The following is a 72,089-nucleotide window of genomic DNA, read 5'->3' as shown; positions in this document are numbered from 1 at the left end:
CCCACACCTGGCTTCTAAAAATTTGTTAAATGCATAACTAATTTCCTGTTACCCACTTGCCTTCCACGTTTTGCCACAGGTGAACCAGTCTGCAGGTATAATCTCTGCTTAAGACTCCTGTTCCTCCTGGTCATTTAGCTGTTTGGTTGACCTACAAACTCAGCTCTCTCATTGGCTCAATAAAAGTTATGATTTTGTAGTTTATCTGACTTCTTCTCAGTTTTGGTGTGGAAGTGACACTCTTCCCAGCTTTTTGTATTTCAGGCAGAAATAGAAATCCAAAGATTAATTTAAGAAAATTAGTGAATGAGTAAAATGGTACAGAAAGAATATGAATATAATGCAACCAGTTGCTCATCTAAAGATCTGATTTGTGGCGGGGTTTTTTGTTGTTGTTGTTGTTCTGCTTCAGAAAAAGTTATTTTGATAATCCCCCAAAATATTGAAGAATTCTAGTTTAGAAGAGAATAAGACAAGTAGCCCATTTGGTAAAGACAGGGTTTAATAAAATACTTCATATTTAGAATTTTGAGAAGGAAATGCTGGTTAATTTCCACACTCATGAATAAAGTAGCCAGGGAGGGTGAAGGGAAGAACAGTGACTTTAGGGTCTTTGGAAAGCTGTGCAGCAAACTGGGTCCTATATTTACTCCTGGGCTTGCTTGGTGTCCAGAGCAATGAGAATATGGGGATAAGTCTCGGTCGCTGCAGCCTGGAGAGACTAGAAATGACATACTGTTAGTACACCTTAGCAAGGAGAGATACTGACCACCATCAAAGGACACTGATACCTTCGTGTGTTTGGCTGTGGCCCAGAAAGACATTATTACAAAGTGGACCAGTTTTATCAATCCAAGCATGAAGAAAAACTTCTATCCTATGGCGTTAAGTGGGAGAAATGACAGTAAAGTTGACTGATGTGACCCCTGTGCTGAAAAAAATTGAGAGAGTGTTGAATTTATCCTTTCACAAGAGGTTCTTCATTTTCCAAACCTTAAGTCATAGTGTATAACAAACATTTAGATAACAGATATGAAACCCTAGAAACTCGGAGTCAAGGGAATATTAGTCCTCTCTTTTCATTCTTACCTGATATAGCTCTTTGAAATAACTAATGGGAATTTTACTCAAAGAATTATGCAACTGTTAAAAAGAAATTCATTCTCTGCTTTCATCTCTCAAAGGGATCCAACTCATAACTCAGAGCTGCAATTAAAAATTCACATCTTGCATTTTCCAATTTGTCCTTATTCTCTGGCTGTTTCAGAGTCTCCCCACACATCACACGAACCCAAATCATATTCTCAAATTCTAGGCCTCAATGACCTTTGATCGAGTCTGTGCCCATTCCCACATCCCACGGCTCTTTACTATGCAACACTCATGGGCAACTTCTCCCCACTTATCCCACCTCTTCCATCCTGTCTCGTTTGACTCACTCTCTTAATTCTGTAACATTAAAATAGAGAAACAATCCTCACAGACTTTCTCAGGATTGGATTTGAAAGAGACAAAAGAACTTGGGGAACAGTCTCTGACAAATGTCATGCTGGTTACACAGGACTTCCTCAACAAATGACTTAACACCTCCAGAAACATGTTGATTGGTGGGAAAGCTAGTACTTCCTAAGGCACTCTCTTCTATTCTTTGTTTTTGCCAAAATTATTAGAAAAAGCACTAACTTTTTTTTAGATATTAACCAAGTCTGTATGCTTTAATACTGGTAAGAATCAAAGAGTAGTGAGACTTTAGGCAAGAAGATAGAAGGAAAACAAATAATAAAATAATATATATGACAGAAGGTTGTTAGGGTTAAAGATGTCCAATAAAGTCCAATTTATTCATCAGTTTTATGTTACAAGTTTCAATTTCTTGTCAGGTATATTAAACACTCAGAATATTATACACTGTGCTCTGTGTTGCCTGCCTTAGCTTCATATAACTTGTTTTCTGATTAAGCTATTATTTGTGTATGTAATCTGAAGAAAAATCATTTTTAGACATTTAAAAATATAAGGAAATGTTTTTCTAATTTTATTTTTAATTGACAAATAATCATATAGTTATGGGAAAAATATGACATTTTGATGCACAATTTACATGGTGGAATGATTATATCAAGCTAATGAACACATTTATCAACTCAAATATTTATCATTTTGTGGCCAAACATTTAAAACCTACTTAGCAATTTTTAAGTACATAATGTATAATATCTACATGTAACTTTGTACACTGTGATCAACATTTCTCTTTCCCTATCCACTCACTTCCCCAAGCCTCTGGTAAACACCATTCTACCCTCTACTTCTATGAATTCAACTTTTGTAGATTCTCCATGTAACTGAAATCCTGTGGTATTTTTGTCTTTCTGTGTCTGGCTTATTTCATTTAACATAATGTCTTCCAAATTCATTTATGTCATCACAAATCACAGAATTTCCTTCTTTTAAAGAGCTGAATCTTACTGCATTGTGTATATATACCAATTCTATTTACCTGTTTATCTTTTGATGGACACAGGTTGATTCTACATTTTGGCTATTGTGAATAATACTGTAATATATCCAGTTGTGGAATTGCTAGATTATATCATAGTTCTACTTTATTTTTTTGAGGAATCTCCATAGTATTTTTCATAACGGCTACACTAATTAAATTTCCCACCAGCAATGTACACGGGTTCCCTTCTCCATATCCTTGTCAACACTTGATACCTTTCATCTTTTTTATAATAGCCATTCTAACAGGTATGAGGTGGTATCTCATCATGCAAATGTCTCATTTATTTGCGTTTTCCTGATGATTAGTGATGATGAGCATTTCTCTATATACCTTTTGGCAATTTGTGTACCTTCTGTTGAGAAATGTCTTTTCAGATGCTTTGCCCATTTTACAATTGGTTATTTTCTTACTATTAAGTTGTTTGGGCTCCTTATATATTTTGGAAATTAATCCCTTATCATATGTGTGGTTTGCAAATATTTTCTCTGAATGTGGATTGTCTCTCAGCTCTGTTGATTGTTTCCTTGGCTGAATAGAAACTTTTTAATTTGATGCCATGCCATTTGTCTGTTTTCGCTTTTATGTCTGTGCTTTTAGGGTCATTTGCAAAACATCACTGCCCAAACCAGGGTCATAGAGCTTTTTCCCTATCTTTTCTTCTAGTAGTTTTACATTTTCAGGTTTTATATTTACATCTCTAATCCATTTTGAGATAATTTTTTATATACAGTTTCAGATACAAATGGATACATGTGGATACCAGTTGTCTCAACAGCATTTATTGAAGAGACCACCTTTTCCAAAGAGTTTTTTGTTCTGTCTCCTGTTCCATTGGTCTATTTGTATGTTTTTGTGTCAGTACCATGCTGTTTTGATTACAATTACATTATAACATGTTTTAAAATCAGGGCTTGTGATTACTGTTCTTTTTGCTCAAGATTTGTTCTTTTGTTGCTCAAGATTGTTTTGGCTATTGGGATTTTATTTTATGGTTCACTATGAACTTTAGGGTTACTTTTTCTATTTCTGTGAGAAATGTCATTGAAATTTTGATGGAGATTCCTTTGAATCTGTAGATTGGTTAGTATGAACATTTTAATAATAGTGTTTTTTCCAATGCATGAGCACAAGATACCTTTTAATTTATGTCTCTTGCAGTTTCTTTCATTAATGTTTTACAGTTTTCAGGGTACAGGTCATTTACCTCCTTTGTTAAATTTATTCCTAAGTATTTATTTTCTGTAGCTATTGTAAGTAAGATTGTTTCTGTATTTTTAGGGAGGGATAGTTTAGCATTATTATATAGAAGTGCTAATGATTTATGCACATTTGTTTTGTATCCTAAAACTTTGCTTAACTAATTTATTAGTTGCAAAACCTTTTTGGTGGAGTGTTCAGGGCGTTCTACATATGGGATCATATAGTTTGCAAATAGGGTCAGTTTAACGTCTTCCTTTCTGATTTGGATGCCTTTTATTTCTTTTTCTTGCCTAATTGCTCTGACCAGGACTTCCAGTGCTATGTTGAACAGAAGTGGTGAAATGATCATCTTGTATTGTATTCAATCTTAAAGAAAAAGTTTTCTACTTTTTATGATTGAGCATAATGTTAGCTATAGGCATTTCATGTATGGCTTTTACTGTGTTGAGGTAATGTAAATTTTGCTGTTTTGATATATGTATACAATGTGGCATGAATAAATCAAGTTAATTAACATATCCATTACCTCAGTTACCTATCTTTTTTATGGTGAAACATTTTAAAATTAATGTATTGTTTATTTTGAAATATATAATACATTATTATTTACTATGTCACCTGGCTAGACAGCAGATCTCAAAACCTATTCCTCCTATCTATCTGAAACTTTTTACCCACTGATCAACAAGTCTTCATTCCTTCCATCCCCACTCCCATCCCCTAACCTTTGGTAACCATCATTCTACTCTCTACTTCTATGAGTTCAACTCTGTTAGATTCTGCGTGTAAGTCAGGTTTTGTAATATTTGTCTTTCTGTGTATGGCTTATTTAACTTAGCATAATCTCCTCCAGATTCATGTATCCTATTTCAGTGATGGGATTTCCCCCTCTTTTAAGACTGATAGTATTCCATTGTGTATATACATCACGTATTCTTTGTTCATCCATTGATGGGCATTTAGATTGAAGTGAATAGCACCATATCTTGGCTATTGTGAATAGTGCTGCAATTAAAATGAGAGGGCAGATATCCCTTCAACATAATATATTTAGTTCCTTTGAATGTATACCCAGAAGCAGAACTACTGGGTCCTATAATAGGTCTATTTTTAGTTTTTTAAAGAATGTTCACACTGTTAGAAATAGAAACCACTGTCTTTTTAAAACCTAAACCTTGGGAGTAACGTGCTATCTCTTCAATTAGCGGCCTTTTATCTCAGCTTAAGAATGCCCTATAGTAATCCCTGTAAAGCATGCCTAGTAGTGATGAACTCGCTCAACTTTTGTTTCTCTGAAAAAGTTTTTATTTCTCCTTTATTTTTTAAAGACAGCTTGCTGATAAAGTATTTTTGTTTGGCAAGTTTTCTTTTTTGACTTTGGCACTTTGACTATATTATCCCATTCTCTCCTGGCCCACAGGGATACTGCTGAGAAATACACTGAAAACCACATTAGGGCTCTTTTGAGTGTGACATGTTTCTTATCTCTGCTGCTTTCAGTAGTCTTTTTTGTCTTTGTTTTTTACTAATTTGATTATGATGTGTCTTGGTTAACTTTTCTCTGGGTTAAATTAGATTGGCAACCTCTGAGCTTTCTGGATGTTGTCATCTTTCCCAAGATTTGGGAAATTTTAAGCCATTATTTGCTTAATTATGCTTCCCAAGCCTTTTACTCTGTCTTTAAGAACTCTTACAATGTGAAGTTTTAGTTCACTTGATGGCATCCCGTAATTCCTTAAGGTCTTCTTTATTCTTTTTTATTCTTTTAGCTTCTCTGATAGGATAATGTCAAACATCTTGTTTTTGAACTCACCAATTCTTTTTTCTGCTTGGTCAATTTGCTCTTGATGTTTTCTATTAAATTTGCTAGTTCACTTATTCTTTATGTCTAGGATTTCCATTTTGCTTTTTACAATATAAGAAGGCAGGAATGTCAGGCCTCTGAGCCCAAGCCAAGCCATCACATCCCCTGTGACTTGCACATATATGCCCAGATGGCCTGAAATAACTGAAGAATCACAAAAGAAATGAAAATGCCCTGCTCCACCTTAATCACCTGTTAACTGATGACATTCTACCACAAAAGAAGTGAAAATGGCTGGTCCTTGCCTTAAGTGATGACATTACCTTGTGAAAGTCCTTTTACTGGTTCATCCTGGCTCAAAGAGCTCCCCCACTGAGCACCTTGTGACCCCCACTCCTGCCCCCCAGAGAACAAACCCCCTTTGACTGTAATTTTCCTTTACCTACCCAAATCCTATAAAACGGCCCCACCTTATCTCTTTTTGGACTCAGCCCGCCTGCACCCAGGTGATTAAAAAGCTTTATTGCTCACACAAAGCCTGTTTGGTGGTCTCTTCACAGGGACGCGCATGACAGCTTGTTCTATTTTTTGTGAAGAATGTCATTGGAATTTTGATTGCATTGAATTCACAGATCATTCTGTGTAGTACAGACATTGTAACAATAATTTTTTCAATCCATGAGCATGTGATACTCCATTTTTGTATCCTCTTTGATTTCTTTCATCAGTTTTTTTTTTTACAGTTTTCGTTGTAGGAATCTTTCACTTTTTGGTTAAACTTATTATGTATTTTATTTTCTTGTAACTATTTTAAATGAAATTTCTTGATTTCTTTTTCAAATTGTTTACTGTTGTCATATAGAATTACATTTTTTATGTTGACTTGGTATTCTGCCATTTTAGTGAATTTGTTTATCAGTTCTAAGAGTTTTTTGGTGGAGTCTTTATTTTCTTTTTTTCATATAAGATAATGTTGTCTGAAAACGAGGGTAATTTGACCTCTTCCTTTCCAATGTGGATGCCCTTGATGTCCTTCTCCGGCTTGATTTATCTGGCTAGGAATACAAGTACCATGTTGAATAGAAGGGGGGAAAGTGGGCATCTTTGCTTTGTTTCATATCTTAATAAAAAGGCTTTCCATTTTTCCTATCCAGTATAATGTTAGCTGTAAGCTTGTCATATAGAGCCCTGATTGTTTTGAAGTATGTTCCTCCTATACCCAGTTAGTTGTGTTTTTATCATGAAGGGATATGAATTTTTTAAATGCTTTTCAACATCTGTTGGAGTGATTATGGTTTTTTCTTTGATTCTGTTGATGGAATAGATCACTTTTTGTGTGTTCCTTAAGCTGTGTTTGAATCCCTGGGATGAATCTCACCTGATCATCGTGAATGATCTTTTTAATGTGTTGTCGAATTCAGTTTGCTAGTATTTGGTTGAGGATTTTCTCAACTACATTCAACATGGATATTGACCTGACGTTTTCTTTTTTGTTGTTGTGTCCTTGTCTAGTTTTGGTATCAGGGTAATGTTGGCCTTGTATAGTGAGTTTGGAAGTATTCCCTTCACTTCAATTCACTTCAATCTCTTTGAACAGTTTGAGGAGAATTAGTGTTAGTTCTTATTTAAATGTATGGTAGGATTCAGCAGTGAAGCCATCAAGTCCTGGGCTGGTTTTTTGTTTGTTTGTTTGTTCATTTGTTTGTTTGTTTTTATGGGCGATTTCTAATTACAACTTCAACCTGATTACTCATTATTGTTCTGTTCAGATTTTCTGTGTCCTCATGCTTCAATCTTGATAGGTCTTATGTGTCCAGGAATTTATTCATTTCTTCTGGGTTTCTCAATTTGTTTGTATATAGTTGTTTCCAGTAGTCTCTAATGATTCTCTGTGTTTCTGTGGTATCAGTTGTTATGTCTTTTTCAAATATGATTTTGTTTATTTGGGTCTTCTGTTTTTGTGTACTCTAGGTAAAAGTTTGTCAATTTCATTTTTTTTCCCAAAACTAACTTTTTATTTTGTTGATCCTTTGTATTATTATTTTAGTCTCAATTTCATTTATTTCTGTTCTGGTATTATTTCTTTCCTTCTACTAATTTTGAATTTGGTTTGCATGCTTTTCTAGTTCCTTGAGGTGCATTTTCAGGTTGTTTATTTGAAGTCTTATTTTTTTCATGTAGGCATTTATTGCTATAAACTTTCATCTTAGTACTGTTTTTGCTGTGTCTCATAGGGTTTTGAATATTGTATTTCCATTTTTGTTTCTTTTAAAAAATTTTTTAAATTGCTTCTCAACTTCTTCTTTGACCCATTGGTTGTTTAGGAGCAAGTACTTTAATTTTTATGTATTTGTATAGTTTTCAAACTTCCTCTACTTATTGATTTCTAGTTTTATTTCATTGTGATCAGAAAAGATATTTGATATGATCTTTGACTCTCTAAAATGTGTTAAAACTTGTTTTGCCACCTAATATATGGTGTATCCTGGACAGTGTTCCATATGCTGATGAGAAGAATGCGTATTCCGCAGATGTTTGATGAAATGTTCTGCAAATGTCACTTAGGTCAATTTGGTCCAGAGTATAGTTTGACTGTAATGTTTCTTTGTTGTCTTTCTTACAAGATGGTCTTTCCATTGCTGAAAGTGGGGTGTTGAAAGTCCCCTACTATTATTGTACTGCAGTGTATCTGTCCCGTTAGATGTATTAATATTTGCTTTACATATTAGGGTGCTCTTTTGTTGGGAGCATATATATTTACTATGTTATATGCTCTTGCTGAATTGATTCCTTTATCATTACATAATGATCCTTTTGTCTCTTTGTACTTCTTTTGTATTAAAGTATATTTTATCTGATATGAGTATAGCCATTCCTACTCTTTTTAAATTTTCATGGCATGGAATATCTTTTCCATTTCTTCCCTGTCAGTTCATTTGTGTCCTTATAGGTAAGTTCAATTTCTTATAGGCAGCATAAAGTTGTTTTTTTAAATAACCCATCCAACCACTCTGAATTTTTTTGTTTTACTTTGTTTTTTGAGATGGAGTCTCCCTCTGTCACCCAGACTGGAGTGCAATGGCACGATCTCAGCTCACTGCAACCTCTGCCCGCTGTGTTCAAGTGCTTCTCCTGCCTTAGCTTCCCTAGGAGCTGGGACTACAGGTGTGTGCCACCACATCCAGCTAATTTTTGTGTTTTTAGTAGACACAAGGTTTCACCATGTTGGCCAGGCTGGTCTTGAACAGCCGACCTCAGGTGATCCACCTACCTTGGCCTCCCAAAGTGCTGAGATTACAAGCCTGAGCCACTGCACCCAGCCCACTCTATGCCTTTTAATTGGAAAACTTAACTCATTTACATCTAACATAATTATTGAAAGGTGAGGACTTACTCCTGTCATTTTTATTTTTCTAATTTTTTCATAACTCCTCTCTTTTTTCTTTCTTTCTTTCTTACTATTTTCCTTTGTGATTAAGCAATTTTCTTTGGTAGTATGTTTTAATTCCTTGATTTTTATTTTTAGTTGATATACTATAGGTGCTTGACCATAGATTTTTAATGGCTGAGACAGTTGGTACTGAGAGCAGTTCTCACATGGATCACATTCTGGCCAGGCGGCAACAAGGACTTAATTCCTGGTGGTTAACTGTGAAGAAAGAGAGTGATGGTCTCAGTTCTGGCAAGAATAAATTTACTGTGCTGCATGAAACCAGAAGATCTTCACAGCAGTGCTTAATGAATCTTCTGAAGCTTAAACTTAAACTATACTAAAAATCAGACCTGAGATCTGACTGACTGTGAGAGTAGCAGAGACTGAGCTTGAGGTTGTCAGGATGACTTGTCAGGTGGAAGTTTGCCATACTCTGCCAGTCTGGTAGGATACTGGTTTAGCTAAAGCACCAACTTGAAAACAACACATCAAGAGATTGGGGTGCGCTGTTAATTGCCTACTGCTGAGTAACAAGTGGCTTACAACAGGAACAATTTATTATTTTGTTTCATTGATTTTGAGGGTATAAGAAACTGGTCTCCAGTCAACAGCTAGAGAGCAACTGAAGCCAGTCAACAGCCATATGAGGGAGTTTTGAAGCAAAGCCTCCCCAAATTGAACTTTCAGATGAACTCCAGCACCCACCCAACATCTTGATTACAACCTCAGGAGAGACACTGAGCCAGAGCTCTTCAGGTAAACTATTCCTGATCTATGGGAACCATGAGGTAGTAAATATCGGTTGTTTTAAGCTCCCGAGTTTGGGGATAATTTAGTATGCAGTGATAGTAGACTATGCACTAAGAAATTATTAAATCTAGGTTTATGTTTTTTGCAAGCAGCCTTCTTTGCTTTTTAGGCCAGGTTACATATCCAATCATGAGGACCAAGAGCTTTAGCCAAAGAGTGGACTTATATGCAGGGAAAGTTTCCTTTTCTGAGTCTTATGATTAGGGTGAGTATTGGTCCAACTCATCCTGTAACCTCATTATGTAAAAGAAGAAAAACATGTGTAAATCATGTTATTCTTGAGGAAGTTATGCTTCATCTGCATTGGCAACTCTGAGCCTGGAGCCAATTAACTGCAGAACAAGATGAACATCCTGAATGTCGAGAAGACGCATCTTGAAGAACAGAGAGACTATACTTTTTTATATGTACTTTAAGTTATAGGGGACATGTACACAACGTGCAGGTTTGTTACATATGTATACACGTGCCATGTTGGTGTGCTGCACCCATTAACTCTTCATTTACATTAGGTATATCTCCTAATACTATCCCTCCTTTCTCCCCCCATGCCACAACAGGCCCTGGTGTGTGATGTTCCCCACCATGTCTCCAAGTGTTCTAATTGTTCATTTCCCACCTATGAGTGAGAGCATTTGGTGTTTGGCTTTCTGTCCTTGCGATAGTTTGCTCAGAATGATGGTTTCCAGTTTCATCCATGTCCCTACAAAGGACTTGAACTCATCCTTTTTATGGCTGCATCGTATTCCATGGTATATATTTGCCACATTTTCTTAATCCAGTCTATAATTGACGGACATTTGGGTTGGGTCCAAGTCTTTGCTATTGTGAATAGTGCCGCAGTAAACATACGTGTGCATGTGTCTTTATAACAGCATGATTTATAATCCTTTGGGTATATACCCAGTAATGGGATGGCTGGGTCAAATTGTATATCTAGTTCTAGATCCTTGAGGAATTGCCACACTGTCTTCCGCAATGGTTGAACTAGTTTACAGTCCCACCAACAGTGTAAAAGTGTTCCTGTTTCCCCACATCCTCTCCAGCACCTGTTGTTTCCTTTTTAATGATTGCCATTCTAACTGGTGTGAGATGGTATCTCATTGTGGTTTTGATTTGCATTTCTCTGATGGCCAATTGATGATGAGCATTTTTTCATGTATCTGTTGGCTGCATAAATGTCTTCTTTTGAGAAGTGTCTGTTCATATCCTTTGCCCACTTTTTGATGGGGTTGTTTGATTTTTTCTTGTAAATTTGTTTTGAGTTCTTTGTAGATTCTGGATATTAGCCCTTTGTCAGATGAGTAAATTGTAAAAATTTTCTCCCATCCTGTAGGTTGCCTGTTTATTCTGATGGTAGTTTCTTTCACTGTGCAGAAGCTCTTTAGTTTAATTAGATCCCATTTGTCAATTTTGGCTTTTGTTGCCATTACTTTTGGTGTTTTAGACATGAAGTCCTTGCCCATGCCTATGTCCTGAATGGTACTGCCTAGGTTTTCTTTTAGGGTTTTTATGGTTTTAGGTCTAACATTTAAGTCTCTAATCCATCTTGAATTAATTTTTGTATAAGGAGTAAGGAAAGGATCCAGTTTCAGCTTTCTACATATGGCTAGTGAGTTTTCCCAGCACCATTTATTAAATAGGGAATCCCTTCCCCATTTCTTGTTTTTGTCAGGTTTGTCAAAGATCAGATGGTTGTAGATGTGTGGTATAATTTCTGAGGGCTCTATTCTGTTCCATTGGTCTATATCTCTGTTTTGGTACCAGTACCATGCTGTTTTGGTTACTGTAGCCTTATAGTATAGTTTGAAGTCAGGTAGTGTGATGCCTCCAGCTTTGTTCTTCTTGGCAATGCAGGCTCTTTTTTGGTTCCATATGAACTTTAAAGTAGTTTTTTCCAATTCTGTGAAGACAGTCATTGTTAGCTTGATGGGGATAGCATTGAATCTATAAATTACCTTGGGCGGTATGGGCATTTTCACAATATTGATTCTTCCTATCCATGAGCATGGAATGTTCTTCCATTTGTTTGTGTCCTCTTTTATCATCGAGTGAACTCCCATTCACAATTGCTTCAAAGAGAATAAAATACGTAGGAATCCAACTTATAAGCAATGTGAAGGACCTCTTCAAGAAGAACTACAAACCACTGCTCAAGAAGAGATTATATTTTTGATGCAAACCTAGATAGTTGAAGGGATGGGGAAAAGGTTGTTCTTTCTACCTGAAAAGGTCTTTCAGTTACATTCCCACCCAGACTTTTTTGTGTACATGGAGAACACTTGGACAATCACATGTGTCTTTCAGGAATAATAAAAATAGGATTTAAAGACCTAATTATTAAGGGGTCATACACTGACATCAAGAGTATGTTCTAACCTTCCAAAACCTTCACAGTGCTTGTTAAAAGTTTTATTTTAATGCCCTTAAAGGTGACGAGGCCCTGTTGCCCATGACTCCACATAGCCCTGCTGCCTCACACATGGCCTGCCTGGGCATTTGCGTTGTGTGCTGACAGCCTTGGAAGCTTTTCAGTTTAAGATCCCTCCCATTGTGCACAGTAATTTAGTCCCCATAACTGTACTTACTAACAGAGAAATTAAAAACAAATGAACAAACAAAAACAAAAGAAACAGATATTACAGGCATCTACATGTGACCCTTTTATCATATTGGAGGACCACAAGTTCAGGCATGCAGAATCAGTAGGTTAAACAGAAAGAAGCAAAAGAACAGCAGCCAATATTCCAGTTTGCAAATTAGACACAGCCTTGGTATCATGAAGAAGTAACTAATAGTAAAGAGGTATCAAACAATAGGACCATAAGTCTAATTTATCATAAAAAAATGGAACCAGTCTACTATCACCAGTGGCAGGACTTTCTCATGCAGCCCTGTACGAGCAAAACAACAAAGAACAAATCTAAAAAATTAGAAGTAGACATTTCTTACACTGGCAAGATAATAATTTTCTTGGTTTTGCCAGGAGAAAAAATGAATAATATTCAAGCACTTCATTACATCTGGCAGTTCAGGGACAGTGAACAGACTGTACTGAGAACATGCTTCTCCCGCGGCCAGTCACACTCCTGTTTTGTTCCTCACATTAATCTCAATTCATCTTAATCACTTTAAAGTGGGAGAGAGTGGATGATATCATCAGTAGATATTTTTGGAGGGGGGGTCATAAATGAAGTTTCAAGTATACCTAAGGAAAAATGATACTGTTTTTCACAACCAGTACCTGTCTATTTTAATGCTTATACTTGACTTCTCCAGTAAGAAACAGTTGCTCATAATTTGGGTAAAGTCAAGGACCAGCTCCCATCTCAACACCAGGTTAAAAAAAAAGAAAGCCATGGTCAGACTTCCGTTTCCAGCAGGACACTAGACCAGACTTTTTTAACGACCATTCCACCAAAAGCAATTTTAAGGGCTGGATTAAAACATTATTTAAAAATAAATTTAAAAGCAATTTCTGAGCAGAAAAGAAAACAGGAAATGTTCACCGGTGGAAAACAAAGAGAAAGCAAGAGTCAAGGACAGTCAGTGAGCACTGATGGCCTGAGCCAAACTCTGGGAACCTTGATTTTCTGTTATTGTCCTGGCTGAGGAATGAGGGAAGCAGAAGATAAGCCTAGAGCACATCCAAGGTGCAGATAGTAATAGAAAACCCTCTCATAAGGCTGGGTTTCCAAATGCTACATCTCTGGTGTAGAAGCAAATTAGAAATATGCTCCTGAGAAGAGTAGAGCAGTGAGATTAATCTTCCTCTACTTTGGCAGAGAAAAAGAAATTAATTTTGTGGCGAGGCTGGGTACAGTGGCTCACACCTGAAATCCCAGTAAGCCAAGAAGGGAGAAGCCAAGGGGTGAGGATCTCAGGAACCCAAGAGTTTGAGACCAGACTGAGCAATATAGTGAAACCCTGTTTTTACAAAAAACTAAAAAATGTAGCTGAGTATGGTGGTGCACACCTGTGGTCCTAGCTACTTGGGAGGCTGAAGCAGAAGGATTGCTTGAGCCCAGGAGGTGGAGGTTGCAGTGAGCCACAATCATGCCATGGCACCTCAGCTTGAGCTACAGAGCAAGACTTTGCCTAAAAAAGGAAAGAAAACGTACAGATAATTCTAATCCCTTTTCATAAGTCTGTTTCCTGGGTTCATGTACCCTATATCGTCCAGAAAAACTACAACCCGAGAACTCCCTTGGCACCCCACAGTCACATGTCACAACGTAAATATAAACACTCTCTGGAGTAATGTACTTTGAACTCAGGACTTTGTCTGTTTGTAAAGTTCCAAGGAAAATGAGCACACAAGAAACAGACACTATGCCCACATGTGTGTGCACATGCATGCACACAAATAATACACATTAGGGAAATTTCACCTTGAGGGAGGGCCAATAGAAATCATGATGAGTAGAACTGGACCTCTCGAGTCTAGTATTAGAATTACCAGACTCAAAATACAAAAGAGAATGTCTGACATCTTAAAAAATAGAGATTGAAACAACAGTAAGAAACAAAGGCCATAAAATGAAAGATAAGATTTGAGAAAATAGAAATTCTCAAATACATAAAATAATATTTGAAACAAATACTTGAGGTATGGGTCAAACAACAGATTTAACATGCTAACAAAAGAATTGATACTCCGGAAAACTATTTCAAAATAAATTTCCAGAATACAGCAGGAAGGCAGAATTTTTTGAAAGGCCAACATACCTTGGTATTTTAAGTAGGTATGATTCATCAAATTTCTAATTGAAGTTTCATTAGTAAACAAAGATAGAATAAAGGAGAAGCAATATTTGAAGTGATAGTGGCAGAAAAATCTCTGGAATTTATAAAGCATCTACCATTGTCAAATCCAAGAAGCTCACTGATTCTTAAATAGAATGAACAAAAGAAATCCATATGTAGGCATGACATAATGAACTTCAGAGGCAAAAGTATAAAATCTGAAAAGTATACTTAGGATAATCTAAAACAAGAGACAATTAGATTGAGAGCGGATATTTCACAGAAACACTTGAATCTGGAAGTTGAGCCATATCTATAACTTCCTGAAATAAAAATAAAATGTCATTATAAAAACATCCATACTTCCCAAAGCAATCTACAGATTCAGTGCAATCCCATTACAATTTCAATATTATTTTTAGCAGAAATAGGGAAAACATCAGACATTCATATGGAAACGCGAAAGTCCGCAAATAGTCAAAACAATCCTGAACAGTAAGAACAAAGCTGCAGGCAGCATACTCCTCATTTTCAAAATATAAAGCAATTGAGATCAAATCAGCATGGTCCTAGCATAGACACAAGACATGTCTACCAATACAGCAGGATGGAAAGCCTAGAAATCACCTCACAGATCTGTGGTCAATTGATTTTTGGCAAAGTTTCAAAGAACACACCATAAAGAACAGTCTGTTTGATAAATTATGCTGGGAAAGCTGGTTATATACACATGCAAAAAATTTTTTTTGATCTTTGTCTCACACCATATACAAAAATGGATTAAAGACTTAAATATAAGACCTGAAACTGGCTGAGGTGACTCACAACTGTAATCCCAGCGCTTCGGGAGGCCGAGGTGGGCGGATCACCTGAGGTCAGGAGTTTGAGACCAGCCTGCCCAACATGGTAAAACCCTGTCTCTACTAAAAAAAAAAAAAAATACAAAGTGGGTGCCTATAATCCCAGCTACTCAGGAGGCTGAGGCAAGATAATTGCTTGGACCAGGAGGCAGAGGTTGCAGTGAGCCGAGATCACGCCACTGCACTCTTGCCTGGGTGACAGCGAGACTCTGTCTCAAAAAAAAAAAAAAAAAAAAAAGACCTGAAACTGTAAAACTAGTAGAAGAAAATAGTGGGGAAAGCTCCACAATATTGGTCTGGGCAAAATGTTTTTAAAATAAACCTCAAAAGCACAGGTAACAAAAGCAAAAATACACAAATGAGATGGCATCAAACTAAAAATCTTCTGCACGGCAAAAGAAACAAAGAGACAGTTTATAGAATGAGAGAAAATGTTTGTAAACCATACACTTGATAAGGGATTAATATCCAAAATATTGGAGGTACTCAAAAAGCTCAATAGCAAGACAACAAATAACCCAATTTAAAAATGGGCTATCATCTCAGTTACTTGGGAGGCTGAGGCAGGAGAATCACTTGAACCTGGGAGGCAGAGGTTGCAATGAGCCGAGATCGCACCACTGCACTCCAGCCTCGGTGACAGAGCAAGACTCCATCTCAAGAAAAAGAAAAAAAGAAAACAGAAAAAGAAAAAAGAAAAGAAAAAAAGGAGGGGGCAGTTCTTGAACAGACATCTCTCAAAAGAAGACATACAAATGGCCAACTGATGTATTTTAAAATGTTCAGTGTTCAGAAATGCAAATTAAATCACAGCTATCACCTCATACCTGTTAAAATGGCTTTTATCAAAAATATGAAAGGTAAGTGTTGGCAAGGATGTGGAGAAAAAAGAGCTCTCGTACATTTTTGGTGGGAATGTGCAACCATTATGGAGAGTGGTATGGAAGTCCCTAAAAAAAAAGTAAACTTTGAACTTGATCCAGCAATCCCAGTTCTGGGTACATACCCAAAGGAATTGAAATCAATATGTCAAAAGAAATACATGTGCTCCCATGATCATTGCAGCATTATTCACAAAAGAATGGATTTTTAAAATGTGGTGTCTGTACACAATGAAATACTATTATGTCTTTAAAAAGAAGGAAATTCTGTCATGTGACAACATGGATGAACCTGGAGGACAGTCAGGTAAATGAAATAAGCCAAGCACCGAAAGACAAAAATCACCTGACCTCGCTTATATGTGGAATCTAACAAAGTTGAACTCTCAAAAGTAGAGAGGAGAGTGGCGGTTACCAGAGCAATGGGAAGGGAGGAGTTGGGGTGTTGGTCAAAGGGTACAAAATTTCAGATAGAATACGTTTTGATATATTTTGCGCAGCAGGATGACTATAATCAACAATAATGCATTGTACCTTACAAATTAAGACATTAAATTTCAAATGTCTATAATAAAAATAATAGGCAATGGAGATGTTAATTAGCTTGATTTAATCATTTCACATTGTATAGCTATATCAAAATATCACATACTCCATAAATATACACAATTATGATTTGTCAATTAAAACTATTATAGTCATAAAAATCGATAAAACAGAATTGCATATTTTTTTAAAAAGCAGAGTCAGGCTAGGAGTCAAACTTTAATACTCAGTCCAGTGGCTTTTTTTTTTTTTTTTATAAATGTGAGAGTGAAATGAAGACATTTGTTTCACACACAAAAACAGAGATTGTGTGTACCCAACAGATTATCACTAAAGAAAATTTAGAGGATATATTCCTGGCAACATAAAAATGATTCCAGATAACAAAGTGAAGATTCGCTTTACCCGATTTCAAGACTTAGAAAGCTATAGCAATAAAGAAAGTATAATATTTACATAAGGGTTAAAAAGCAGACAAAATAGAGTGTACATATATATACACACGTGTGTATGACCCTGCTTTATAATATAGTGACATTCCAGATCAAGAGGAATGGAAAATATCCAAAAAGATTAATGCAGGGAAAGTTGTTTACAGAAATGAAAAGAGAAAGAAGGGAGGGAAGGAGGAGGACAGAAGGAAATTGCTTCTACTCCTCACCATACCCCAAAATAAATTTCAGGAGCACTCAAAGACTTAAATATTAAATCTTAAACTTTAAAACCCATAGCATGTAATATATTTATTTTATGGAGTTCTTAAACAAGGATATCTTTCAAAAGGGAAAAAAATGCGAAGCATTAAAAAAAATTTTAAAAAACATTGATGAAGCCGGGCATGGTGACTTATGCCTGTAGTCCCAGCACTTTGGGAGGCTGAGGTGGGTGGATCACAAGGTCAGGAGATTGAGACCATCCTGGCCAACATGGTGAAACCCCGTGTCTAAAAAAATTACAAAAATTACAAAAATTAGCTAGGCGTGGTGGCATGTGCCTGTAGTCCCACCTACTCAGGAGACTGAGGCAGAAGAATCGCTTGAACTGGAGAGGTGGAGATTGCATTGAGCTGAGATCGTGCCATTGCATTCCAGCCTGGGCAAAAGAGCAAGACTCCATCTCAAAAAAAAAAAAAAAAAAAGAGAGAGAGATTGATGCAAATCAATGAAATTTGAAAACATGTGAATGGCCTCAAATTTGAATACATTGTATTTTAAAACTTTATCAAAAGATGCCTATAGAAAAGCAAAAAGATGTCAAAATGGAAGAAGACAGTTACAAAATATACAAAATATACAACTGGGAAGACTACTATTAAGAACATACAGTGGGCTAGGACTACTTTGTCAAACATTAAAATTCCTCACTTCACTGGGAAGGAGGGAGACACCCATTTTTATCTTAATGCAGCCCATGAAAGTGCTTGTAAGGCTTACATGGGTTCAGGCTGGGTGTGGTAGCTCACGCCTGTAATCCTAGCATTTTGGGAGCCCAAGGCAGGGAGATCACCTGAGGCCGCGAGTTTGAGACTAGCCTGGCCAACATGGTGAAACCCTGTCTCTACTAAAAATTAATTGGGTGTGGTGGCAGGCATCTGTAATCCCAGCTACTTCGGAGGCTGAGGCAAGATAATCGCTTGAACCTGGGAGGCGGAGGTTACAGTGAGCCAAGATCACGCCACTGCACTCCAGCCTGGGTGACAGATTGAGACTCTGTCTCAAAAATTAAAGAACATATATGATTGTGTCTAAATCAACAAATAAAAATATATAACCCAATAAAAACAGTAAAAAAACTTGAGTCAGCATCTCACAAATGAAATAGCAGTGTTCATAAACATATGGAAAGATATTCCATCAGTTCAGTACTCATTAAAATGCAAATTCAAGTAAAATACACACCATATTAATAACAGCAGACTAATAGCCATACTTTTTACTTCTGTAAATTAATGTTTTAACATCCATTTAAAAGCCTATTAGCTACCTCTAAGCAAATTATTATTTACCCAGTCACATTTGGAGCCCTTGGATGGCTTTAAACTGTATATGTCACAGTGAAATCAACGTCACAGGCAGACCACTTTCCAACATAGTCAATCTTAAACCTACTTGCCCTGCCTCATCCTACCCTTTCCAGAGAAATAACAATTAAGGTATGTGCTGTGTTCTCTCCAGGAAAATACGAATGTAATAAAACCTTAAAACGTTTCCCGTGTCTCTCTTGATATGCATTGGATCTTATCATACCTCACTCAAGGTAATATGACTACTACAAATGAAAAGGTGAAAAAAATCTGAGAAATTGGAGTAGAGGGACCATTGTACAGAGTTGGTGGAGAGTATGGATGTGTACAACTACTTTGGAAAATAATTTGACAATACCTAGTAATGCCAGAGATGTGCACCCCATTAACCCAGCAGTTCCAATCCTAAATAGAAAGTTGAAACATACTGCAGTGGTATTTTTCTATTTTTTAAACTTTTTATTTTATAGCTATGCTTTATATACATGCAATCATATGATATGTCTTGTATCTATTCAAAATGTAATAAAACAGTCACTTCTGGAAATTACATTCTGAAAATTATGACTTCTTCCCTAGCATAACAGATTAAACCAGGAAAAATCAAGAAAATTGTATTTAATGTTTGAAGAGCCTTATATGCTTTCAGCTTTATTTGATATTTTTTACCTATTCGCTTTAGTAAAATCAGTCACTTTGGCTAATTTTTCCTATGAAAATGAAAGACTTGTACCACCCTAGACATTGTAATTTGGTGGCAATGTGAGTCATTCTTGTTTTTAAATTGACAAGTGAAACATGCATATATGGTATTTATGGTGTACAACATGTTTTGTTATATGTATACATTGTGGAATGACTAAATCAAGCTATTTGACATATACATTACCTTACATTCCAGATTTTTGTGGTGAGAGCACTTACAATCTTGTTTCTTAGCAATTTTCAAGTGTCGAATTTATTATCATTAACTGTGGTCACCCTGATACACAATAAATCTCTTGAATTTATTCCTCCTGTTTAACTGAAATTCTGTGTTCTTTGACCAACATCTCCCCATTCTCTAAAGTCTCTGGTAATCACCATTTTACTTTGTTTCTGAGAGTTAAACCTTTTTAGGCTCCACATATAAGTATCCACATATAAATAGCCACAGGCTGGGATTGACATGGCCGTTAAATCACATCATATATATTTAGTTTTAAATAATCCTCCTGGCAGGAATTCATACCCATATTACTGCCAGTGTGAGTAGGTGTGGCTAATTAGTTTGTCAAACATTAAGATATGGTGGAGGATAGAACTGATGAGGTCATTGTGTTCATGGATATTAAAAAGCATTTACAAATAATTAATGAAATGATTCAAGGAGGGCAAAGTACCATGAAAAAGTAGAGAGAGTAATAAGAAAGGCTTCTAATGCAGTGGGAGGAGGGTAGCAATCAGCTCAGGGATGATGTCCAGGCAGAAATCAGCCTTGTGAGGCTTTGGGGGCAGAGGAGAATGCTGCTGTAATTCAGGAAAGCATTTCTATGCAAGCCATTTAAGACATTTTTTTATTTTTTTCTTTAGGCACCTCAATTTTTGAATTGTCACTTATTTTTTATAAATCCAGTATCTCTGACTTACATGGATGCTTCCCATATGCTTTAAAACAGGGGTCCCCAACCCAACCCCTGGACCACTACTGGTCGTGGCCTGTTGGGAACCTTTTAGGTCCGGGCTGCACAGCAGGAGGTGAACTTCAGGGGAGTAAGCCTGACCCCCTGAGCTCCGCCTCCTGTCAGACCAGCACCAGCAATTCTCATAGGAGCACGAACCTTACTGTGAACTGCACATGCAAGGGATCTAGTTTATGAGAATCTAATGCCTGATGATCTGAGATGGAACAATTTCATCCGAAAACCATCCCCCCCACCACCCCGCCCCACCTACCCTAACCCCGTCCATGGAAAACTTGTCTTCTATGAAACTGGTCCCTACTGTGAAAAAGATGGGGACTGCTGCTTTAAAATACTTCCTTGAAACTAACTAATACAGTAACAAGACAAACGTAACAAGTCAAGCTTATGATCATGTCAACAGATATAGAAAAAGCATTTGATAAAAGTCAACACCCATTCATGATTTTTAAAAAAAATTTCAGGAAACGTGGAATATAAAGGAATGTTCTCAGCATGATAAAAGGCATCTATGAAAAATCTGTGGCTAATGTCACACCCAATGGTGAAAACCTGAATTCGTTTCCCCTAAGATCAGAAATGAGGGAAGGGTGTCCACTTTCCCTACTTATATGCAGCATTGTAGTGGAGTGTCTAGACAGTGCATTATGGTAAGGAAAGTAAATAAGAGACATACATCTGGAAAGGAAAAAGTAACTCTTCACAGACAAAATAGTCATCTTTATAAAAAATTCTGAAGAACATGTAAATTTAGTAAGTTCATTTATGAAGGTCACAAGATACAAGGTGAATATAAAAAATTAATTTTATTTCTATACACTAGCAACAAACAATTGGACATTGAAATTGGATAATACAACTTGCAGCACTAGAAGATGAACAAATGTATTAAATCATACAGTAAAAACTGCAAACCATTGCTAGGAGGAAAGAAGAACTAAAGACATGGTGAGACTGTGTTTGAAGACTGGAATACTCAACATTGTTAAGATATCATTTTCTTCAAATTTACCTCTAGATTCAATACAATCTCAAAACCTAGTGGATATTTTTGTAGAAAATTGGAAATAGGTTCTAAAACTTATGTGAAAATGCAAAGAACCTTGAATAGCCAAAATAATTTAGAAAAATAACAAATTTATCGGTTTCACATTACCGTATTTCAAGTGTTACTGTAAACCTACAGGCATCAATACAGTTTAGTAGTGGCATATGTATAGACATATAGGTCAATGAAACAAATAGGAACAAACATGCCCACAAATATGCCCACAGTTTTCTTTGTAAAATGCCAGTGTAATTCAACAGAGAATAGACATCCTTCTCAACAAAGGGTGCTGGAAAAATTATCTGACTGGGTGCAGTGACTCATGCCTGCAATCCTAGCGCTTTGGGAGGCTGAGGCGGGCAGATCACTTGAGGTGAGGAGTTTGAAACCAACCTGGCCAACATGGTGAAACCCCATCTTTACTAAAAATACAAAAAAAGTTTGCTGGGCATGATGGCAGACACCTGTAATCCCAGCTACTTGGGAGGCTGAGGCAGGAGAATCACTTGAACCAGGGAGGCAGAGGTTGTAGTGAGCCAAGATCACACTGCTGCACTCCAGCCTGGGTGACAGAGTGAGACTCCATCTCAAAAAAAAAAAAAATTAAATATAAATAAGTAGCCAATCAACCAACCAACCTTTTTTCTTATACTTTATCCTCAAACTGTACACAAAATTTAAGTGAAAACATTTTATAGACCTAAGTATAAGAGCCAACCCAAAAACTTCTAGAAGAAAACAATAGAATAAATGGATAGATGTATGAATATATTGATAGATAAAAAATAAGATTCAAAAAGTAGAAGCCATAAATAAACTGATAGACTACATCAAATATTTTAATGTAAGTATCTGTTGAACATTAGAGCGAGAGAAACTGAATGTACAAACAGAAGATGTCCGGATCATATGTAAAAATAGAACTTTGACTCACAACCTATACTAACCTGCCTAGTTAACCAACTACTTATTGACAGTAAAAAAAAGGAACCAACCCAAATGCCCATCAAGAATAGACTGAATAAAGAAAATGTGGTACATGTACACCATGGAATACTATGCAGCCATAAAAAGAAATGAGATCATGTCCTTTGCAGGGACATGGATGAAGTTGGAAGCCATCATCCTCAGCAAACTAACACAGGAATGGAAAACCAAATACCATATGTTCTCACACATGGGAATTGAACTATGAGAACACATGCACATAGGGAGGGGAACATCACACACCAGAGTCTGTCAAGGGGTAGGGGGCGAGGAGAGGGACAGCATCAGGACAAATGACTAATGCATGCGGGGCTTAAAACTTAGATGACAGGTAGGTAGGGGCAGCAAACCACCATGGCACTCATATACCTATGACACAAACCTGCATGTTCTGCACATGTATCCCAGAACTTAAAAATTAAAAAAGTACAAAGAAGCTAATTTTACAAGTTGTAAAAAAAGAAAACCAAAACAAAACAAAACAAGGCCAGAAGCCAGGCTGCTCTAAGTTAGGCTTACAGAAGACTAAATTACTATCTCTAGTGACAATCGAGGATGCCAAACTAATAACTAATAATATATTCTGTAACATTTGGGTCAGAATGACCAGGACTTGATTCATAACTGACATCCTCCCTAATTTTTGTCCCCACTTCCAACTTTGGACCAATTAGAGAAAGCCAAACATAACGAATTGCACAGGACGCCCCATTTCTACTTAGCCCGCCTGCGGCTTTCCCATGCCAGCGGACTTCATACAAGGCATACTGATGCCTTCCCTCTTCCCACTGAAAAGCTCTCCCACTCCTCTGCCTGGCTTCGGGCTCTGACAAAGTGCAAGTGATGGTGGCTGACTACCTTGCGAGCTGGGAATAAAGAGCCTCTGCCCGTTCTGGTTTTGGCGATCCTTATTTCCACATATATTATTTCTATTTTACAGAGGAAAAAACTGAAGCCCAGAAATGGTAAAAATCACTCATGTTTCTGGGAAAGCCTAGGTGTTTTCATCTCTTTGCTTTGTACCTGGTATATATTTGTCTACAAGTGAAAATCTTAGTACAAAGAGATTCTCTATAAACACTGAACGGCCGATCCTAGAACACATAACAGGTGTGCTGTTCTTTTTTCATTACATTGTAGGTCTATTTAATTTTGTATTAGGTTGGTGTTGAAGTTAATTGCAGTTTGCCAGTAACTTTGGCACCAACCAAATGTTTTTATCAGGTTTTTACAAAAGCCATTATTCCATGTCTTAGTTTCCTTCTATCAAGCTCATGTCTGTTTGCTTCAAATTATGTTTCTTCTTGTTTGTTCACTTTTGCTTCTACCTCAGTAAAAGCCACGGCAGTATCTCTTTGCTGCCTTTATCACTTGGGAAATGTATTTCCCTGTCTAGCTATCACAGATTCAGAACAGATCGTCTTCGCTTTTATCATCTGGTTGGTCTTTGTTTAGTTCCACAGGTGCAAGGTAGTGTAGCCTTGGTTCCTGTCTCTCTGAGTATAATGACAGAAAAGATGGAAAACATACTCTTCTCACAAAATACCATGAAGGTTTGGCCTCAAAAATTTCCATTGCATCAACAAAATCAGAAGAGTTAGTGGCAACAAGGGGCTTAGATACATGCACGATTACCTGGGACTGTGGTATTGCTGAGGAACGAGGTGGTAACCAGTGGCAGCACTGCCGAAGAGCAGGGAAAATTCTTGGTAACATTGTTAGATACCCCTAGGGATTCCCGTAAATACTTGTTAGAGTTTTTTCCAGGCATAGGAATATTAGAGGGTAGAGATAAGAGCTGAGAAATGTGGACTATTACTGCTAAAGTGACCACATTTCAACTTGGAGACATTTGGGTTCTGATTGTAAAATAAATGTTTGTAAATGGAATATTTCCCTATTGACCAATACATAAATTCAGAATTGCTTTATGTGATTTTTATATTTGTTCTCTCTTTCCCTTTTCCTAAGGTAGGCACTTTTCCTCCTATTCCAATAATCCCACTCCCCATTATCTCATGGAATGATGGAACCTGGTCCTTAATTTTTTAATGAACCTCTTGTTCAAGCATAGCATACAGAAAAGTTCTCAAGTCACAGGTATAAAGTTTGATGCATTTTAAGAAAATGAGCATGTCTTCAGAACTCTGATATCAAGAGAGAACATCACCAGTACCCCAGAAACTTTTTCTGTGCCGCTTTCCAGTCAGTAGCCACCATCCTCAGTATAATCATGATTTGTATGGTTTTCACCTATCTGTAAATGGAATTGAGTGATACGTACAGTTTGGTGTCTAGCTTCTTTTTCACAACATTGTGTTGTGCACAATTGTAATTTGTTCATTCTCTTTGCTATATAATATTCTGTTGAACAAATATACCACATGTTATTTATCCCCTCTGCTGTTAATGTACATGTGGATTGTTTCCAGTTTGGATCAATTATAAATAGTGCTGCTATGAATATTCTTTTGGGTTTTGTTGTTGTTGTTGTTGTTGTTTTGAGAAGGGATTTCACTCTTGTTGCCCAGGCTGGAGTGCAATGGCACGATCTCGGCTCACCACAGCCTTCGCCTCCCGAGTTCAAGCAATTCTCCTACCTCAGCCTCCCAAGTAGCTGGGATTATAGGCATGCACCACTACGCCCAGATAATTTTGTATTTTTGGTAGAAACAGGATTTCTTCATGTTGGTAAGGCTGGTCTCGAACTCCCGACCTCAGGTGATCCACCTGCCTCAGCCTCCCAAAATGCTGGGATTACAGGCGTGAGCCACCGCACCAGGCCGAATATTCTTATATGTGTCTATTGGTTGACACATGCCATATATCCAAGAGTAGAAATGCTGTGGCATAGAGTGGGAGGCAGATACTCAGCTTTAGTAGATCCTACCAAGATGTTTTCCAAAGTGATTATACAGTTTTCACCAGCAGTGCATTAAGGTTGCATTGCTCCCCTTTCCCAGTAATTATTTTATTTAAATTTTACTTTCAAATGTATTGAAAATACTTAAGGTATACAACATGTTTTGATAAACCTAAACATAGTGAAATGATTCCTATGTTTATGATTACTAAGGAACTAATAGATCTAGTCCTTTAAATCTCTCTGAGGAAATTTTCAGTGTACAATACAACATTAACTATAATTATGTGGTTTTAAATTTTTGTTTGTTTTTTCAAGACAAGGTCTCACTCTGTCACCCAGGCGGAAGTGCAGTGACACCATCATGGCTCACTGCAGCCTCAAATTCATGGGCTCAGCCTTTTGAGCAGCTAGGACCACAGGTGAACACCACTACACCCAACTAATTTTTTTAAAGTTTTTATTTTAGAGATGGAGTTTTACTCTGTTGTCCAGGCTGGTCTTGAACTCCTGACCTCAAGTGATCCTCTTGCCTCAGCCTCCCAAAGGGCTGGGATTATATATGTGAGCCACCATACCTGGCTGTAATTATCATAGTATGCATTAGATCTCATCCTATAATAACTGCAGGATTGTACCCTTTGACCTACATGTTTCTATTTTTCTCCCCTCCCTTCCCTTGTTAAACAAAATTTTACTCTGTTTCTGTGTATTTGAATATTTTTTAGATTCTGCTTATGAGATCATGTGGTATTTTCCTGTGTCTAGCTTATTTAATTTAGCATACTGATCTCATGTTTCATCTGTGTGGTTGCAAATGGCAGTATCTGCTTCTTTTTTAAGGCTGACTAATATTCCATTGTATATATATACCGCAATTCCTTTGTCCATTAATCTGTCAGCTGATAGGCTGACTTAATATCTGGGCTATTGTGAATAATGCCACAATAAACATGAAAGCACAGATGTTAGTACAAGGGGCTAAACTCGTTTCCTTTGGGTATATAACCAGCAGACAGATTGTTGAATCATATGATAGTTCTATTTTTATTTCTTTGACGAACCTTCATACTGTTTCCTGTAATGGCTGCAGTAATTTCCATTCCTACCAACATTGTATAAAAGTTCCCTTTTCTTCACATCATGGAAAACACTTGTTCCCTCTTGCCTTTTTGAAAATAGTCATTCTAACAGGTGTGAGTGGTTAGCTCACTGTGGTTTTAATTTATATTTCCCTGAGGACTAATGATGCGGAGCCTTTGTTCATAGGGTTGTTAGGCATTTGGGTGTGTTCTTTGGGAAAATGTCTATTCAGGTCATTTTTTAATGTTTTTTGTTTGGTTTGGTTTGGTTTGGCTTTTTTTTTTTTTTTTTTTTTTTGCTATTGAGTTGTATGAATTGCTCTTTTACTTTGGATATTAACCCCTTATCAAGTAAATGGTTTGCAAATATTCTCTTCCAGTCTACACATTGCCTTTCCATTTTGTTGATTGTTTACTTTGCTGTGCAGGTGCTTCTTAGTTGGATGTAATTCTGTTTATCTATTCTTGCTTTTGTTTCCTGAGCTTTTGGTGTGATATCCAAAAAATGATTGCTAGGCCAACATCAAGGAGATTTTCTCTTATGTTTTCTTCTAGAAGTTTTACAATTCTGGTTTTATGTGTGATCTTTTATCCACTGAGAGCTGATTTTGGTTTATCTATGTGAGATAAGAGTCCACTTTCATTCTTTTGCCTGTGGATATCCAATTTATCTAACAATATTTTCTAGGTAGCTATACTTTCCTCATTGTATCTTCTTAGAGGCAAGTCAAAAATTAGCTGACCATACATGTTTGGGTTTATTTCTGAGCTGTCTATTCTATTCTGTTACTGTATGAGTCTGTTTTTATTCCAGTACCATACAGTTTTGATTAGTATAATTTTGTAATATAACTTGAAATCAGGAAGTGGGATGCCTACAACTTTGTTCTACTTTCTCAAGATTACTTTGGCTATTTGGGGCATTTTGTGGTTTCAAGTGAATTTTTGAATTTGTTAAAGTTTCTGTGAAAAATAGAATTGGAATTTTGATAAGGATTGAATTAATATATGCTTTGGGGTAGTATGGCTATTTAAAAAATATTAATTCCTCTCCACAAATATGGGACACACTTTCATTTATTTGTGTCTTCTGTAATTTCATGTATCAATGTTTTATACTTTTCAGTGTATAGGTCTTTTTTTTTTAGTTAAATTTCTTTTTATTTTATTCTTTTCTATTGATACGTAACAACTGTATATGTATATGGTACATGTGATACTTTGTTACATGCATACAATGTGTATTAATCAAGTCAGTATAATTTGCACATTCATCCCCTCAAACATTTAGCACTTCTTTGTGTTGGGAACATTCTACATCTCTTCTAGCTATTTTGAAATACACAATAAATTATTGTTTACTATAGTCAAACTACTGTGCTGTAGAATACTAAAAATTATTTCATCTGACTATTTTTGTACACATTAGTCACCCTCTTTACATCCCCACCTCCTCCATGCCCTTCCCAGCCCTGGTAAACGACCATTCTGCTCTTTACCTCCATGAAATCCACTTTTTTAGTAACCACATTTGAGAACATGTAATATTTGTCTGTCTGTGCCTGGCTTATTTTACTCAACTTGATGTCCTCCGGTTCCATCCATGCTACTCCAAACAAGAGGATTTCATTTTTTTCATGGTTGTATAATACTCCATTGTGTATATATACCACCTTTTATTTATCCATTCATCCATAGATGGACACTTAGGTTAAAGCAATATCTTGGCTATTGTGAACAGTGCTGCAGTAAACATGAGAGTACACATACCGCTTCAGTAATTGATTTCCTTTCTTCTAGATATATACCCAGAAGTAGGATTACTGGAGCATATCATAGTCCTTTTCTTGGTTTTTGAAGGAACCTCCATACTATTTTCCAAAGTGGATCTACTAATCTACATTCCCACCACAGTGTACTAGCATTTCCCTTTCTCCATAGCCTTATCAGCATTTCTTATTTTTTGTTTATTTTTATTAATAGCCATTTTAACTGGCGTGAGATAACTCATTGTGGTTTTGATTTGCATTTCCTTGATGATTAGCAATGTTTAGCATTTTTGTTTTATTCCTTTCTGTTTTTGTTTTTTGTTTTGTTTTGTTTTTTAATAGAATTTTGCTCTGTTACCCAGGCTGGAGTGCAGTGGCATGATCATAGCTCATTGCAACCTCAAACTCCTAGGCTCAAGTGATCCTGACACCTCAGCATCCTGAGTAGTTCGACTATGGGCATGTGCCAAGATGCCTGGCTAATTCTGTAATTTTTTTTTATTTTTTATTTTTTAGTTTTTTTAAGTAGAGATGCAGATCTCGCTAGGTTGCCCGGGCCAGTCTTGAACTCCTGGCCTCACGTGATCCTCTCACCTTGGCCCTCGAAAGCATTGGGATTACAGGAGTGAGCCACCATGTTTGGACAAGCATTTTTTTATGTACTTGTGGGACATTCGTAAATCTTCTTCCGAGAAATGTCTGTTCAGATCATTTGCTCATTTTTAAAATAAGATCATTTGTAGGTTTGTTTGCTATTGAGTTGTTTGAGCTCCTTATATATTTTGGCTATTAATCTCTTGTCAAATGTATAGTTTACAAATATTTTCTCCTATCCTGTGGGTTGTCTCTTCAGTTTGTTGCTTGTTTCCCTTGATTTGCAGAAGCTATTTAGTGTGATGTAATCCTATTTGTTATTTTTGCTTTGATTTCCTGTATTTTTGAATTTATCCAAAAAAATCTTTGCACAGACCAGTGTACTAAAGCATTTCTCCTATAGTTTCTTCTAGTAGCTTCATGGTGTCAGTTCTTATACTTAAGTCTTTAATGCATTTTAATTTTGTAATTAAAATTAAATCAAAAAATTAAATTACTCTGGGTTCTTTTCTCAGCATAAAAATGTAGAGATTTTCCCAGCACCATTTATTGAAGAGACTGTTCTTTCCCCAGTGTATGTTCTTAATGCCTTTGTCAAAAATAAATTGGCTGTAAATGCCTAGGGTTATTTCTGGATTCTGGATTCTATTCCATTGGTCTATGTGTCTGTTTTAATGCCAGTACCATGCTATTATGGTTATTAAAGCTTTATAATACATTTTGAAGTGAGATAGTGTGATGCCTCTAGGTTTGATTTTTTTGCTCAAAATTGCTTTTGCTGTTCAGGGTCTTTAGTAGCTCTATACAAATTTTAGAATCTATTTCTATTTCTGTGAAGAATGCCATTAGAATTTTGATAGGGATTGCATTTAACCTGCAGATCACTTTGGATGATGTATACATTTTAACAATATTAATTTTTCCAATCAATGAGCATGGATATCTTTTTATTTGCTGTGTCCTGTTCAATGTATTTCATCAATATTTTATAGTTTTCAATGAGAGATGTTTCATTTTAAGTTAAATTTGTGACTAGGTTTTTGTTTTTGTGTAACTATTATAAATGGAATAGCTTCCTTGATTTCTTTTTCAGTTTGTTCACTGTTTGCATCTAGAAATGCTAATAATTTTTGTATGTTTATTTTGTATCCTGCAACTTTAGTGAATTCATTTATCAGTTCAAACTATTTTTTGCTAGAGTGTTGGACTTTTTCTAAATATAAGATCACGTCATTTTTAAAGAAGGATAGTTTGAATTCTTTCCAATTTGGATGCTCTTTATTTCTTTCTCTTGTCTAACTGCTCTAAAACTTCCAGTATTACATTGAATAAAATTGCTGAAAATGGGCATACTTATCTTTTTTCTAATCGTAGAGGAAAGGCTTTCAATTTTTCCCTGTTCAGTATGATGTTAGCTCTGTATTTGTGTGTGTGTGTGTATATATATATATATATACATATATATATATTCTTTATTGTTTTAAGCTTTGTTCCTTCCATACCCAATTTGCTGAGAAGTTTTATCACTAAGGGATGTTGAATTTTATGAAATGCTTTCCCAGCATCTATTGAAATAATCATATGATTTCTCTTGATTATGTTCATGTGATGTATCACCTTTATTGATTTGCATATATTAACCCGTATTTGCATCTCTAGGAGGAATCCCGCTTGATTGTGGTGATGATGTTTTACATGTGTTGTTGAATTCAGTTTGCTAGTATCTTGTAGAAAATTTTTTTCATCTGTGTTCATCAGGAATATTGGCATGTAGGTTTCTTTTTTCTCTGTGTCCTTTTCTGGTTTTGGTTTCAGGGTAATACTGCGCTCAGAGAATTAATTTAGATTTCATTCTCTTCATTTTTTCTGAAGAGTTAGAGTGAAACTGGTATTAGTTCTTCTTTAAATGTTTGGTAGATTTAGCATGAAGCCATCAAGTCCTGGGCTTTTCTTTGATGGGGAATTTTTTATTACTGCTTGATCTTATAACTCATTATTAATCTGTTGAGGTCTTCTGTTTCTTCATGGTTCAGTTTGGTAGGTTGTAAGTGTCCAGGAATTTGTCCATTTCTTCTAGGTTTTGAAATGTGTTGGCATATACTTGTTCATAATAGTTTACAATAATGTACTGTATTTCTGTGGCATCAGTTGTATTTTTTTTTATCCATATGAAGGTTTGTTGATTTTATTTATCTTTTCAAAAATCCAACTTTTCATTTAGTGGATCATTTCTACTGTTTTTTTTTTCTGCTCTAATATTATTCCTTTCCTTCTACTATTTTGGGTTTAGTTTATTCTTGTTTTCCTAGTTTCTTAAAGTACATTATTAGGCTGTTTATAGGAAACTTTTCTACCTTTTTGATAGGCATGTATTACTATAAACTTTGTCTTAATACTGCTTTTGCTGTATTAAGAATCCCACAGGTTTTGATATGATGTGCTTCCATTTTCATTTGAGTCACAAAATGTTTAATTTTCATCCTTAATTTATTCATTGACCTATTGGTTGTTTAGGAGCATGCTGTTTAATTTTTATGTATTTGTATGCTTTCCCAAATCCCTCTTGTTATTGATTCCCAGTTTTATTTCATGGTAGTTAGAAAAGACACTTGATATGAGTTCAACTTCAAAAATTTGTTGACATCATTGTGTGGCCTAACATATAGTATATCCTGGACAGTGTTCCATGTACTAGTGAAAAGATTGTGTGTTTTGTAGCAGTTGGATAAAGTGTTTTACAAATCTCAGTTATGTCCTTTTGGTCTAGAATGCCGTTTAACTCCTTTGTTTCTTTGTTGATTTTCTGTCTGGATGACTTGTCCATTGTAGAAAGTGGGTTGTTAAAGTTCCCTAATAATATTTATTGCTGTCTACTTCTCCCTTTAGATTTATTAATGTTTATGTACTTGGCTACTCCATGTTGGGTGCATATATATTTATTATTGTTATATCATCTTGCCATCTTGCTGAATTGATCCCTTTATCATTACATAATAACCTTTTTGCCTCATTTTACAATTTTGACTGGAAGTCTGTTTTGTCTGATATAAATATAGCTATTCCTGCTCATTTTTGGTTTCCATTTGCATTGAGTGTCTTTTTCCATCTCTTTACTTACAGTTTACATGTGCCTTTATAGGTTACATGAGTTTTTTGTAGACAGCATATAATTGAGTATTTTTTAAAAATCTATTCAGCTATTCTACATCTTTTAATTTTTTCCATTTACATGCATTGTTATTATTGCTAGATAAAGACATACTTGTGCCATTTTGTTACTTGTTTTTTGGCTGTTTTATTTATTTACTTACCTATTTATCTGAAACAGTGTCTCACTCTCTTGCCCAGTCTGGAGTGCAATGGCACAATCTCAGTTCACTGCAACCTCTGCCTCCCAGGTAATTCTCATGCCTAAGCCTCCCAAGTAGCTGGGATTACAGGAATGTGCCACTACACCTGGCTGATTTTTGTATTTACAGTAGAGATGGGGTTTTGCCATGGTGCCCAGGCTGGTCTTGAACTCCTGGGCTCAAGTGAGCTGCCCACCTTAGCCTCCCAAACTGCTGAGATTACAGGAATGAGCCACCACGCCTAGTTTTTTGTTTTTATTTTATTTTATATTATTTTGTTTTGACAAGGTCGCTGTCTGTCAACAAGTTTTGAATGCATTGATGTGATCATAGCTAACTGAATCCTTTAACTCCTGGGCTTAAGTGATCCTCCTGCCTCAGCCTCCTGAAGTATCTAGGACTGTTGGTACATGCCATCGTGCCCAGCTTTGATTGTTTTTAATTCTGTTCTTCCTTCCTTCCCATCTTCCTTTGTGGTTAAGTGATTTTCTCTGGGAGTGTGTTTTAATTACTTTCTTTTTATTTTTAGTATGTCTATGACAACCTTTCGTTTTGTAGTTACTATGAGGCTTACAAAAAATCTTAGAGCTATAACAAGTTACTTTAAACTGATGGAAACTTAACATTCAGCACAAAGAAAGGAAGCCAATAAAAAAAGTTTAAAACTCTGCACTTTTACTCCATGCCTCCCGTATATTGACTTTTTGTTGGCACAATTTACATCATTTTATATTGCCCATCTCCTAACAAATTGTTGTCGTTAGTTTTGGTAGCTTTGTCTTTTAGTCTTCATACTAAAGATACTGTGGTTTACACACCACAATTGCACTCTTAGAATATTATAAATCTGTCTGTGTACTTACTTTCACCCATGAGTTTCATACCTTCACATATTTTCTTGTTGCATGTTAGCGTCCTTTCCTTTCAGATGAAGAAATCCCTTTAGCATTTCTTGTAAGACAAGTCTGGTGGTGATGACTTCTTTAGCTTTTGTTTGTCTTTGGGTTTTATCTCCCTTCATGTTTGAAGAATAGGTTTGAAGAATACAATTGAAAATAGTATTTTCAATTGGCAGTTATTTTCCTTATGCCCCAACTTTTACAGCTTCCACATGAAGGACAGCATCCTAAGCCTCCTGGCACTAATAGTAAAGGAAACTAGGCATATGTGTTTCTCTAGGTCACAGAACAAAGATGGGGTTTCCATAGAATATGCTTTCTGGGTGTAGTGCACAAAAAAAAGGCTGGAATGCACAGCCCCAATTTTTTTCTCCAGAAGGGGTTTATTGCACTTTTTTTTTTTTTGGACAGAGTCTTGCTCTTGTCGCTTAGACTGGAGTGCAATGGTGTGATCTTGGCTCACAGCAACCTCCCCCTCCTGGGTTCAAGCAATTTTCCTGCCTCAGCCTCCTGAGTAGCTGGGATTACAGGCACCCACCACCACACATGGCTAATTTTTGTATTTTTAATAGAGACGGGCTTCACTACGTTGACCAGGCTGGTCCCGAACTCCTGACCTCAGGTGATCCACCTGCCTCGGCCTCCCAAAGTGCTAGAATTACAGGCATGAGTTACCATACCCAGCCTATTGCACATTTTTTAAGTGGCTACTTGGCAGCTTGACTTCCATTGAACTTGTATTGGTGAGTCAATGGGGTAGACAAACCGTAACCCTCCAAAAGCCTGAGCTGAAGGTTATCACCTCCTGAGCCTTTCCTCTAGCTCCCTCCAGTGATTATTCCAAGTCTACCCATATTTTTTAGAGGTAGTTGATCCACACACCAACTGCCACAACTTGTGTAGTGCTCATAGAAGGGACTGTCTCTTTAATGACCTAGCCTGGGAATCAATGGGGCTGTGCATTTCTGAGTGGCCCTAGACACTGGAAACAAACTGGCAAATATACAATTGGGCCAACTTCCAGTAGCTCTCTCCCCACGAGAGTACAACCTAAACACTAGTAGAGGCATTTGTCACAGATTCCCTCCCTGGCTTAGTGCAGAGAATGGAAGATAAAGGTTCACACTCAGCTTCACCATCATGATAGAAGAAACTGAAATATACATCCAACACCCCCACATTTCCAGCTACATATAAAGTGTTTGGATTCTACCTTACTTGTCTTGGGGTCTTGACAGGACATGGCACATTCTAATCTCCAAGGGGCCACTAAAAACAGAGACAATAGTTTGGACAGACACAAGTAATTAGGAGTCATCTTAAGATCTCTGACCAAGTGAATTGGCAAGATTATTCTCCTTCACTCGTTTAGATTTCACTTGAGAAAAGTTAACATTGCATAGTCAGGGCAGAAGTCATCAATCTAGATGCTAAATATTATATACATGTCTTTCAACATATTCCAGGTTATTTTTTTTTCCATATGTGATATTTTTTTCTAAAAAATCAGTTGCATTCAGTTCCAGGATACTCGTGCGATAAGACTTCCTTGATTCATTTGAACAAAACTGTGCCATTCTCCTTGAGCCACATTTTGTTCTGCTCAGTGTTTCTTGTCAACATCTACTCCATAGGCATGGTCCTGGTCAGAAAGTGAAAAACTCATTTCTGCCCAAGAGTACAAGAAGTGACCTGGCATTGCTGCCAGATAGCAGCAGAGTTGAAAAAGGCCAGTACAGTAAGGAAGATGGCAAGCCATCAAATACCAAAATGTATCTTTCATCCTTCCTTCCCACTGAGGCCATGTCTCATTTCTACCTCTTTGTAAGATATCCACCCACACCAGCAACTCCCAACTGTTATATTGCCGCATAAAATACCCATGTTACAACGTACCTTGTTCTCTTAACTAAAATTTCTTCATTCTAGTCCCTGCCTTTCTCTTAACCTTAGTACAATGATCACAAGTTGAAGAGGGAGAATAGTGTAAGATCAAGTCTGCAAGTTAAACTATAGTCCTGATACTGGAAATCCACAAACAGAAAATCTGAATTATAGATAAGCAAAGATTCAGATTCTGAAGCACTCTTAGATCTTGGGCATCTAATATCTTACCAATATTTAATCAAGAAAGAAGCAGGCAGATGACAGGGGTGCAGGAGGTGGGGGCAAGCAAGATAGAAGAATAACTTTTATTAAATAATGACTTAGTACCAAAAACATGACTGACATTATTAAAAGATCCATATAACAAATATGTGTTGGGAGTTTAGTTCTGCCACTGAACTGTAAAAGCATTATTCCTATTTTATGCCTAAGGAGTCAGAGCTAGAGATACAAAAAGTAATTCACCCAGTGTCCACAGGATTTCAACTCAGATCTACACAAGAAAAGCTCATGTTCATTCTCATATGGCAAAGAGCACAAGGAAGTAAAATAATTTAAGAGACAAGAAAGATCAGAGGAAGAGAACATTCAGGAAAAATTATGTAGCCCCATAATATCGTAAGTCTTCCAAAAAACCATTTTAATTCAAATTATATTAGCCAACAATGTTTGAATATACTTTATAGACAATAAGTTTTTTCACAATATTTTATTTACTCATCTACCAATAAAACTTTTCTAGGAATTCAACAATAAACCAACATTAAAAGCTTTCTAGCATAAATCACCGATTTCCAAGATAGCCACAGGCCATCTTCAAAATACCTTTATTTTTATTATTTGAAAAGGTTTGTGGTTCTGTTTCCTTAAAATGCTGTTTAATTATATATGCTGACATTTTTATAGGTGAAATGATTTGATGTCTAGGATTTTCTTCAAAATAATGTAAGGGTACAGAAGATACATGATAGGTCATCAGTTGATAACTGGTGAGCTGGGTGACAAATACACAAGATTGTTTTACTTCTTATTCTTTTTTTTTTTTTTTTTTTTTTTTTTGAGATGGAGTCTCACTCTGTCACCCAGGCTGGAGGGCAGTGGCGCGATCTCAGCTCACTGCAAGTTCCGCCTTCCAGGTTCACACCTTCTTCTGCCTCAGCCTCCCGAGTAGCTGGGACTACAGGTGCCCGCCACCACGCCCAGCTAATTTTTTGTGTTTTTAGTAGAGACGGGGTTTCACCATGTTAGCCAGGATGGTCTCGATCTCTTGACCTCGTGATCCACCCACCTCGGCCTCCCAAAGTGCTGGGATTACAGGCGTGAGCCACCGCGCCCAGCCTACTCCTTATTCTAAATAGTAAAAAATCTATCACCATGTTTGGGCATAAGCTTTCTCTCCAAGGAAATATTAAATATATTTTTCAGCACTTTTTCTATTTCTTCCTCATTCAGAGTCTTGAACTCTATCAGATCTGTATTGTCCTTGTAATTGAATCTCCTATAGGTGAGGGTGCAGCCCACTAAACAGTGAACCCCATCTGGGGTCTGCAAGGAACAAAATGATTTGCTAGTAAACACAGATGCTGGAGAAGTCTGCAGGTATGTATTCATAGACTCAAAATCTTCAATTGTTCGAGGCTCAAGAGTAAAGGAGTAGATTTTTCGGTATTTGCTGTCTTCTAGGAGATCAGAATTAAGAAATTCTTTATTTGGAATGTACTGGTCTCTTCTGATTTGGTCTAGATACCAGAATCCATTCTCTTCCGTCAAGCGGAAGATGCAAGGCACCTGAGGTTGATCCTTCCCAGAAATTAACTCCAGAGGCTGCCACATCTGGTATGAGCGTCCAAACCCAGCATCGACAATGTAGTTCCTGCCGTCAATGATCACCTGCAGGAGAAGGTGAATCATGCCAGTGCTGTACTTTTTGGCTGGAGTGTTGTAAACATACCCTCCCAACATCGTGGTCTCAAAACCCATAGTGGTCAGAGCCCAGTACAGAAGATGATTGACCTGGAGACACCACCCACCCCGATTTCTTCTCACGACTTGATCAAAAATGGCCTCTAAGCCTAAGTCCATGGCTTCCCCACAATGGATGTTAAGGTTCTCAAAGGGAACAGCTCGGATCTGGTGCTCAAGAATGTCAGTTAATGTTTCCAAGTCCAATTTGTTTCTGGACTTCTTATAGCCAATTCTTTCAAGATATGCTTCAATGTCCATGATCCCCTAAGCAAGGAAAACAAAACGAAAGCAAATCATATTACTTTTACACTTGGATTTGAGTAGGCTAATTATGGCTATATTTTAAATATGTAAAAATACAATGCTTATAAGCATAATAATTATTTCTAGTGCTTTTATTATATAAATTCCTTTTAGACACATAAGTTCAGTTAATAGTCCCAGAATCCTGTAAGAAATGTATTATGTCTTCTTTCAAGTGTGAGAAGTTGGAAATCAAGACTAAATGATGAGTCAAATGATAAACAGCTTGTTCATGGTTCTCTTGGTAATTAACAAAAGAGAGATTCCAATTGGTATTTATTAAAATAGGCTTACAAACATCTTCTGATGCAGGCAGGAGAATCATGCAATAGAGTGTATAGTATCTGTGGTACCTGACCCACTCAATTTCCCTTTTAGCTGAGGCTTATACAAAGTTTCCCACTCAAAGAACTGTATTGATTCACTCATCCATTGATTGATTAACTCAAGAAACAGTTTACTGAATAGCTATAATGTGTTTCCTACTGATCTAGTGCTTGTTTACTCTCAAAAATCTTATAGTGGGAGTTGGAGTGACATACATAGGAAACTGAATACGTGGATAAAACATGCAGTCTGTTAGATTGTAGTAAAATCTACTACTGCCCTAGGAAAACTAAAGAAAGGATTTAGTAAGTGTACAGGGAGAGCTCCAATTTCAAATTAGTTGGTTAAAAAAAAAAAAAAAAAAAACTCAGATTTGAAGCATGCCAGAGAATAAGGCCTAAGGATATGCATGAGGAGGATTGTTCCAAGCAGGAGAACAGAAAATAACAAGGCCCTAAGCTGGAAAATGCCTTGAGCATTCAAAAAACGTTCAGGAAGCCAGGGCAGTTGGAGCACGTGAGTGAGAAGGAGAGTGGATTGAGATGAGATCTGACAGGCAGCTGCAGCCTTGGAGCTAAGACTGGCATTTTGGCTTTTACTCTAAGTGAAGTGAGAAATGTAAATGAGAGAGGCCTGACAGAAAGGTTGTGATTGAGCAATGTTTGCTACAATCAAAGTGATCTTTCTGGCTACTGTATAGAGGATAGGCTGCCCATATTGCGCCTTATGGACAGTCACATGAACTAGGTGGAACCAATTTGAACACATATGCTCTACGACCAGTGCTCAACTCATGGACAACATATGCCCTGTGTAGAGCTGAGACTTCATTGAGGAACTGTTTCTGAAACCTCAGCGTGTACATTCTGCTACAAGGTAGAAGCTGGGGGGTATTCATTCAAAGCTATTGGTGAGAACCTATTGAAGAACAACACTAACAAAGGATTCACCAAGTTTACCAAGAAATGAAAAACAAGAGAAGGTAGAATGAGGAACCACCTCAATGAAGCCAAAAGCTATCTTTTAACTTTCAGGCAATGTGAACCAAAAAAAAAATAAATGCCCCTTATTTTGTTACATCTTTTAGAAAAGGTTTTTTAAACCTGCCATCATGGAGTCTTAATGTTTTGAGACTCTGATTGTAACAGTGCTGTACAGGCCTCAGGTATAACTCTTTTGTAATGTGGTATGGCCTGAGGATGACCTTGTAAAAGGGAGCTGCCGCCAGTTGAATGATAATAAGTGAAGCATCTCTTATTTTCCCTTCTCATAACATTTCTTCTACATTCTCCTATTTTTCCTTTCTGACCCAGCTATCCTCCCCATATTGCCAGTTTCCAACTTTCTCTGTTCCCGATGTCGACAACGTCATTTCTCCTAAATCTATTAGATTGCATTTCTTCTCATCCTAACTTCCACCAGCACCCTTTCTTAACATTTGGTCAAGCTCTAAAGTTCTACCACTCAGAGAGAGAACAAGTTGTATTTAGTCAGACCTTGCCAACCCCTCTGTGCCCCCAACCTAGAATTTGTACTGAGTACGTAAAGAAGAGAGAGAAGCTGATCCAAAAGGAAGAAGGCAGTTTATACATACCTGGACATTTGATTCTTGCTTAGAATATCATTCCTTCTATTAAGAAATTCCTTTATATCTCTTTTATTTGGTGTAACTTGTTTACAAGCATTTGTTTTCCTCTTTTTTCTTTCTTTCTCTCTTGTACTCTCTCTGTTCCCTTCCCTCCATCCTTCCCCTCCTTTTCTTAATTTTTAAGATAAGGTGTTGATTTGGAATTTAGCAACTGCAAGTCCATTTGAAAGAAGTCAGTTTTGTTAGAGGCCTGGATAGAGCAGTATGTTGTAACCAAATCACACTTGAACATTCTGTGGCTGAACATAAGAAATTGTGCATTATTAACGCTGTGCTTCAAGGTGGAATGCTGAAAGCACCTGGAAAGTAGCTCAGGAAAAGAGCTCACTGAAAATACTATTAGCTTTATATATCCACTTGTAAATGTGCAGTGATACATCCCTCCCTCCCTTTCATCTTGATCCTAAATATAAGATTTAAAGGAGGCAGAGTGAACGTGCTTAGGAAGCCTACTGAGAGCTCTCAGAAAGGCGTTAATACCTTTCTTAGTAAGCTGAAAGTAGGTTGAGCTTCAGTTTTAATCCAGAAGACAGAATGCTGCTTCTTCCTGGCTTGAATTCTAGAAATAAGAGAAAAGACAGTTAGAAATATGTAACATGACTTCCTTGAAAACAAAATAATAGTTTTGTAGACCACAAATTATGAAGATTTCCTAAAAATCACAAAACAGAGGGAATGGACTGCACAGTAAAGCGAACATTTGAGTTGTATAAGAAAGTGTGTGGAAACTATAACTATGGAGATGGGAGCAACGCTTCTGGCTTAAGAACCTGGAAGCTGGGAAAGCCACCAGGAGCGGGGCTTCCACACTCCAGAGACAACCCACCAGCTGATGAACTGCCATGAGATCAGCAAGGAAGGCTGAACCAGGCTCCATGCCCCCAATCACTGCCATGACATACACCAAACACATGAAAGACCAGGACGTAGTGCCAGCACCCGGTCTTCCTCTAGGTACAACTATTATTGGGCGTGTTGAGGCAGATAAACAAGGTAAGGCCCTTAATGTATGATGCTACTCAAAAGAAAGAAGGACCATCTACATACAGAAGATCCGCCATCAGAGCATCTCTTGTCATAGTCACCTCCCCTCACCTCCACTAAAAAAAACTGAGGAGTCTGTGAAAGGAAATTAAATTGTGGGACCCCCATACTCATTTAGCCAAAGGAGGAAGTCAAGCTGGTAAGTGCATCATGTAAATCTGCCTCCCCCTTTCTTGGTTCCTGAATAAGATGGCTACAAGATGAAAAGCCACACACCTCCCCCATATTTTGCCCACAGGAAACTCCTAGTGAGCTGTTAAAACTTCACCATGACAAACAAATTGGGAGACATTAATATAATATTGAACCATGAGCTTACAGCTGCCTTAATTGACACAGACACAACTATATCTCTGATCAATCCCACCTTATTTAGAAACCCCATTCCTCAGAGTAATGACAGAATTACCATGGTGGCTGCGTCTAATAAAATGATCTCTTGTTTTAAGTCCAAACCTCTACCTTACCATTCCATCCGGTTCCGCTCCCCTGCCGCAAGCTCTAAGAGTATGTGACATGCTCAGTAGGCACCATACATTTCTTAGATGTCCTGGGGCCCCTGTCAGTCTTTTGAGCCATGATCTCCTTAACATCCATAATGCCCATATCTCTTTTTCATCAAAAAGTGAACTTTTTTTTAGAATTGGGGCCAGGAGACCAAAAATACCGAATTACAAAATGTCCAGACGATGTACCACAATTTAGTACTAGTAATGTTGAAACATCATCTTGTGGCCGGGAAAATGAAATGGAGACACAGAAGGAAGTAATAGGGGAGAAGAGAAAACACTGGAATAAAGAGTGGGAAACAGTAAAACTGCTTTTAGCTTCCCCAGTCTTCCTGCTAACACCAGAAGAGGATGCTTGCTCAAGGATGTCCCCTCCCAGTTATGGTCTCAGTCAATACAGACATAGGGAAAGTATTATCAGCCACTCCAATAAAGGTAGAGATAAACCCAAAGAAACCCCTACGCAACCTTAAACAATACCCTCTATGACAGAAAGTCGTAAATGGAATTGCCCCTATTACACAAGGTTATCTAAAAAGGGGCTCATTATTCCCTGCACAAGCCCCTGCAAGAGCCCTATATTCCCTGTAAAGAAACCGAGCAGGAGAAAATGGAGATTTGTGCAGGACTTGAGGGCAATAAGCACTATTGTAATAGCCAGTCACCCAGTAGTCCCCGACCCACATACCGTTCTATCAGCTATACTCACTACCAGCCAGTATTTCTCAGTGGTGACTCTCTGCAGTGCCTTTTTCAGTATTCCTGTAGATCCAGACAGCCCGTATTTGTTTGCTTTTACTTGGAAAGAATGGCAATATATGTGGGCTGTAATGCCCCAAGGGTATACAGAAAGTCCCACTTACTTTTCCCAAATACTAAAAACTGATTTAGAGGATTTAATTTTTCCCCAGGGCTCAACACTCATTCAGTACGTGGATGACCTTCTCCTTTGTCCAGGCCCAGAATCTTCCTCCCAGGAAGATAGTCTATATTTACTCAGCCAGCAAGGGTACAGAGTCCAAAGACAAACTTCAGCTGTGCTTACTGCAAGTTAAGTATTTGGGGCATATTATCTCGGTCAAAGGACTGAGTATTAACCCTGATAAAGTGAGAAAAACTTTAGCTTTCCCAATGCCCATCACCAAGAAACAACTTAGAGGATTTCTGGGGACTGGCAGGCTGTTGTAGAAACTGGATACCACATTTCTCCTTTATGGCTCACCCTCTATATGCATACCTAAAAAATGAACAACCTGATCTCATCATGTGGACTCCAGAGGGACAATCGGCTATATAACAAATAAAGGAAATTCTAACTAATTCCCCAGCCTCATGGCACCCAAACTACAGATTGCCTTTCTCCCTTTTTGTATGTGAAACTGAAGGTACTGCATCCGGGATACTGACACAGAAACATGGTGATCATCAGAGAGCTGTAGGCTATTATAGCCAACAGCTGGACGCTGTGGCTCGAGGGCCGCCTCCTTGTGTACGAGTAATAACAGCCATCGCCCTTCTGTACAAGTCTGTTGAAGAAATAATTATGGGTTCCCCCCTTACCATTTTTGTGCCACACCCTATTGAGACCCTTCTAAATTCTCGTCATACCCAGTATCTGTCTGTCAACTGGTTAGTCTCTTATGAAATTTTGCTTTTATCATCTCCCAATATTACTATTTCCTGCTCTATAATCTTAATCCAGCCATTCTCTTGCCGGGCCCTTCCGACAACTCCCCTCATGACTGTGTTCTGATGACTGACCAACTTCTCACCCCCAGGACAGACCTCCAAGAGATGCCATTCGATAATGCTGAGATAGAATGGTATACAGATGGGTCTTATTTAAGAGGATAAAATGGAAATTTTAGAGCAGGATATGCGGTGGTTTCCTTACTTGAGGTAACTGAAGCCAGTCCTCTTCCCCAAGCCAGATCGGCTCAAGTGGCCAGACTGACTGCCCTGACTCGAGTTTGTCAAGTGACAAAAGAGAAGGCTGCACACATTTGCACTGACAGCTGCTACGCTTTTGGGGTTGCTCGTGCCTTTGGGATGCTATGGAAAGAGAGAGGGTATTTAACCTCCTCAGGGCAACCCATAGAAAATGGACAGCAAGTATCAGAGCTGTTACAAGCTATTCTAAAACCAAAACATTTGACAATTATAAAAATCCCAGGTCACTCAAAATTAGACACCACAGAGTCAGGGTAACCAATTGGTTGAACCCACAGCTAAGAGAGTAGCATCTGAGCCACCAGGTATGTTACATAAAATGCAGAGTCCCTGCATTTTTCCTCTGCCTCTTTTGTTTATGTCGTCTGCAAAAAATGCAGATTCACGGAGTCAGACAAAGCCATGAATGACCATTTTCCTCCCAACCCCGCTCTTACATGAAAACTGTGCTTCTTGATACCCCATCCTTTCCCCTTTAAATTTGTAGCCCTCAAAATCATCTTCAGAGAAAGGCATAGCTCTCTCTCCCAGGCCCACATCCTTAACTTTGGCAAATAAATCTCCTAAAATGATTGAGATTCGTCTCGTCATTTTCCTCGATTCACAAGTCTACGCCAATCCCAGTTGGACATCTCACCAGCTGCACCAGATTCAAGCAACAAAAAAAAGTTGGAAACAGAGCTATATACACATAAAAATGATGAAAACAAACAAAATGAAAATACTATGAGATTGAGATTAGAAGAAAAGACATAACATGCAGAAGTTATATACGAAAAAACCACAACCAATTTAAGAAGAAAAATAAACTGAAAAAAAATTTTTGTAAAGGTATCTGGGGCTATGGACCATGTAAAATAAACTCAATAACAAACAGCTAAAAATAAAGTGGTAAATAATAGTTTTATGAAAGGAAAGATTTCATACCTTAGAATACTCATTAAGGACAGAAATGGAACTAATTAATGATCAACAGACTACATAATTAATGATGAACAGAAAGGAACTATATAGATACAATGTCATATCACATTGCTTATGTGGAAGGAAAGCTTGATATTCATACTAAAGGCTAATTAAATGATAAAGCAATTAAGATAGAATCTAATAGAAAGCAGTCAAGGACAAGCCAATGCAAAGACAATTGGTGCTGCTGAAGAGAACGCAAAAAGTGCAATTGAAAAATGTATGGCACTATTCACAATAGCAAAGACACAGAATCAACCTAAATGCCCATCAGTGACAGAATGGATCAAGAAAATGTGGTACTTATACACCATGGAATACGATGCAGCCACTAAAAAGAACAAGATCATGTCTTTAATGAAAACATGGATGGAGCTGGAAGCTATTATCCTTAGCAAACTAACATAGGAGCAGGAAATGAAACACTGCATGTTCTCACTTATAAGTGGGAGCTAAATGATGAGAATTAACACAAAGAAGGAAAGAACACACACTGGGGCCTTTCACAGGTTGGAGGGTGGGAGGAGGGAGAGGATCAGGAAAAATTACTAATGGGTACTGGGCTTAACACCCGGGTGACAAAATCTGTACAACAAACCCCCATGACACAAGTTTACCTATATAACAAACCTGTACCTGTACCCCTGGATTTGAAAGTTAAAAAAAAGAAAAATGTATGTAAAGATAAATATTTTCCTGAAATGATGAAAACATTGAAGCTGAAAAACAAAAGAGAAAATTCTGGAAAAGTTCGATACAACATGTTTGCCCCTGGAATATATTTTTGTTAAATTTTTAAAAGTCAAAATTAAAGACAACTACTCAAGCATCTGGCAGAGAAATAAAATATTTCATAAAAGAGAAAACATCAGGCCAGCAAGAGAATGTTACACAGAAATATCCATTGGTGAAGTAATAGAAGTATATCTTCAAAGTATTGAAGGGAAAGTGTGTGCTCCAAATATTCTGGCTAGTATTTCACTTGATCATAAAGGCAACATGAATATAAAGGTAATAACAAACATAAAAGAGCTTGAGAAATGCAATAACTGAGGTGTCCTGATAGTTTCTGTTTCATGGCCAGTGAACAAGCAGATGAATATGAAAACCGAGAAGTAGAGGGGTCACAGTAAGGGAGTGCTGGTGAACACTGACTCCTTTCAATACAGAACAAAGAGTAGAAAAGTTATGAGAGTTATGGCTTTTGAATGAGTCATTTGGGCTTATATGGAGATAGAAATATGAAGTTAAAAATTAAATCTGGGCCGGGCACGGTGGCTCAAGCCTGTAATCCCAGCCCTTTGGGAGGCCGAGGCGGGCGGATCACGAGGTCAGGAGATCGAGACCATCCTGGCTAACACAGTGAAACCCCATCTCTACTTAAAACACACACACACACACACACACACACACACACACACACAAAATTAAATCTGAAGATTAAGAAAGACCAGAGTCTAGGAGAGTCCAATCCAGTACTGTCAACACTGGGATTGTTAAAAGATCATTTTTTAGGTATAACGTTTTTTAAGGTTTATTAGATAGCAATTCATGAGTCAGGCAGCACCAGACCACGGGTGGCTCAATGCTCTGCTGAGGAAAGGGGAGGGCAGGAGAGAAATGTTTATAAACTGTTTGCAGGAGTGAGACAAGGAAAAGCTTTTTGGTTGGTTAGAGTGCAAAGTCCCTAGTTAGAGGTTAGTTGACAGTTTCTGATTGGTGAAGTCTCTAGTTTTCTACTGTTTACTGGTAAACAGTAAAAAGAATGAAAATGAAACCACAGGAGTCACCCAGTCTGATGGCCCCCAATTAAAAGATTTTTAATGGGACATATTCTGGTTAAATTATTGAAATGTAAAGGCAAGACCTATCTAGGTATAATAAAATGAGGGGGGTAGCGCTTGAAGAGAACTGGAGAGTGCATTCCCTGTCTAAAGTTTTTTAGACAAAAAAATTGAAAAAAAAAACATATATATATATGACGACTCAAATGAGACCCCTAGACCTATTGGGTCTGGGCGCAACGGCTCACACCTATAATCCCAGGACTTTGGGAGGCCGAGGCGAGTGGATCACTTGAGGTCAGGAGTTCAAGACCAGCCTGGCCAACACGGTGAAACCCCATCTCTAATAAAAAATTTAAAAAAAAAAAAAAAAAAAAGCCAGGTGTGGTGGCACATGCCTGTAGTCCCAGCTATTCGAGAGGCTGAGGCAGGAGAACCACCTGAACCCGGGAGGTGGAGGTTGCAGTGAGCTGAGATCGTGCCACTGCACTCCAGCCTGAGCAACAGAATGAGACTCTGTCTGAAAACAAACCAACCAACCAACCTATTGGTTTCCACTGTAGGTATGGAAGCGTATAAAATAGAGCCTGCTCAGGGTACCTAAGAGGGAACACGGGGCTGGCTGGCAAGGATTCAGGACTGGGGTTAGCGCAGGAAGAATACTTTCAATAACTTACCTGGATCCCTTCAGATCTCTTTTACCATCTCGCAGTGCCCCTGGCCGGCCTTCTGTGTTCTACTTTAGGACCTGTACCCTAGACTCTCTTTGGAGCACTCCCAAGGGCTCCTGAAGCTGCTTTGCCCTCCTTTGCAGAGAGCTAGAAGTGCCAGGGATTTATGTCCTGCCAGGGCAGTGCTGGATCAATGACTTAGTAGGAGGTCTGGAAAGCCTAGTGCCCTTGCCTTGCGTCTGGACGCACTTCAGAGTTGCAATTCACATCCAGGCTGCAGCTGGGGCTCTCCCAGCACTTCCTTCAGTTTCTCACACATGGATTCTTGTCTTGGTTTCTGGTTTGGGGGAACCTGACTTAAGTCACCTGGGTGGACATTTTGGAGAGCTGTGTAAAAGAAAGGTAAGATACACAGAATGAGGCAACTTCTAGAGGTCCCTGGATGTTGGGCAAAATGCTTGTGTTTTTCTGCAGAGTTCATGAATGTTGTTTAGTTGAATGATCAATATTCAACAGTTGACCAACTATTGGGACTTATCCCTACGTGACTTGGCACTTCAATAATAAATCACATTATCGGATGTGGTACCCCTGGAGAGCAGGTTGATACGCAGATCTCATTGTTCAATTCCAGGTCCCTAGAATCTATATATGTTAAATACACAGCAGTGGTTTTCTTTTTCTTTATCGCTAAAGAAACCTTTATTCTTTCTCTTAAAAAAGTTATAAACAAGAGCCCAACATAGAAGAATTAAAAGCAGATTAACACAGAGGTAGCCTGCCTATGAGATGTTATGCCTTAAGGCTACAATTAGCACAAGTACAATTGTGGACTGAGATAAAATCATCTACACGTGCGCATAGATTTCTGGCATTAATAATTAGAAGAATTTTAAGGAGAGCCAATGAGTGGCTTTTCTTATTCTTTCTCTTTTGTCTCTACCACCATGGAAGAAGGGCATGGAATCCCACTAAATTGACACTACAACCTAGCCCCCTCCAAAGCCAGCCTATTGAGTCTCTGGAAGAATAGGGGTTGCTGGAGTAGCCACACCTAAAGACCATCATTCAACAGTTGTTCATGTCCACAAGGCCACTCACTGCTCCCAGTTAATGCCGACTGGGGCCAGGCAGGTAGTGGAGGGTACTTGCAGCAGGCCAGGAAAACAAATCTAGAGAAAAACAGCTGCCACTGCTGAAGACGGCAAAGGCCAGACAAAATAAGTCTCTGGGCAGCGTGCAGGTAGAAAGTTGGCAGTTAAAAAGTTCCTTTTGAGGAGGAAGGTGTGGTCACCTGTTCTGAGTTTCAAGCATTCGAGAGCAAACAGTATGTCTGATTTTTTGTTTGTTTGTTTTTTAATTAGAAAAGTACAAACAAGTATACCATTGTAGTGGGCATCGTGTCAGGGCATGGGAGCAGCATCCAGGGAAGAAAGCCCATCGGGCCCTCAGCTCCTGAGGCTGGCTGTCTGGGCCAGTCTCCTCTCTTCTGTGGAATTCTGCAAGTCCATGTTCAGCGGGTGATGCTCTCAGTCTGACAGTGAAGGAGTTAATTTTTTTTTTGTCATTCATGCCTCCTGGAGACCCTCTCCACTAAGCGTCCTTCAGCCATGATAAAACTTCGTCCCTGGTATGGCGGCTCACACCTGTAATCCCAGCACATTAGGAGGCCAAGGCGGGTGGATCACTTGAGGTCAGGAGTTTCAGACCAGCCTAGCCAAGATGGTGAAACCCCATCTCTACTAAAAATGCAAAAATTAACCCCATCTCTGCTAAAAATACAAAAATTAGCCAGGCACGGTGGCGGGTGCCTGTAATCCCAGCGACTCAGGAGGCTGAGGTAGGAGAATCACTTGAACTCAGGAGGAGGAGGTTGCAGTGAGCTGAGATCGTGCCACTGCACTCCAGCCTGGGCAACTGGGCAAGGTTCTGTCTCAAAAAAACAAAAACTTCCTTCTGGAATTCCCATAGGCATTGCAAACAACAGAAATCAATCTTTCTGGACATCCGGGATCTTTAGGGGCTTTTTATCAGCCAGTGCAAGAGAAGCAGGAATTGTTAGGAGCTTGCTGCCTGTTGGACTAACTGGATCCTTTGGGACGCACACCACTGGGGACAGAGGAGGGTCAGCATCATGGTTACAAGTAACCAAGAGGGAAATCCTGTTGAGAACGTTGCCTTAAACACATCGGCTATCTTTTAATACATGTATTTAATCCTCACAACTCCTTTAAGTAAGCAGTACTCATAGCTCCATTTTACTGAAAAAGAAACTGAGTTTTAGGGAAACTAAGTGACTAGGCCAAGTTCTCGCAGCTATAAAGCGGCTGTGACTCTAAACCCAACAGTTTGAATCAGGGACCTGTAACTGTCACCACTATGATGTGGAGTAGTGACAGCATTAGCTTCCAAGTATGTGCCAGTCAGACTTTCTGAACAACCTTATACTTGAAATGTGGACATCGTGTAGAATCTACTCTCCTGTACTCACACTTGACATAGGATTAAACCCCAGTTACCAAGTACGCTGCAAGACCCTTACAGATTTCCACTTACCAGGTTATTTCAGCGGCAACCAGGAACCGGACTGAATGCAGTCCTCCCACATCCAACGTCTATGAGGAAGTGCTCTCACTTTCAAAGTCTGCAGGGGAAGTGCTCTCATTGGATGTCCACATGGCCCCGCCCCCAGAGTCACCTCCCTGGTTACCCCAGGGAGCCCTGGGAAATGTAGTTGCAGGGCCTCAGGTTGCTCCTGTGGACCCCTTATTCATATCTTTCCATTAAAAAAGTGTGGAGAGTTGTACTGTCCGATTATCCCCATGCCACTGGCTGGGAGGACTGTGCCCTTGTATTTCACCTGGTTCCTGCTCTCTGGGAGCCTGACACCAGATGTCCCATGTGTGATGTGGAACGTGAGAGCTTGGAACAGGTCCAGGAAAAGCAGAACTGGTAGCCTAGAGGAGGCAAAAGAGGAAGATGGAAGGCTTTAATCACGCTCCCAGTTTATGGCTTACTTTCTTCATCAATTCCCATTAGGCCTCTTTTAAAACTTTTTCTTCCCTTCATCCGTCATCCTCATTCCCACTGGCCTCTTTACCTGAAGGCACTGGGTAATGTGTCTGAAATAGCTCCATGTCTGGGGCATGAGGGTGATATATGTCATATGGCTTTGTTTATGCTGGTGTACTTTATTTACATTCATGTTATTGATCTACAACTCTTGCTGTTTCTTATGCATTTTTCTCTATACAATATAACTTTTGTTTCTTTATTCACACATAATGTATATGTTACAGGGTACAATGTGACGTTCTGATACATGTATACGTTGCGTAATGATCAAATCATGATAATTAGCACATCTTTGTTTTGAGGACATTCCACCAGTGAGTATTGCCTTGTACTGTGTTTTCGGCACCTACTGTTGTGGAACATGCCTCTGGCGTCCTACCGTGTGAACTCGGGACTCTATGGGAAGGCTTTCTCTTGGCATGTCCTCAGGCAAGCTAGACAGACTCGAAAACTAAGGGGCTGGGACCACTACTCAGCCCAGGATGATGGGAGTCGGAGGCTAAATATCTTTGTGCTGTACCTGGTCAGGTGGAATTACTCTTACGCTTGTATAACACTGCCTCCTGGTGTTGTCCAGTGGAATTATGCTCCCTTTGTTCACAGGTAACTTGCCAATAATGCACCCTTTATCGATTCTCAAACTGCCCTGGCCTCATTGTCCCACTCTTGCACCGGTGCATCCTTAAATCATCTCCCAAATAATCTACCTGAATGCAAATCCTTGTTTTAGGGTCTGGTCGAAAGCCACTTTAGCTAGGTGGTTGTGAAGTGGATGGGAACTTGGATTCCTCCTGCTGAGGTAGCATTCCCCTCTGACCCAGGGTGGGTCTAAATACTCCCTCTGTGGCCTCCAGCGTAGAATCAAGGGCCTTGGAGGCTCTGCCCAGTGCTGTGTTCCACTGCAGTGGGGTCAGCGCTAGGCTCCAGTGCAAAATCCCACACTAACGTTCCTTTTACTTCCTAAGGAGGTAGATTCTGTCTACTGTGCACTGTGCTGCCTGGGCTCGTGAGGATACTTGTTGAACTTGACGTCCCTGCAGGGAAATGAGTACGGGAGGGTTCTATTTGGCCACCTTGTTCCACCCTCTATTTTATTTTATTTTATTTTTTTTTGATGCTATTGTGATGGATTGTGTTTTCCTGATTTCTTTTTCACATCGATCATTATTGGTGTAAAGAAATGCAACTGATTTTTATATGTTGATTCTGTATCCTGCTACTTTACTGGATTTATTCTAACAAATTTTATGAAGTGTTTTGAAGTGTTTTGAGTTTTCTATATGTAGGATCATGTCATCAGCAAATAGAAAAAAAATTTACTTTTTCCTTTTAAGCTTATTTTTTACCTTTTTTTTTTTTTTTTTTTTTTTGGTTTTTTATTTTAAGTCCTGGGGTACATGTGTAGGATGTGCAGGTTTGTTATATAGGTAAATGTGTGCCATGGTAGTTTGCTGCACCTATCAACCCATCATCTAAGTATTAAGCCCATCATGTATTAGCTATTTTTCCTGATGCTCTCCCCTCCCTGCGCCCTCACCCTCGTCACCCTGACAGGCCCTAGTGTGTGTTGTTCCCCTCCCTACGTCCATGTGTTCTCATTGTTCAGCTCCCACTTATGAGTCAGAACATGCAGTGTTTGGTTTTCTGCTCCTGTGTTAGTTTACTGAGAATAATGGCTTTCAACTCCACCCATGTCTCTGCAAAGGACATGATCTCATTCGTTTTTATGGTTGCGTAGTATTCCATGGTCTATATGTACTGCATTTTCTTTGTTTGTCAGTGATGGGCATTTGGGTTGATTCCATGTCTTTGCTATTGTGAAAAGAGCTGCAATGAACATATACATACATGTATCTTTATAACAGAATGATTTATATTCCTTCGGGTATATACCCAGGAATGAGATTGCTGGGTCAAATGGTATTTCTGATTCTAGGTCTTTGAGGAATTGCCACACCATTTTCCACAATGATTGAACTAACTCACACTCCTATCAACAGTGGAAAGGCATTCCTATCTCTCTACAGCCTCACTGGCATCTGTTTTTCTTGATGTTTTAATGATCACCATTATGACTGGCATGAGATGGATATCTCACTGTGGTTATGACTTGCATTTCTCTAATGATCAGTGATGTTGAGCTCATGGATAGGAAAAATCAGTATATTGTGAAAATGGTCATACTGCCCAAAGTAATTTATAATTTCTGTGCTATTCTCATCAAGCTACCACTGACATTCTTCAAAGAATTAGAAAAATAAACTATTTTAAAATTCATGTGGAACCAAAAAAAGAGCCTGGATAGCTAAGACAATCCTAAGCAAAAAGAACAAAGCTGGAGGCATCACACTACCCAACTTCAAATCATACTACAAAGTTACAGTAACAAAAACAGCATGGTACTGATACAAAAACAGACATATAGACTAATGGAACAGAATAGAGAACTCAAAAATAAGACCACACATCTACAACCATCTAATCTGCAACAAACATGACAAAAAGAAGCAATGGAGAAATGATTCCCTATTTAATAAATAATGCTAGGCGAACTGGCTAGCCATACACAGAAAATTGAAACTAGACTCCTTCCTTAAGCCTTATACAAAAATTAAGTCAAGATGGATTAAAGACTTAAATATAAAACCCAAAACTATAAAAACCCTCGAAGAAAATCTAGGCAGCACCATCCGGGAAATAGACATGGGCAAAGATTTCATGATGAAAACATCAAAAGCAATTGCAACAAAAGCAAAAATTGACAAATGGGATCTAATTAAACGAAAGAGCTTCTAAACAGCAAAAGAAACTATCGTCAGAGTGAACAAATAACCTACAGAAAGGGAGAAAATATTTGCAGTCCATCCATCAAAGGTCTAATATCCAGCGTCTATAAGGAACTTAAGTTTACAAGAAAAAAAACAAGCAACCCCATTAAAAAGTGGGCAAAGGACATGAACAGACACTTCTCAGAAGAAGACATTTATGTGGCCAACACACATATGAAAAAAGGGCTTATGTACTTTTTTTTTTTTTTCTGGACTAATTCCTCTTGCTCATACATCCAGTCCTATATTCAATAGAAATGGCAAGAGTGGGCATTTTTGCCTTGTAAAGATCTTAGAAGAATAGCATTCAGTTTTTCCCACGTTAACAGTAAGAAGTTTTTGAGTAGGGGCAAAATGGCTGACCAGATGCAGCCAGGTAAAACAGCTGCCACCAAGGGACCAAGATGACTGGTATACTCCTGGCAGATCTTCAGAGGGAAGGCACTGAGAGTGAACAGAGGGAACACACAGAAGCTGGACTGAGAGGAGGAAATCTGGGAACCCTACACGGGGCTACTGCATACCTGGTCTTGTTCCTGTGCCCCAGCAGCTCCAGGGGAACAGGTGAGTTGAACTGGGATGGAGCAACTGGTTTTCACCACGGGTCTCTGGAACTCCAGCAGAAGGAGACCCTTCAGCCACCAGAGACACAAGTTGGCAGGGAGAGCTGCTTAGAGAAGAGGTAGGGGGCTGCAAACTAGCTGATGTAGAGCCCAGAGGGTTTGGTCCAGGAGCATCTGTAGCAGAGCATGGCCAGGGATGGCCATCACCCTAGGCTCAACTTGCTCCCATAGGAGACTTTAGCCCTTGGAGAACTGTCAGTCCTGAACCCTGAAGGGTGGTCTAGCCCATCAAATAGGGCCAGTCCAACCTGAGCACCCCTCGGTCTGCTGGCCTCTCCCAGGGCCCCAGCCTGGCCACACCTGCTTGCAGGGCTGCCTCAGGTGCCCTGGGGGCTACATCATAGCTTCTGTGCTGGCACACTATACCTAACCTGCAAGTAGCTCCAACATGGCGGCCCCCATGCCTACGCACCAGCCTGCATGCCCCCGCTCCACATTGCAGCTTCCCCAGGGCCCAGTGCAACTTCAAGGTCTCTACAAGTCTCCCCTAGATTTTTTTTTCATGTAATATCAAAGATGGCAAAAGGAAGGAAGAACAGGCATGGAAGGAAATGGAAGAACAAGTTACAAAGGCAAAAATCACGCCAACAAGAAAGGCACCAAACATAAAAAACTTTTTTTTTTTTTTGAGACAGTCTTGTTCTGTCACCCAGGCTGGAGTGCAATGTTGCAGTCTTGGCTCACTGCAACCTCCACCTCCTGAGTTCAAACGATTCTCCTCTCTCAGCCTCCCAACTAGCTGAGACTACAGATGTGTGCCACCACACCTGGCTAATGTTTGTATTTTTAGTAGAGACGGGGTTTCACTACGTTGGCCAGGCTGGTCTGGAATTCCTGACCTCAAGTAATCCACCTGCCTCGGCTTCCCAAAGTTCTGCAATTACAGTCATGAGCCACCTCACCAAAAAAAAAAAAAAAAAAGTCTTAAAGGAGATTTCAGTTGACTAAAAGTAGAAGGCCTTTAAAAAAAAAAAAAAAAGAAAGAGAAAAAGAAAAGAAGAAAAGAAAACACTATATCATGAATATCAGCTTTTAATTAAGCTGACTTCTGACGATAGAGCTCAGAAAAGCTTTTTTCTCTAATTGTAAATCCTAGTCAAGTTGTTTTACTTTCACATCTGCTGTGAGCTGAGCTTCCATCACCAAACAGGCAGCCCACACAAGTGACCATTTCACTGTGTGGTGCTCTCACTACAAAAAGAAATGGTTACCACGTGAGGTGATGGATGTGCTAATTAGCTTTATTATGATAATCATTTCACAGCACATATATGTGTCAAAACATCACATGGTACACTTTAAATATGTACAATTTTTTTTTTTTTTTTGTCAATTATACCTCCATCCTACTGGGGAAAAATAAAACCTTTAAACACTGAGCACAGTTTAAAACTTTGCAATGACTCTTAACTGACACAAGTTCAATTTCAGTTTTACTTTTCAGAAATAACGTTTATTGCTGGAAAGAGTGATTTAACCTCAATACTACTGAGAGCTCCTGATATTCCCTTTAGGAATCCTAATTTACTACAAGAGTAATTCTCTGATAGAAGGGGATTTAAGAATCTTATGTGGGTAGGAAGGACTGTTGTAGTTGAACAAACCCCATTCATAACTCATGACCCTGAGGGACAAGTGTAGGTAACTGGAAGATACTAACTTAATGATCATCCTCTCTCATAATGTTTTTCTCTGATTGTGTCAAAATGTATGCTTTCAGTAGAGGGCACCTCACATGAATCTTTCATGTTTCACTTCATTGATTTCTCTGATTTTGGAGGAAGAAAAGTAGATTTTTTTCCTAGATTGGAAAGTCTCTGCTGTTAATTTCAATTCAAGGAAATGGTCCATAAATTTAAAATGTATCACTTCTAGAAGTTCTATAAGGCATGGTATCTCTAAAATTTGTTTTGGGTTTACTTTTTTATTTATTTTTTGCCTTTGCTAGCAATTTTAGTAACTATATTTTTTCTAAATTATTTTGGCATCCCTTGTTGTCTCATCATGCATATATAAATGATTTTAGTTCTTCCTAAAAATAATTTCAACATCTCAAAAGAAAAGAAAGCATAAACATACTTCCCAGAACCCATCCCTCTAGCAGATCCCCCTTCGTGTCTTATTGGTCAGAACCAGGTTACATGTCTATCCCTGAAAATCAGCTGCTGACAGGAAATGGGATTATCATGATTAGTCTAGTCTAATCAATATTTACTCCTAAACAGAGAATAGAGTGACCTTCCCTGAATAAAATAAGGTTCTAACAGCAAGAACAATGAGAGAAAGAATGAGGTTTAGACAAACCGCCACACCAAGTTTTAACACTTTTATCAGGACCCTCACGAAAGTGTAGAACATACCAGTGTTTCTGAATCTCAGCACTACTGACACTCCGGCTGGATGAGCCTTTGTTGTGAGGGGCTGTCCTGTGCATTGTTTAGCAGCATCCCTGGTCTCACCCACTAGATGGCAATAGCACTACCTAGTGGTAACAACCAACAATGTCTCCAGACACTGCCAGTGTCTGCTAGAGGTGGAGAAATCACTCCTGGTTGAGGATCACAGAATTAGACTAAGAAGTCTACTGAGTTACCCCCGATGGCTGTATGGTGTCTTTATGTACTTCAGTGAATTTAGTAAATTATAGAGTGGGAATAATAAAAAGTATCTGTGTCACAAAATTGCTTAATAATTGATATGGTTTGGTTCCGTGTCCCCAACCCAATCTCATCTCAAATTGTAATCTCCACATGTCAGTGGAGGGACCAGGTAGGAGGCGATTGGATCGCGGGGGTGGTTCATGGATCATGGGGTGGTTTCCCGCATGCTATTCTCATAATAGTGAGTGAGTTCTCATGAGAGCTGATGGCTTTAAAACCATCAGGTGGAAGGTGCCTGCTTCCCCTTTTCGTTCTGCCATGATTGTAAGTTTCCTGAGACCTCCTAGCCATGCTTTCTGTTAAGCCTGCGGAGCTGTAGAGACAATGAACCCTCTTTCCTTCATAATTTCCCAGTCTCGGGTAGTATTCCTTTTTTTTTTTTTTTTTTTTTTTTTTTTGAGACGGAGTCTGGCTCTGTTGCCCAGGCTGGAGTGCAGTGGCACGATCTCGGCTCACTACAAGCTCCGCCTCCCGGGTTCACGCCATTCTCCTGCCTCAGCCTCCCGAGTAGTTGGGACTACAGGCGCCCGCCACGGCGCCCGGCTAACTTTTTTGTATTTTTAGTAGAGACGGGGTTTCACCGTGTTAGCCAGGATGGTCTCGATCTCCTGACCTCGTGATCTGCCCGTCTTGGCCTCCCAAAGTGCTGGGATTACAGGCGTGAGCCACCGCGCCCGGCCGGGTAGTATTCTTTACAGCAGTGTGAGAATGGACTAATACAAGAATTAAATGGAAATTTATTATAGTGCTTGTACACTCTCACATCACATACAGATAATAGTTTTATTATTATTGATTTTTCTCTAGTTCTAAAATTTCCTTTAATAAGCTTCCTCTTTCTTAAAATAATAAAAAGCTAGGATAGTCAGGTGTTTCTAAATGTAATTGTGTACCTTCCCTTCCTGCTGGTTATTTATGCATTTATCATTGCCATCTCTCTAAACTTCCCAGAAGAGACAGAAACAATACTAAGAGCTTCAAGAATTCATCACTTTCTCAGATTTAAATGCAGCAGAAATGCAAAGAAGTAACAAAATCAGATGTATTGGTAATAAGTACAGCATCCTCATGAAAAATACTGAGTGGAGATAGTTTAAGATCCTATAACGCATCTCTTTTTGTACTGAAGTACATCATCTATTGTCATGTTTGTCCTGTGTTTGGTGGATGGCTTTTATAGAGGCACAACTTAGTTTTTTTTTTTTTTTTTTTTCTTTTTTCCTCACGTGTTCATCCCTACTTTAGTCATTGTGCTTCATGCCTTTGAAGGCTCAGGTGAAAGAGACTTTAAGATCTCATTATTCTTGGGGCATTTATTCAGAACTTTAATTACATTTTATAATTTCTCTCTTTAGAAGTTGTATAAAGTTGGCTGGGTGTGGTGGCTCACACCTGCAATCCTAGCACTTTGGAGGTCCGAGGCAGGAGGATCACTTGAGATCAGGAGTTTGAGACCAGCCTGGGCAACATAGTGAGACCTCGTCTCTATTTAAAACAATAATAATAAAAGTTGTATAAAGTATAATGTTTTAAAATTGCTATATATTTATTAAAAGTTTCCAAACCCTTTTTTCTGTAAATTAATCCTTAGATCCACCATCTCTTTATAAGATAAACTTGACCTCTGTGTACCCCATAAAAGTACATTGTACATTTTTGTGATATGTCAATTCTGCAAGTCGTCAGGGTCTTTTTTTTTTTTTTTTTTTTTAATTTAACACCAAGAACTGAACTGCTGAGTGTGTGCATTTATGTGTGTGTGTGTGCTTAACTGGTGGGTTGAAAAGATCTGGTCCCCATCAGGTAAAATCCAAGGCGGAGTTCCTGAACACTACTTTGAAAGTGAACCTGGGTTTATGGGCTCTGAGCACAGCTGATCCTAGTTCATTTATGCCTAGAAAAAAACTCAGGACAGACCACAATATTTTAGACCCTAAGTCTTAGTAGTGGGATTATGTGGAGCTCTAAAATTTCTTTATATCTTTATGGACTTTCCAAATTTGTAATAATATACAGAAATGGCATTTTGAATCAGAAAAAAAAAAAAAAAAAAAGTAAGTCTACCAGTCAGCCCCCATGGGATTACACGTATTATTTTGAAGCAGGAAGCATACACAGTTCTCTGGGGATGGGTCCCAACTTCCACCAAGGGCAGCACAACTTTCTTCCTTTGTCCAGCTATTACAGGTGTTAAGGGAGCCTAGAAATTGATGGGAAAAGTTGTAAGTTACTTCTGAGCATATCTAATTACCAGGTAAATTACAGAGTCACTTTCTCACTTTAGACTGAGGCTCTTTAGCGCTATTTGAATGTTGTTTAGGGACTGCAGTTCTGAAAGCAATCAATGCTTTTGAACTCTACCTCCTTCGCTCTCACTAACCAGGAGTACCTATGCCCTTAGGGCTAGTGTGGTGGCCTGCGAATTTGAAAGAGAAATCTTAGAGAGATTCTGCATACATGGCTAAGCATGATTTGAAGCCAGGTGTTGTCCTCCATGTTCACGGGATGCTTGTGTCTCCTGTGCAGGGGCTCCTGGTCTTGAGATGATCCCCTGTAACTCCAAAGGCAAACTCCTTGACCTTACTCATCAAACAGAGATTTGACCATTTTCTGGACCACTGCTGAAACTGCTAGCAATTTGGATGACATATTAGTGAGAAGAGGGTCTGATATCTGCTCCATCTGAGAACACACAGGTATCCATCTACTAGAAACCAGCACAATTACTCCCATGCAGCTCCTTAGCTAGGAGAGAAGAAGACAAGGAATCCAACAAGAGAAACGCACACATTCCTGCTGCCTCTGCCTTAACATTCTTTTTTCTTTTGAGACAGAGTCTCACTCTATTGCCCAGGCTGGAGTGCAGTGGCGTGTCTCAGCTTACTTAAACTTCTGTCCCTGGGGCTCAAGCGATTCTCCTGCCTCAGCCTCCCAAGTAGCTGGGATTACAGGTACCTGCTACCATGCCTGGCTAATTTTTGTATTTTTAGTAGAGACAGAGTTTTACCATGTTGGCCAGGCTGGTCTCGAACTCCTGACCTCAAGTGATTACCTGCCTCATCCTCCCAAAGTGCTGAGATTACATGTGTGAGCCACTGTGCCCAGATAGCCTTAAGTCTTCTGTCCCCTGCTCAAGGGCCATGCTTCATATTGTGTCTACAGGGCCATTAAACTCTCTATATGGAGATAACAAACCTCCACCATCACCAGTGGATTCAACGGATATGACTTGGTCCTGGTGCTAAACATCAGGGTGAGAAGAAAATCTGAGAAATCCTGATTGGCATCATAGGCAGAGATCATATACCTGACTAAAACGATTTAAATCATTGAGGCTATGCTACCTCACCCTCTCCCCTACAGACACATCACTAAAGTAGTCACTCTTCAAAGAAAATGTCCAGTGCAGCTCTATGCACTACTGGTTAATAATCATGTTGTATGAAAAGCCTCAGCATTGCTCTGCTGTGCCACACCAGTGGGTCAGCACTCCCCAACCTCCAGTGAACACAAAGCAGGCTCGCAGTCCAGTTGTCCCAATTCCATTCAGCCCTAATCATACCCCAGTCAGGATGTGGCTCCAGGGAGCTATACATCAAACCAGTAACAGTTAGGATGTCTACTTAAGCCACAGGATCCACAGGTTTGAAAGAAGACGTTATGCAGATGCATACAACCATGTATATTTTCGTTTTTTAAAATAGCAGGTTTAGGCCAGGCGCCGCGGCTCATGCCTGTAATCCCAGGACTGTGGGAGGCTGAGGCAGGCAGATCACCTGAGGTCAGGAGTTCGAGACCAGCCTGGCCAACATGGTGAAACCCTGTCTCTACTAAAAATACAAAAATTAGCTGGGCATGGTGGCTGGCACCTGTATCCCAGCTACTCAGGAGTCTAAGGCAGGAGAATCACTTAAACCCAGGAGGCAGAGGTTGCAGTGAGCTGAGATCGTACCATTGCACTCCAGCCTGGGGGACCCCAAGAGCGAAAGTCCGTCTCAAAAAAAAAAAAAAAAAAAAGTAGGTTTACAGGTAGCATTATTACAATATCCAGTTATATACAGGAATAACATGATAGAAGGACCATCTCTTTAAAGACCTGGTTCTGTATGTTTTTGAAAAGTATCTGATATATATATTTTATATATATAAATTTTTTTTTAGAGTGTCACTCTCTCACCCGGGTTGAAGTGCAGTGGTACGATCTCAGCTCATTGCAACCCCTGCCTCCCAGGCTCAAGCAATCTTCCTGCCTCGCCTGCAGGAGGTGGAGGTGTGAGGATCACTTGAGTCCAGGAGTTTGTGACCAGCCTGACCAATATAGGGAAACTCCGTCTCTACAAAAAAAAAATTTTAAATTAGCCAGATGTGGTAGCACACATCTGTGGTACCAGCTACTTGAGCGGCTAAGGTGGAGGATTGCTTGCGCCCAGGAGGTCAAGGCTGCAGTGAGCCGTGATCGCACTACTGCACTCCAACCTGGGTGATAGAGTGAGAGACCCTGTCTCAAAAAAAAAAAAAAAAAAAATTCTAATTCATTAGATCTTAACATCTGGAATATCTTGAAAATGAAGTTTTCTCTTGTGAAATGCAAAAATCTAAAAAAAACCAGGCTTTTTATATATAAATGTTTTTATAAAAAACTTCAGAGGTTTTATTAAACTAAAAACACCACTAATTGAAAATCAAAGGCAATCTATAAAACCTATTATTTTGTTGTGTTCTTCTCATACTATAGACATATTCAAGTCAGTTAGCCTTTAATTACATACAGGTCAGAAATGCTCACTTGAGCCTGATCTTGATTAAGGATACCGTATGAATGCGGAAGCCTTTAATATTTGATCCATAGCTTTAAAATATGTATTATTACACAGGGTATGTTTATTGCCTATCTTTTTTTTGAGACAGTCTTGTTCTGTCACCCAGCTGGAGCGCAGTGGTGCAATCTCGGCTCACTGCAGACTCTGCCTCCTGGTTCAAGAGATTCTCCTGCCTCAGCCTCCCGAGTAGCTGGGATTACAGGCATGTGCCACCACCACTAATTTTTGTATTTTTAGTAGAGATGGGGTTTCGCTCTTTGGCCAGGCTGGTCTCGAACTCCTAATCTTAGGTGATCCATCCACCTCGGCCTCCCAAAGTGCTGGGATTACAGGCATGAGTCACCGTGCCCCACCCTATTTAATACCTATCTATATATTTACTTATTTATTTTTGATTCTTAAAGTATGACAACTGAAGGTCAGGGCCAGCTTGCTTTCTTTGTCCAAGACAAAAGGCATAAACCTGGCCTCCTGCATCAGTGCTCCATATGATATTTCAGCAGTGAGTACCACCACCAGGTCCTGGAGAGCAGCTGCACATGGCTTCTAGGTCCACAGCTGACAGAGGAAAGCAGCTGAAAGAAGTATTAAATCGGTTTTCAGAATCAGTCCTCAGGAAGGTTTGATGCCTGGGCCAACAAACGTGAAAATGCATGCATGTAGGGTAAGGAGAAAACACTCTTCTCATCTAGTTCAATGATGGTCACTAGAATGATGTCACACTGTGTGCAGCCACAATTTAAATACTCTAGGCTGTGTTCAAAGCTGCCCAGGACTTTATCAGTGAATGCCGCCTCATCTGAAATTATGCTCTGCCTGAGACATACAGCCCAAGGACACACACTTTCACATAGGAGTGAACAGAAAAAGTTCTGAAGCACTTAATTAAACTTACAACAGCAGCCTGGATAATAATTGTGGGCAAGTTACCTCTAGCATCTCCATTTTATTCTATGTATAATGGGATTCAGATCATCTCACTTGTCAGGTTCTTAAAAGAGCTGAATTACATTACAACACATATATTAGAATATAAAATGTCAATAGCAGGCCGGGCGTGGTGGCTCACACCTGTAATCCCAGCACTTTGGGAGGCCGAGGTGGACAGATCACTTGAAGTCAGGAGTTCAAGACCAGCCTGGCCAAAGTGGTGATAACCTATCTCTACTAAAAATACAAAGATTAGCCAGGTGTGGTGGCACACACATGTAGTCCCAGCTACTCAGGAGGCTGAGGCAGGAGAATCATCTGAACCTGGGAGGTGGAGGCTGTAGTGATCCGAGATCATGCCATTGCAGTCCAGCCTGGGCAACAGAGTAAGACTCTTGTCACAAAATAATAATAAAATGTCAATACTACATAAACGAACGCTGCTCCTAAACAGCAACCGAAGAACTCCGTGAAGTTGCTTCTAAGCTTCACAGTCATCATGCAGCTGGAACACAGTGTAACCAGCCTGTACTGCAAGGGAATTCGGAGAGAAAAGGCAAGAAACGACCACATCACAAAACAAGTAAACAAAAGCCTTCTACCTATAAAAACTGATCAACTTTTTAGATAATCACTTCCCACTCCCCTTGAGATGCTAATGTCTGGGGTAGAAAAATATGTCTTTAGGATATTGCTGCTAGTAGTGGAGATTTGGTCAACTCTATGTTGCTTGCATTCTAGCATTATGAGGTTTTTGCCCATTTTTATTATATCATTACACATGCTTTTTCAAACCACACTGTTATCTGCTATGCTTCCCCCAGAGAGTACTGCTCTCTTTTCCCATCTTCTACTACCCTCCAAATGAGAGTTGCTGACACCAGCTACCTTGCAGGAATGATTAAAGCAGATTACAAACGTAAAGTAGCCAACACAGTGCCTGATCAATAAACATTATTATGAGAGGAAGCAAGGGAAAAGTTGGAAAAAATAATAAAGTGAATAAAATTGCTGCCATAAAACATGTGTTTTTCAAGCTTGAAATCCTCAAGGAACCCCTAATGCTACCCAAGGAAAACAACTGCAGCAAATTCTCTGACAACTTTTATGAGTGAATAATGCCTTTTATTTGTTGTAGTAAATATTTCTTACTGAGATCTCGAAGTAAGGGGCAACTTCTCTGTGGACGTGATACACACTGACTTTTTTTTTTTTTTTTTTGAGACAGAGTCTCTCTCTGTCACCCAGGCTGGAGTGCAGTGGGACAATCTGGGCTCACAGCAACCTCCGCCTAAGTAGCTGTGATTACAGGTGTGCACTACCACACCCGGCTAATTTTTGTAGTTTTAGGAGAGATGGGGTTTCACCATGTTGGCCAGGCTGGTCTTGAACTCTTGACCTCATGATCCACCTTCCTCAGTCTCCCAAGTGCTGGGATTACAGGCATGAGCCACCACACTCGGCCTGATGTTTTTCTAAAAGTAGGTATATCTATTACGTATCAATTAAAAAATTAGGTTTCATTTAAAAAAGCTAAAAAACTAAAAAAAAACATGATTTTTTACTTTATATTAAAGACAAATTTAAATATACACAAAAATAAAGATATGTATAATCAAATACCATGTGCCCCCTTCCCAGTTTTAATAAAAGTTGATAAAAATCAACTTTTTTTGACTTAAAGCTAATAAAATTATAAGTAAGACTTATTCATCTATACATGTGTATTTTGTCCTCCTCCCCCACACTGGAATATCTTAAACACATGAATGATTATTTCTTAAAACGAATTTTACCTTGATAAAAGTCACAGAAAAATTTTCTCATTAGTATCAGAGATAACTGGAGGAAGTCAAAGTTGAAATAAAGCTGTTTAATGAATGGACTCTGGAAGGTGGGCATGGGCAGACATCAGAAGGAAAAATGTTGCTATCTTACAGTTATAATGTTTTCAGGGATGTGTGTAATTGTTTACTTGTGAAATCACATACATATAGACTTTCTATTATGCTGTGTAGCATCCTCTATATCATTCTGTTTTGTTCAGGTACAAAGAGTAAAAGTATATATTTCTAGAACGAATATGTATTATGTAAAGATGAATTTTAACTTTTAAAAAGAAGACAACATAGCTCTGTAAAAATGGAACCACAAAACAATAATGCTGACTCGCGTGGCATAAAATTCTGTGTGTGTGTGTGTGTGTGTGTGTTTAAAATACAAGACAATAGCATACAAATTGGGAGGGAATAAATGAATTAAAAGTAGCAATTTTTTCAGGAAGTTTTAAACTTTTAGGTTCCGGGGGATATGTGCAGGTTTGTTATATAAGTAAACTCATGTCACACGGGTTTGGGGTACAGATTATTTCATCACCCAGGTAATAAGCATAGTACCCTATGGACATTTTTCCTGATCCCTTTTTTTTCCTCCCACCCTCAGCCCTCAAGTAGGCCCCAGTGTGTGTTGTTCCCTTCTTTGCATCCATGTGTCCTCATCATTTAGTTCCCACTTATAAGTGAGAACATGCGGTATTTGGTTTTCTGTTCCTGTGTTAGTTTGCTAAGAATAATGGTCTCCATTTCCATCCATGTTGCTGCAGAAGACATGATCTCATTCTTGTTTCTGGTTGCATAGTATTCCAGGGTGTATATGTACCACATATACGTTTTTAAAAGTCAGTCTACCATTGATGAGCATTTAGGCTAATTCCATGTCTTTGCTGTTGTGAACAGTGCTGCAGTGAACATAACGCATGCAAGTGTCTTTATGGTAGAATGATTTGTATTCCTTTGGGTATATACCCAGTAGTGTGATTGCCGGGTCAATGGAAATGCTGTTTTTAGGTCTTTGGGGAAGCATCACACTGTTTTCCACACTGGCTGAACTAATTTACGCTCCTACCAGCAGTGTCTAAGTGTTTCATTTTCTCCACAGCCTCGCCAGCGTCTGTTATTTTTAAGTTTTTTGATCATAACCATTCTGACTGGTGTCAGATTGTATATCACTATGGGCTTTTTTGTTTTGGTTTTTTTGTGTGTGTTGTTTTTTTTTTTTTTTAATACAAGTTTATGCTTAAATGTACAACAGTTCCAAGACAACACTTCATTTCAGCTATAGGTGGCAAAAGGCGTTATGGCAGGGAATAGATATGTTTAAATACAAGTGAAATCAAGGGTCACCATCTTCTCAGGCACAAGGAACAGTTTACTTTTTGCCAGATTTCGTAATTCCACGTCTGGCCAAGAGCCCCTTCCCTGTGGCCTGCACTTTTAGCTCCTTGAGTTTCTTCTACTCCTCTTTTTGTTTCTGCTTGAAAGCCTTATCTTCCTCGTCCATCTCCTTGGCCTGCTTCTTGGGCTTTTCAAAGGCTTCTTCTTGCCATCTTTGTGGCCAGACATGGCACCTGCTGCCCTTTCCCCCCTCTCACTGTGGTTTTGATTTACAGTTCTCTAATGATCAGTGATGTTGAGCTTTTTTTAATATGCTTGTTGGCCGCATGTGTTTTTTCTTTTGAAAAGTGTCTGTTCATGTCCTTTGCCCACTTTGTAATGGGGTTTTTTGGTTTTTGCTTGTAGATTTAAGTTATTTATAGATTCTGGATATTGGACGATTGTCAGAAGCATAGTTTGAAAATATTGACTCTTATTCTGTAGGTTGTCTGTTTATTGATAGCTTCTTTTGCTGTGCAGAAGCTCTTTAGTTTAATTAGTTCCCATTTGTCAATTTTTAGCAATTACTACTAAGCTTTGTTAAGGCAAGGGGCATGTTGCAATCTCTAAAGCGGACACTGAAAGGATGACAAAATAGGAAAAACTCCCAAACAATGGAGAAAATAAAAGGAATAATATAAAATATCCAACTGTTCTAAAAAAAAAGCAAAAATGAATCAAGTATATATGGGAAAATAAAAATATAATAAGACAATAGATATAAACCTAAAATATCAGCAATTATGTTAAAGCATTTACAAAATTTATATTGTCAAATAGGATATTTCAAAAACAACTATATGCTATTTACATATGTGTAGCAATATTAAACATAAGAAAACAGGAGGCTTGAAAGGAGAAGAGTGCAAACACTAACAATGAGAAGAAAAAAGAAAAATGGCGTAGCTACACCAGTATCATACAAGCTAGTCATTAAGATAAAAGCTTTATGAGAATTAAGAGGAGCACTTCATAATGACATTAATTCATTTGTAATTATAAAATTCTAAATGTATAGTCATATAATAAAGAATTAATTCATCTAGAATTATAAAATTCTCAATTTACAAACATCAATATAAAGAAGAACTATAAATAGACAAACCTATAATCATAATGGAAAATTTCAGTGCCTATCTTCTACTAGCTAATAAAACCAATGCATGAAAAATCAGTATGAATAGATTTTTTTAAAACATGGCTAACAAACTTGACTCTTATGAACATATGTAGAAAATTTCACCCAAAAAAATTAAAATACGTAATGTTCCCAAACATGTAATGCAAGTGTTAACCAATTCCAAAGGGTTGAAATCAGACCTACCGTGTGCTTTGACTACAGTGCAATTAAACTAGAAACCAATAGCAAAAAGAGGACTAAAGCTTTCTCAATATTTGTAAATTTAGAAAGACATTGATAACTAAGCCAAGGATCAAAGAAGAAACCATGATAAAAATAGAAAATATTTTGAAAGCATAACAAAATGTAACATATCAGATTTTTGGGCGATAGCCCAAGCAATACTTACAGGAATAATTTATATGCATTTATATGAATTTTAGGCATACATAAGAAAAGTAGAAAGGGTGAAAAATAGCGATCTCAAAATATCTAGCTCGAGAAATTAATTAAAAATTTGTGAATTAAACCCAAGGAATTTTAAAAGAAGAATGAATGAAAAGAATAAAGATAGTGGAAATTATGAAAAAGAAAACAACAACATTAAAATTTGTTTTTTTAAAGACTAGTAAAATGGATAAACCCTGGCGAGACTGACCAAAAGACAGATATAGAAAGCGAGCACACGAAGACCAACAATATAGGATTGAAAAGGGGAATATTGTCATAGACTTAGAAGCAGTAAAAAAGAAAATTGCACCATATTATGACCAGTATTATGGCAATAAATTTGAAAATTTTGGTAAGCTTAACACATTTCTGAAAAAAATACAATGCATAAAACTGTCAGAAGAAAAATAGACATTTAAAATAATCCTGAAACTATTAAAGGAATTGAATCTATAATTTAAAAATTCCATACAAAGAGAACATCTGGCCTAGATGGTGAATTCTGGTGAATGCTGGTGAATTCTACTAAATATTTTTTAAAACTTTTATAAACTTTTCAAGAGAATAGAAAAAGTAAGAACTCTTCTCCTAACTTCTTTCATGAAGTTGATCTAATGTTGGCATACAAACTTGGTAAGGACATTCTGGAAAGAAAAATTACAGAACAATCACTCCTGAAAACTGAAACAAGCACTCCTGAAACCTGAAAAAAATAACACTTAAACATTTGTTTAACCAGTCTTTAGGTTTGCCAGCAACTTCTAAAGAAGATAGTAGCCCACAACCCAGATGAATTTGTTCTAGGAATTTGAGGTAAGCTTACTATTCAAATATCACTGGACATTTGATAAAATGTCATAGAATTTTGCACAAGCGTGCATTAAAAAAATGAGTGCATGCAAAAACTGGTGAAATGTTCTAGAGGGAAGTAGAATGCAGGATTCACATATGGCAGAAAGTAGAAGGGCCAAGAAAGAAAGCTCGCTCTTGAAAGCTCTATGTGCAACAGCATTAATCCATTCATAGAGAGCCTTCATGACCTAAACATGTCTTATTAGGCCCTACCTCCCACTACTGTTGCATGGGAGATTGTTTCAGCATGAATTTGGGAAGGGGCATTCAAATAATAGCATTATTTAAAATACTGTTAAGATATAAAACTATTCTTGTTTATTATGTATTGACTACACATTCAGCAACCTTGCTAATTACACTGATTAATTCCAGTAATTTGTAGATTAAATGGATAAAAGAAAGCCAAATGTTATTCATCAAGAAAATGGGAGAATGACCCCCAAAGGTATTTTGGAGATCTTCAAGGCTGCCCCTCTAATCACAGGCCCAGAGCATTAGGGCCTTGTGGGCAGAACGGTTTTGGATGATGGGCCCAGGGTACCCTCCATGGGCTGCTCTTTATCAGGGTTGTCTCTGGACTCTGATCCATCCATTCTAATGCAACTCTCCTTGGCCACACCTAGTCTTCCAGAAGGCAGATTGTAAACCTTCGAGGCATCTCTGCGGTTCTAATTCTGCAGGCTCACATAGTGCCAGAGCTGAGGAGGCATGACTTTCTTCAACTAGACTTCAAAGGATGTTTTGGCAAGTCATGGGGCCCAGGAAGAGACTTGTCACAGGGGTGGAGACACCACAGAGAGTCTTCACTAAGGTAATGCCTAGTGAAGCAATGGGAATAGGGACCCTCCACCCCGCCCAGGGACCCTGAAAGTATAGAGCCACCAGTATACATTGCCAGCCTGGGAGAGCACAGGCATGAGACTCCAACTCATGAGAGATGCTGTGTGGGCTGAGCCCAGCAAAGTCATAGGGGCAGGGTTGTCTGAGACCTTGGGATCCCAAGCCAAGTGTGTCTGAAAGGCAGGCCATAGAGTCAAGATTTTTTTCCAAGCCTTAAGATGTAAGGCCCTGTTGGCTTTGGGACTTGAAACCTGTCACCCCTTTCTTCTTGCCTATTCCTCCCTTTTAGAATGGGGATATCTGTCTTGTGCGTGTCCCACCACTCTATTCTGGAAACATGTAAATAGTTTGATTTCACAGGTTTATTGGAGGGGATTTGTCTCAGGATGAATCATGCGTCAGTCTCACCTGTATCTTCCATTCTGTAAGGGAACACAGAAAATGATGAACCATTAATCTAGGATGCTTCTTCTGACTCCTCAGGCTGTTTATCTCTAATGGCCTTTAAGACACTACGTGGGTAAGGAACTTCTTCTGCCGGGTTCTTCTGAATGTCTGCCTAGAAACTCCTAATTCTGCAAATTTTCCTCCATTTAGATGGGACTCTGGACTTTGGACTTACTGGAGCTATTGAGAAAGAATTAATGTATTTTCTATGCGAGAAGGACATGAGTTTTCGGGACCAAAGGCAGAATGCTATGGTTTAAAATGGTTTGAATGTTTGTCCCCTCCCCAAGTGATGTTGAAACTTATAATGCAAACAGTATTGAGAGGTGGAGCTTGATGGGAGGTGTTTACATCATGATGGCAGAGCCCTCATGAATGGATTAATGCAATTGTAAAAAGGGCTTTCAAGAGTGGGCTCTCTCTTGGTCCTTTTCACCTTCCACCACATGAGGATTTAGTGTTCTTCTCCCCTCTGGGGAATATAGCGTGCAAGGTGCATCTCGGAAGAAGAGAATGGCCTCACCAGGTATCATAACTGCTGGTACACTGACCTTAGACTTCCCAGTCCTCAGAACTATGAGCCAATACATTTCTGATTATGAATTACTCCATCTGTGTTATTCTGTTATAGCAGCACAAAATAGGCTAAGACAAAAATTAATTTAAAACAGACTACTTATAATAGCTTAAACAACGTCAAATCAATAGTAATAAACCTAATGATAGATCCATGAGATGTTTATGCAGAAAATGAGTAGACATTATTTAGAGACATTTTAAAAGTCCTAAATAAATGAAGATTAGATAGAAATTAATGAAAACATGTCATTTATTCCTAAATTCATCAATATGTTCAATGAAATCCCCATCTAAATCCCAACAGTTTTTGAGTCAAAATTGATGAGTTAATTTTAACATGCATATTAAAATGCAAATAGTAAAAAATAGTAAGACAGTCTTAGAGAAGAACAACGTGGGGAGAATTGCTCTGCTAGATAACATGACTTATTTAGCTCTAGAAATCAAGATTGAAAAATAGGCTAAGGAAATAATAGCTCAGAAATGACCCATTCATGTGGACACCAAATTCATGACAAATATGACACTGCAAAGCAGTGAAAAGAGTTTCTTTTTAAAAATGAAGCAATCTATAGCTCCAACCATAAGCAAAAATGAATCCTGGGTGGATTGTAGACCTAAAAGTAAAAGGTAAAACAATAAAGCTTCCAATAAACAGCAATGCAGAAAATCTTCATGACATTGGGCTATAAGAAAATTTGTACACAAAATGTACTAATAGTATGTATAAGACATAAAAGGCAGTAATTATTTAAAAAGACTGATACATTGGAATACTAAAGAAATGCTGAGTTTCAAATATGGGGGCAAAATAGCTGAACAGGCCCTCTGTCAATCATCCCCCCCACAGGAACATCAAATGGAACAACTATCCTTGCAAGAAGTCACCTTCAAAAGAGCTAAAGAAATCAGGTGAGGTATCACAGATAAAAAATCAGGTTTTATCATAATAACAAGAAAAGATACACAGTGAAGAAGGTAAGAAGGATAATCACTCGTTGCCTAAACCATCTCTCCTCAATCCCAGGCACCATAGAGAGGAGAGAGACAGTTCCTGCTTGGGGAGGGGAATGGGAAGTAAGTATGGGAATTTGTATTGGAAGTTAGAGTCAGGCCTGCCACAGCACAACACAGCACAGGCAGAGCCCCCACAGTGCCTGATTCCAAACCCAGGGAGGGAGAATGTAGGCCTTCTCTGGGACAGAGGAGAATCCACTGCCCCAACTGGAGGAAATCAAGTCCTGGTGAACACTGGCTGACTGAAGCAGAGACATTTAATAAAATACAACATCCCTTCATGGCAAAATCTCTCAACAAACTGGATGTGGAAGGAAAATATCTCACAACGATGAAGGCTATTTATGACAACCCGCAGCTAACATCAAAACCAAATGGAGAAAAATTAAAGCCTATCCCCTAAGATCTGGAATGAGACAAGTATACCCACTTTCACCACTTTTACCACTTTTACACATATTAATAGTACTAGAAGTTGTAGCCAGTGTAATCAGACAAGAGAAAGAAATAAAGGGCATCTCAGTTGGAAAGAAAGAAGTCAGACTGTCCTTGTTTGCAGATCACATGGTGTTATATTTAGAAAAACATAAGGACTCCACAAAAAGATGTTCAAATTGATAAAGTCACTCAAGTTGCAAGATGCAAAATCAACATTTAAAAATCCATAGTCTCTATTTTTTTTCTATTTCTGTGAAGAATGTCATTGTTATTTTGATAAGGATTGCACTGAATCTGTACTTAGCCAATAGCCAATTGCAAAGAATCTTAAAAAGAAATTTAAAAAGCAATTCCATTGAATCCTACTGAATAGCTGCTTTCTAAATTTTTAGGTATAAATTTAACCAAAGAAATGAAAAATCTCCACAAGGAAAATATAAAACATTGATGAAGGAAACTGAAGAGGACACAAAAAATGGAAAGATATCCCATGCTCATGGATTTGAAAACTTAATATTCTTAAAATGGCCATACTACTCAAAGTAAGTACAGATTCAATGCAATTCCTATCAAAATACCAATGACATTCTTCACAGAAATAGAAAAAAATTCTAAAATTTGTATGGAACTACAAAAGACCCTGAATAGCTAAAGCAATCCAGAGCAGAAAGAATAAAACTAGAAGTATATTATCTGTCTCAAATTATACTATAAAGCTATAGCAACCAAATCAGCATGGTATTGGCATAAGAACAGACACATAGACTAATGGAGCAGAACATAGAACCCGGAAATAAATCCACTACTCCCAGCCACCTCATTTTTAAAAAACTGATACATTATGATAACATATATTTGTGAGGTATAATTTGATGTTTCGATATATATGTGTTGTATAATGATCAAATAAGGATATTTAGTCTTACCATTTCCTCATGCATTTATTATTTCTTTAAAGTAAGAACATTCAATAAGCCTCTCTTCTAGCTATTTTATACTATAATATATCTTAATGTAAGTTGTCACCATATTCTGCAGTGGAACTCAAACTCATTTTATGAGGCCAGCATTATTCTAATATCAAAGTCAAATAAGGGCACTACAAGAAAATAAAATTATAGGCAAGCATTCCTAATGAACATAGATTCAAATATCCTCAAAAAAAATACTGGAGCAGAGCAGGTGCTCAATAGATCTTTGTTTCTCTTTCCCAAATCCAGGCTTCACGCCTGCTTGCCTTTGCTCAGTCTGTACTTTCGGACTGCAAAAACTATTTCTCAACCCCTCAGACCCTAGTCAAATAGCATCCCCCTTGCCAAAATTCATTTTCCCTTCATCTAAGTGTGAAATCCAACTCTAGCACTAATTTTCCTAACTCAACACTACCCTAATGTCAGAATCAAGTCCACTCATGAAGCCCACCCAGGCTTGGTCCAGAGCCTTGCAACTGGCGGTCCTCAATGACTTTTGGGGTTTCAGTGAGTTCCCTTTGGCTCCCCCAATTCTACTTCTTCCTTGCTTATCTACATACCATGTCTTTCATGCCTCAGTACTTTTCTTTAAATCTTACCTGACCCCTATTGCATAGAACACTCCCTCCTCTGACTTCTTACTATGCCCACCCTCGGCCTCGTCTGTAATTTGGGCCATTAGTTATTGTTGCCTTGTGACATCTCCTCTATTGTTCTTTGTATATCTTGTAAAGTTGCTTAAGATGTAATCTTCCCAGACTGCAAAACATTGGAAGCAGGCAGAAACAGTGCCTTCCTTGTATTTCTGTGTGTCCTTCATGAGGCTAAACACAATGCCGTGCATATCAGTGCAAAATAAATATTTGCTTTGATTGGGTTTGTGATAGCACATGTGTAGATCTATCCCTAGGGCCCTGGCACTCTGATTGACTGAAGAAGTATGCTTCATGCTCTGATTCTCTCTCCCACGCCTCTGAAACTTGAGCCCTTACAGACATTTCAGAATGCATGTACGATTTTTCTGGGGTCTGCAGACTCCAGCAGGGACCGCTAGTCATGCACCAAAATCATTTCTGCCCTTATTTCT

The 72,089-nt window shown here is 38.5% G+C and overlaps 1 protein-coding gene across 5 annotated transcripts; it reads right to left on the bottom strand.

Annotated features, from left to right (window-relative positions):
- Window positions 1–35,664: 35,664 nt before the first annotated feature.
- NAT1 (N-acetyltransferase 1) lies at window positions 35,665–49,094 on the bottom strand. Of its 5 annotated transcripts, XM_077943112.1 has the most exons (5): window positions 48,694–48,803; window positions 47,522–47,783; window positions 46,144–46,524; window positions 39,694–39,772; window positions 35,665–37,199 (listed from the first exon to the last, which is right to left on the bottom strand). In XM_077943112.1, the coding sequence occupies exon 5, from the start codon at window positions 37,191–37,193 to the stop codon at window positions 36,321–36,323; it is 873 nt and encodes a 290-aa protein (XP_077799238.1). In that variant the 5' UTR covers window positions 37,194–37,199; window positions 39,694–39,772; window positions 46,144–46,524; window positions 47,522–47,783; window positions 48,694–48,803; the 3' UTR covers window positions 35,665–36,320. The 5 variants fall into 5 exon arrangements, with proteins under 5 accessions (XP_077799238.1, XP_015000352.2, XP_028708252.2 ...); XM_015144866.3 differs by lacking the exon at window positions 47,522–47,783 and having other exon boundaries at window positions 48,694–49,094; XM_028852419.2 differs by lacking the exon at window positions 46,144–46,524.
- Window positions 49,095–72,089: the final 22,995 nt, after the last annotated feature.

This window comes from Macaca mulatta, chromosome 8, assembly GCF_049350105.2.
Source record: "Macaca mulatta isolate MMU2019108-1 chromosome 8, T2T-MMU8v2.0, whole genome shotgun sequence".
NCBI classification, from domain to species: Eukaryota; Metazoa; Chordata; class Mammalia; order Primates; family Cercopithecidae; genus Macaca; species Macaca mulatta.
The sequence above is the reverse complement of the archived record's forward strand: the minus strand, read 5'-3'. Positions and strand labels throughout refer to the sequence as shown.

Excerpts from the sequence above, each read along its gene's own strand:
- NAT1 (XM_015144866.3), bottom strand. The coding sequence starts at position 37,193 with ATGGACATTGAAGCATATCTTGAAAGAATTGGCTATAAGAAGTCCAGA.